This window comes from Arachis duranensis, chromosome 3 (genome assembly GCF_000817695.3).
Source record: "Arachis duranensis cultivar V14167 chromosome 3, aradu.V14167.gnm2.J7QH, whole genome shotgun sequence".
Lineage (NCBI taxonomy): Eukaryota > Viridiplantae > Streptophyta > Magnoliopsida > Fabales > Fabaceae > Arachis > Arachis duranensis.
The window spans coordinates 32,270,721-32,342,809 of NC_029774.3; the positions used below are offsets into that span (position 1 = coordinate 32,270,721).

Consider the following 72,089-nt stretch of genomic DNA (forward strand, 5'->3'; position numbering starts at 1 on the left):
TCCTTTCCATGGCAAGCTGTATGTTGGGCATCACCGTTGTCAGTGGCTACAATCCCGTCCTCTCAGTGAAAATGTTCAACGCGCTCTGTCACAGCATGGCTAATCATCTGTCGGTTCTCAATCAGGTTGGAATAGAATCCGGTGATTCTTTTGCGTCTGTCACTAACGCCCATTGGGCTTTTGTAGCTCCAGAAAATCCACTTCGAGTGCAGGGAGGTCAGAATCCAACAGCATCTGCAGTCCTTTTCAGCCTCTGAATCATATTTTTGCTCAGGTCCCTCAATTTCAGCCAGAAAATACCTGAAATCACAGAAAAACACACAAACTCATAGTAAAGTCCAGGAAAGTGAATTTTAAATAAAAACTAACTAAAACATACTAAAAACATACTAAAAACAATGCCAAAAAGCGTATAAATTATCCGCTCATCAATTATTTATAAAATTCATAAGTTGAAACTAATTTGATAACTAATTTAAAAAAATACGTAACCCCCTATTCGTCTAATTAATTAAAACATAATTTTTAATTCAACCAAACAAACAAGAGACATGACAAATTTAATTTTCACCTACCTAAAATTAACACAACAACTCCTAAAAACATACTTCATTAAGAAAATTTAACAACAACTAACCCTAAAAAAATGTTAAACTAACAAAATAGTATAAAAAACTATAATAATCATACCAACAAACCAATCTGATGATAGTGGCTGCAGTCTCTCATTGATATCATGGTGACAGAGGCGGCGGCAACGACAAGGTGAACCTCAACCACGGCGGAAGATGAGATGGGACAACAGTAATAGCAGATTCGCTGAGCACATGTAGTGGCGGGGACAACGGGTGCTTCCTCTTCAATGACGACGTTGACGACAAGCTTCGATGGTGGCCACGTTGACGGCTGCCTGCGAGATGCTGTGAGAAGACGAGGAAAAAGAGAGAGAGAGAGAAAACAGAGAGAACAACTTTTTAAAGTGAAGAGAAAGGGTTTCGCATTTTGAATTTAGCCCCAAATTTACCATCGAATTAATCTCACAGTAACATTATTCGTGTACCCAAAATGTAATGTTTTACTAAACAACGTTATCATAGGATCTAGCTCTCGATAAATTCGACAGTAGTAAGCACGCCGAAACTTTTTTTCTTCATGCCAAATATCACCGTCGATGTTATCATCGGAAACAATGTTCTAACAGTAATAATTTCAAGTGATGAATTTATTACAAAATCTGACAGTTAATTCAATAAAAGACTTGCTGCTAATGTCTGATGATAAATTCGACGTTACTCAACATTTTTCTTGTAGTGATATAAGTACTAACCACTCGTCTCTGCATTCAATTACCATAAATTTTATTTTATTTTTTGGTCGGCCATAAATTTTAAGGTGAATTATAACATACAAAGCTTGTTTAAAGAGATTCCTTATGCGTTTCCAAATGGGTGACACGTCCCAGTATAGGATTTTTTTGTTGGTTTACAAAGGGACCAAGGACCCAGACTAAACGAAAACTACACGTTGGGGTCTAGAGACCCCATAAGCATCACTAAACAATAAATGGCTAAGCCCCGCTGGGGGAGAGTTCCAGTAAAAGGTGCCATAACCATGCTCTAGGCTCCAATTGGCATCCAATTAGCACATTTACCTGTGTCATTCCTTATTCATCAACTCCTTGATTCTATGGTAAAGGATCGAGCCAGTGCTATTCTTTCTATTACCTTTTCGTAATACTTGAGATGACGGTGCTGGAATCATTCTCTACCCATACTTTTTGGAATCCCAAGGTCCATGCCATTTCTTGACAGAGGCATATTCCTCACAGCTCTGTTATGTATGCCGAACACCTCTCGAGATTTTTAGTGAACCCCATAATTCACTATCCCTCACTGTTACGAATTAAACCCCACATCTAGCTTTATCTGTATTATTCTTGGCCACCCCATCTGTGTTCACTTTAACTCAGTCTTCAAGCGGTGGGAATCATTTGACATAGATGCATTGTGTATGTGTGTTTTTTTTATCTGAAATAAATGCATGTCCTAATCTAGAATTACATTAATCTGAAGATATTTTAAGGGTCTGGATGAAGCTAAAATTTGTAATTCTACATCCTGTTGTAGGGAGTAGATACCAATCCACAAGAAGATGACAAAGACAATGAGGTCAAAGATGCAGATGGAGATCAAGACGATGCTAAACTTCTGTGAAGACCAGTGTCCAAGGGAAGTCAATTATGATGATGAGAAGAAGTACCCTTGAAAATATAGTTTAATGTAGAGACAGCAATAATAGCATGAACCAAGTCTTTGTTGGAGCAAGAGTTTCACATCAGAACACACAACATGAATACAAGTCTCTGTCTAGAGCAGTGGAAGGGGTTGTTGGCTAGGCCAATGATGTCTCTGATGGAAGCTTGTGTTATCCCCCATTATAAAATTATTTCTGTACCCTTGTAGAACAATTGTTACTCTAAATTGTTTTATCACAAATCATTGTGAGAGGAACATCTTTATTCATTCCAATAATGCTAGGAAACCAAGAGGGTCTCTAGTAAAAAACCTACCAACTCCTGTAGGGCTGGGACTAAGAAGCCCAATCCACCTTAGCAACATCCAAAATTAACTTAGGTAAACATAATTAAACCCTCTCTTCTAATTTCACCGTGTCACCGTATCACAACTCAGAAACCATCGACGACAATGCCATACTACTAGGTTCATTTCGTGGCGGTATCCACCGCCCTCAATCGACGCTGCTCCTCGGTCCACCACGTGTGGGCGACATCCGACCTCCGTAGCTCGCTTCAAAATGCCGCAAAGCTTCCTTCCCATCAACGTGGTCACTGCGGCGTCACTTGGAGTCAACACCATCTACGCACAGTGTCGTCTTGCCACCCAGTTGTGAGGAACAAGGAGGTTCTCTTTCATATCAAGAGTGCACTGCTGCTGCATGTCGGTGATGGCGGCACCCTTGAAGCCTCTCTGCCTTGCATTGTCGCAATAGGACGTCCCCAGCCCCAGCCCCGAAACATCGCTTGACGAAACTGATTAGTTAGTGTTTAGTAATTGGAGTTGATTGATATCGGGTCTGAGTACCGTGGTTTACAAGATGTTGGATGTTGCCATTGATTTGGTAATAAACATAGATTTGTTAGACGTTGTTGATTGCATCTGATGGTTTTGTTAAAGGAGTTGGTTATGGTGTTTCATTTTGCTAGATGATTCTTTTCTACTATAATTGGAAAATAATTGAATACTACATATATACATTATTCGATTTTGTCCAACAGATGATTTTTAAAATAGGGTGCCCGTGATCTGTTGCTGAAGCTTAGCATCATACATTAACATAGATTTCCTTTCATACTTCATGTGCACTTCCAACTTGTTCTGTGATCATATGCCCTGATGAAGTGTTATCCCTCCTGCATATGTGTTTTCTATGTTGCATGTGTTTTTTCCTAAATTATTTATTTTTTCATGTGCACAGCCGTTTGAAACAAATAAAAGGAAAAGGAAGAATTTGCCAGCACGAATTTTATAAAATTATAACCAGGAAAATCAATTTAAATTTATAAGATTTTAATTATATGCATTGTATCATTGTGGCCACGAGCATAGGGGGAATTATTCATTAGTTGTACACGAGCCAGAATTTATGAAAAAGTATATTTCTTTATCGGGGCAGTTACCAAAGCAAGTAGAAAAGGGAAGTTGAGTTGAGATCTTTATAGTTTATTGAATATGCCTCATATCATTAATTATTAGTTCAATTAGCTTTAGTGGATTAGACTTTGTAAGTAAGATTACTGATTTAAGAAACACGCTATTGGTAGCTATTGGTAGGTATGAGATGAGGAGAGGAGTTTTAACCAAGGTTGCGAAAATCGGACCGGTCATCGAACCAGTCAAGTAACTGGTTCAATGGTTTAATGGTTCACCGTGGTTGAACCGTGGTTGAACCGGTTTAATTAAATATAGAGTGAAATTAAAAAAAATTCAATACATTATTATAGTTCATAGAATTCATATGGCATTCAAGTATTCAAGAGAGCAGAATTGAAGAAATAAAAAAATTGAACATTGCTTTGCAGAATTAAAAAACCCAGAATCCAGACCAATATATCAACTCATAGTTCATAGTTCATAGAATTCATATGGCATTCAAGTATTCAACAGAGCAGAATTGAACATTGGAGAATTGAAGTAATGGAGATTGAAAAACACAGAATTGAAAAACCCAGAATTGAAGAACCCAGAATTGAACAGATTCAAATTTTTTAACATTGCAGAATTGAAAAACCCAGAATCCAGACCAATATATTTCATCATATGGCATTCAAGTATTCAACAGAGCAGAATTGAAGAAATCAAAAAATGAAAAACAAAATTATTCAAGTATTCATTATTGAACAGAGCAGAATTCAAGTATTCAAGTATTCAAATTCAAGCTACAACAAATTTATTCACATTTGATTAATCATATAAAAAACAAAATAAAAAATTAAAAAAATTAAAAAACAAGAAGAACAGAAGAACTGAAGTCTGAGGAAGTGAGGAACACAAAGCCAGAACCAAAAATGAAAAGTTGAAAACAATGCCAGAAAGAAGAAACCCAGAACTTACCCGCGACGTGAGTGAGCAGCGACGGTGAGTGGCCCGCAATGGTGACTGACCCACGACGGAGAGTGCCTGCGACGTTGAGTGACCCGCGACGGTGACTGGCCCGCGATGGTGACTGGCCCTAGCGCCGGCGTCGGTTTGGATTCATGGAGGTTGTTCTTCGACGGGGAGTGTGAGTGTTCTTGCCTCTTGGCTTCTTAGTTCTTGCTTCTTTCTTGGATTACCAGATTAGGGATTAAGGTATGGTGAATTCACCAATTCAACACGCGTTTTTCAGTTTTCAGTTTCACCCTCTCTTTTTTAAAAATAAATTCAAAACGGGATGCGGTGGCGATGGCGATGGCGGTGGGCTTCACTGATGGCTGTGGGTGGCGATGGTGATTGGTGGCGATGGTGATTTCTGGAGCTTGGGTGAATGGTGGTTATTTCTGGAATCTGGAGAGGGGAAGGGAAACTGATTAGGGCTTCGATGCTGCGTTCCTTTTTTACGCGTTTTCTTTTTTTTTATAGCCAAAACGACGTCGTTTAGCATTTTAGTTTTCAAACCAAAAACCACTAAAAAATCAGACGGTTCTCTCGGTTCACCGGTTAACTGCCGGTTCGACCGGTTTTTTATCGATTTTTTGCTAGACGGATTTTTATGTTGCCCGGACCGGTTAGGTGACCGGTTCCCGGTTATTCCGGTTGAACCGGCCGGTCCAGTCCGGTTTTCAAAACCATGGTTTAAGTCAATCTAGTGGTAGCTATAAGATGATTATCTAATTGGATAACTGTATGGTTCTTTTACTATAGATTGAATGTTTTTTACTATAGATTAGATGGTTTTTTCATTTATGCAATCTATCTCTCCTAATAAAAAAGTTTATGTTACCGGTTTTTTGTTTGAATAGTTGAATTCTGTTTGCACATGCTACATTGGTTCTCTTTTTTTTGGAAGTTGGATTAAAAAAAGATGAGAATTATGCTCATTGTGTTTGCTAATCTATGCTATGGTTCAGGAACTGTGGATGTGGTCGATGTGACTGACTTTTGCTAAATTGTTGGAGGTTTTTGAATTGATGTAATTAGAGATTGGATGTTGATGAAATTAGTGAGTGAATGATGCTGTTATTAGGAGTTGGATTTTGCTGAATTGCATATGACTAGAGATTGAATGTTTCTATTCTCTTAATAGTTACATAGGATTTTGACAAGGAAATTATATTAAATTTAGTCTAAATTTGGTCGAATTTTGTTTTGGTCCTAATCATGGTCCAAGAGTCATTCCATTTAGAGCTCTGAAATCAGTTCTGCTTCTCTTTTTGTATCTTACTACTTGTTAAATAATTTTTTGTATATGCCAGATTTAACTTGGATGTTATTCAAAATGAACATCTTGCAATTTGATAGATGCTGCTTCTAATTTAGGTTTAATATGGTACTAAGTAATTGTGGTTTTGTATAGCAGCAACAAATATTTGTAATCGTATACAATTTTGGTTTTATTTCTGATTTCGTACGCAGTTTCTATTAAAGGATTTGTGCTTGTTTCTTGTGAACGCACACTAGGATTGTGTTGCAGAAAAGCCAATCAAGATGGGAAAAAAGGTAGTATGATATTTACCGTTATCGACATGTCATTCAACATAATCTTATCTCTGACTTACATTTACTGCTACCGTTGACAGAAATTGTTAGAGTCGCGGTGCTTACCCAGCTACATCCATGACATGATGAGCATGCTAATAAAACAACTCTATTGAGAAGCTTGCAGAGATTTATCAAATTGGATTCAGATTCCTGAGACTTGTTCCTAATTGGTCGGTGAAGCAGGCCCCTCTGGAGGTGAGTTCTGCTCTCCGACTAACTAAATGTATCGTGGGTATATTAGTGCAAATATCATTGGGTAGACTTATCACCATGAACTGACGTATCGACATGTTGTAGGAGATCCATTCCCAAAACTGGATGACAATAATTCTACCCACGTGCCCATCAAAAAGAGGTTCCACAGACGGACAACAACTGAACTCCGAGATCTAGTGTATAACTGTCCTATGACAACAGAATCAGATAGGATGGAGTTCAGGAGATATTTCCTATTGGTGGTAATGAAAATATTCCTATGCCCCACCACTCAACAGGTAATTTCGCCATGGCACATTTACCCCGTCTTAGATATTTCTAATCCACGAAGATTCAACTGGCTGTTGCAAACTCTAAAGTCGTTCGACACGACAGTCAATAAGTATAAGCTGAAAGGGAACAAAACTTGTGAAGGCTGCATGTTCGTCATACTGGTAGGATGCAATGACTATTAGTAAATTCAGTATGCTATTTTTTTATGTAGAACATAACTTGTAGAAAATTAATTTCCTATGCATTAGTTTCGAGAGTTCAGGCACTAGTACTGTTATTCGTATGAGATATACTGATATGTTGCTGAATTACTTGAATTTTTGTTGACTAATTTTAGATGTTTCAGCATATGATTTCAGTTGAGTGTTTCATGTCACTAGTTCTGTGTGCCTTGCTATATATCTCCTGTATATGCTAGTTGATGTTCTTCCTTGTGTAATGGGTGTTTTGTAAGAAAAAAGTTAGTTATAAGTAAGTTTATTTTTTGTTTTAAATCGAACTTTTGTCTGAATGTGGTTATTTAAAATTGCAGCATCAAAAAGGGATTTTTTGGACAGGTTTGTTGGAATTTTAACTCAATCTATTGGTAGCGATGTGAATGATTATCTAAGTGGGCATCAGTATATTTTTTTTAACTGATTAGATGGTTTTTGTCCTTTATGCAATATGTCTTTCCCACTCAAAAAGTTTATAGTATTGGTCCTGCAATGAATGGCCAAAACCGATTCTCCTTTTCTTCTTTTACCTTATTACTTGTTAAGTCATTTTTTCTGTATGCCAAAAATTTTCCCCCATTGCTTTCCAACCTTTTGCCATCTTGAACCATATCTAGTGCTAACTGTTCAACTTAAGAATATATTAAAGCTATTTTTCCTTCATGTAGAACATAATTTGTACCCATCATCTGTGCAGGTCATCTATTTTTTAGCGGTTGCAATACGGCCAGCTCGACAACTGTCATGAGCATGAGTCATGCCTCGCTGTGTGGACCTCAGAGAGGCTAGAAAAGAAGGCGCAATATATTATATCCGAGGTACTCATTTCTCTCTAGTAATCGGTTACTTTATGCCAGTATGTAAGTGGATGCTGCTTCTGAGAAGACTCAAGATGTTTCTTATGTTTGCTATTTGGTTGTTTCTAAATATGTTTTCCAGTTTTAGATATGATAGGTAGTTGTGGTTGACCCCGTGTGTTTAAGATGTGAATGGTTTTTTTTTTTTTTGCTGTTTCTGGTTTTTGTGTTGGTAATGCTTGGGGGTTTGATTAAGATCAATGACTCTCTTTATTTCTTAAATCAGGCGAGCCTCTTGACTAGACGGGGGTAAGGTGAAGACATAAAAGGCCGGTTACCGCAAGCTGAAAAGACAAAATCAGAAAAAAAAAGCACCATAAAATTGTGGATGAAAGGATTCGGTGCCTCCAAGGGTAAACACGTTTTAACGACTTAGCATGTTAACAAGTTTACTTCGCTATTATTAATTTGATTCATGCTATTACTACAAACAAGGGAGCTCTATAGATGGAGAGAGCGAGCAGGTAGCAATGAAAAAATGACCAAGTGGAAGCACAACAGATCCACATCCAACCAGAAGAAGTTCACGGCGCGCGGAAGGATAAAAAACTAGCCCAAAAGTGTGTATACATTTATGGTTGTGTATGGTTTAAATCCTGGAGTAGCTTAAATAAGTTTAGAAGGTTTATTTCAATGTAATTACATATTTCTTTACCTAACATATTCGATATGTGTAAAATAGCTCAGTAGGGGAGCTACCAAAAAAATGGGGGCTAAAAAGGACCGATCACGTAGGTCTAGCCCAAAACAATCTGAAGAAAAAGATCTCCCAATGAGCACAGATGATGATGAGGAGAATGAGCCTATTGCTAAGAGAATGTGCCGGCTGTTTAACCAGGGATTTGACCAACAAAAACCAAGTAACGAGCCCACCGACAGCCTCAATTAGGATAACACTCCCCATGAAATACCTGTCTCTAGAGTTCTCGATGCAGGAACACACTCTGTAGCACTAGTGCAACATGAAGAATGGGAGTTCGACGAGCAAGTTTCCTAAGCAAAACTATTTCATTTTGTGGTCTATTTTGCTTGTTAGTGAATTAGGAACTATATACATACAAAACTAACTTTTCTCTAACATTGGTTGAGTTTCTTGCAGTAATCTCAATTTCCTAATGATGCGAGACCCCGAGAGCGAAAGAATATGGCAATACTTTGAGCAACTATAGAACATGAAGCCACTGCAGACCGTGATGCCAACCACTCCGTGTTGCATGACTCTTAGTCCATCGAGCTAGAAGATTTCACTGGGCATGACTCGGTGGAAAAGAACTCTACCCAGTGTACTCCTATAAAGGTGCATCCATTGCTAAAGGGGCAAAAGCTCGACGAAGATGATGAGGAGCGATTGCAACGATAGGCTGCCAATGGTTCGTTGGAGAAAAGGCAGGTTGTGGCGTCGTGTGAAGGAAGGCAACATCTAGTATTGTTCTGAGAGGACATTTGCACACTACTACCCCAACGCTGGATCAACAGCAACCTAAGTAGAACATACTAACACTTTGATAGAATGAATGGAGTTCTTAATATATATCATGGCTCATAAATATGACCCTAACTCAATTAACATTTATAGTGCAGATCGTTCAGTAGATGTGTTCAACCTTTAATGAATCAGCATTATTGCGGTTTAGCGATGACTTCTATTGTATTCCTCCAAGAAATTTGGTATGCATGAATTTGCGGATTCTCATCATTTATGATTTGAGTTCTGAAACTAAATACTACTATTTTAACAGGAAACTGTGTTGCAAAAGAGGAACCTGGATTCCTTCAGGGAGGTTCCTACCATTAGTTATGTGGGGTTGGTTCCTCACTTCGGTGATGATTCTAGATATTTTAACAAGATAGCAGCTTCCATGCGAAAATGGGTAAGTCAATGCGCTAGTTGAACAAAAACTGTATGGTTCTTGCTGTTTGATGCCATTGCACGAACTAATGCTTGCATGTTGATGTTTTGGTTTATGTGCTTACAACATCGTGTTTTTTACTTGGATGTTGCTTATGATAGGCACTAAGATGTTTCTGTTCATTGCCAATTGGATGGTTCTGTATATTTTTTGAGTTTTCATGTCTTAGACACTTGCAATTGCATGTACTTAATTAAGATGTGGTTGGCTTTTGTTTCATTAGATGTTCCGCAACACATTACATTTGTTAAGAATTTTGCGACTATCTGTATTTGGTGACTAAATTGATCATGTAACTGTTTTGATATTTCTGTTTTCATCGCAGTGGTTTGTCCCAGTCTGTATCGATCATCATTGGTGGCTGTATGCCTTTGAGATTGCTCAAAAAAGGCTGTGGGTGCTAGATAGTATGTATTCAGGAGAGCATAATGATGAAAGATAAAAAAAATACATGCTTATGCGGTAAGTATATGTCAAATTGTCCACCAATTAGTGCAACGACATCCTCAGTAGTTGTAAATGGGTTATTGCTAAACTGTAGCTGCTTTCCAGGGGAGAATCATTGAAGACGTAGCTAAAGTGTCGATGCCCGCATATGAGCCCACGGAGAACGGCCTAACTCATTTCTATCCCAGCGTCCCAAAACAACATAACGGGTCAGTTAAAATGACACCTATCAATAATCTTACTAGCACTTCACTTGATAATGATACTTAGTATCATGGTTGAAAATAATATTTCTGTTTATACATGTAGTTGTGATTGTGGTGTATACGTGATCAAGTTCATGCAGTTTTGGAGTTTCAAGAAACCCTTTCAGCTTTGGGACAAGGTGAAGTTAAATATCTTGTCACAATTAACTAGTACCGCTTTCCGATGTATTTCTTTCTCGCTTTCAAAATTACCCACCCACATGGAATTGCCATGCAGGATGTTCTACAGGAGATTTGAAAGGAAATTATACTAGACATAGTGATGGGTCCTCATAATTCAAAAATTGGGAAGGCACTGCAAGCATTGGACAGCAATCCTGTGCACCGCAACTAGCCAAGGAAAAAGACTAAGGCTATGAAATCATCCTTCACAGCACCGAGCACGAAGACCATGCTGCAGCGTGCGGGGTTACCCACTAGAAAGCCAAGTAAAGGGGGAAGACAACGGAAGAAGACAGATGCCTAGGTAAAAAATCATCAATACGGACACTTGCCTTACAATATCTATAGTTTCCTTGTGATAGAGTTATGGACGTTTATATGGCATTTTCTGACTTACATGCATTTCGTGTGAGCCTGATAAATCCTATTTCACTGCAGGTTTATGATTTCATGTTGTTGATGTTGTCAAGTTGCTGGTTGCTTTATCCAAAATCTTTAAGTGGATGGTGCTTCTAACAAGCATTAGGATGTTTCTTTTCTTTGTAAACTAGATGGTTCTGGATATGTTTTCCGAGTTATCACGTGTTAGACATTTGAACATGTGTGTACTTTATTGAGAAGTGAATGGCTCGTGTTTTGTTAGATATTCCTCAGCAGGTTTCATGTGTTAAGTAATTTAGGATTGTCAAGCAATTAGTTCTCAAATTGTGGATGTCTCTAGTTCATTAAGCAATGCATTGCATTTTTATACTATTTAGTCAACTCTGATCAGTACATAAACCCCATTTGTTTATGACTATATGTAAGTGGCACTTCTTTCCATTCATTGGCGTGGTGTTAACTAAATGGACGCGTTATTATTTATTTTTTTATCATTGTTTTCGATTTCTGAAATTGTGAAGTTGCTGAAACTTTAAGCATTGCACGGCCTTTTGTCGTAATCAGTCTACATGGCCGATTCGTTTACGGTGGCACCTGTGACTTTAACTAAGTTTTTAAGTGGATGGTGCTTCTGTAGACATTGGGATGTTTCTTTTCATTGTGAATTGGATGGTTTGGGATATGGTTTCTTTGTTTCATGTGTTAAGTATTCGCGAATGCGTGCACTTCATTGAGATGTGAAAGCCTTTTGTTTTGTTTATTTTTTATATACTCTTCAGCAGTTTTCAGGGTGGATATAATCCATTTGTTTTTGCAAACAAATAAGTGACACTTTGTTTCCTTAAAACCATAAAAGTCTCAAAACCTATAATAATCAATAATTGGGTAAAAGATAACAACAGTTGTGCTTTTATTTCTTTCAATGAATACTTCATACCAGTATCAATGCAAGTGACAAAACAGAAAAGGACAGAGTTTATTCAGTTGTGTCTAAAGAACCAAGAAATCTAGCTAAGTATGACAAACCACCCACACCAAAAAATGTACAACCACAACGAAAGGATAACTATCTATGCCTAAAAGAGTTCAATAGGGACATGAATCCGCCACCATCTGATGAGTTCCAAATAGTAGAATGCTCAAATCTTTTATTTATAGAACCATCATGATCATTATCTCTCTGAAGGTCTACAACATCCTATAAGATGCACAACACAAAACACAAAACAGCATATATGAATCAACAACACCACTATAAAAATATAAAAAAATTGAAATATACCTCACTTCAAGCACATACCAAATGCGATTTCCTCTTCCTTTTTTGTATCAACTTCTTAATTGACTTGTCCAACTCTGCTCCAAGTCTCTTACTCTTCGACCATCCTTTAGTCTTAACTCTTGAGGGCCCCTGTATGTCAAGTACAATAACACCACCTGTGCTCTGTGCAGGGATGGTATTATGAGTTGCAGCAAAAGTAGTGGAATACATGCTGGCACAATAATCAGCCAACTTGGACTTTGCGTCCCAAAGGGCAGCTCGCAAGATGGCTGCTTCCTCATCACAAGCAGCAAACTCTTGAGCAACGTTATAGAACTCTGAACACAGACACCTGAACATGTTGTGGATTTAATCAGTCCGAGCCACGTCACGGCTACTCTTAATGTAAGTATGCTTGTGGATGACAATCTTACTCTATCGAGGAAAAACATAGCAGCTCGGTACTGTGTCAACTCTGTAGTATGACCAAACTGCAAGGGTGTGGCAACACAATATACCAACGGATTCAAACTTGTTGCACTTGCACTGACTCTTTTGACTCAATAGGGCAAACTCTATTGTGAAAGTATGGTAGACAACTTTCCCCAAAATACCTTCTGCTCGTCCACTTTAATAGAAATTGTATCTCCCTTTTGTTTAGTTGATCGAACCATGCAATCGATTTTTTTTTCTTACCTCCAGCTGAAGGACCCTGAACATATCACTAGTGTATTCCTCCTGAAACTGTCTCTCAATGTCTGTGCTCCCTATACATTGGATGACTCCTTTCGAGTTCGCAGTATCATCTTCCAGCTCATTTGCTCCTTGTTTCCAAGCACATTGTCGTATTTATAGAACAGAACTAACCCACTCTTGTAATGCAGAAATCCACCATAAAATGTGTGCATACTTTCACTACGCTGTATACTCCTCATGCCCACCCAAAATTCACTCTTGAAGAATATTGGAACCCACTTCTATCGATTCGCATAAAGGTCTGCCCAAAAAAAGCATAAGAGTGTCGCTTATACACAACATGATGACAGCTTCCAAAGCACTAATAAAACAAATAAAAAAATATCTATACACACTATGAGAAAAAATATATGTTTGTGTATTGAAAAGAACATCCACTGACTAGTAAGGTAGAAACTCAGCTACATTTCTTAGAAAAAACACAAGAACGGAATCAAGCTGGCAGAAATAACATAAAGTGAATAAGTAGGCAACATGAAACCAACAGACGGGATTTAATTTAACGATCACGAACCTGCTAACCATCTGTTCTGGCCTAGGTCAAATTCTTTTATGAAACCAGCTCAATCAGCTTCAAATGAGTAAGATGAAGGAGAATTCCACACAATGTGATTCATCAGAGCATTCAATTCTCCGTACCTAGCATAGCCCCCCGAGTTTGAATTGTGATTTATTCATTATGTGCCAGATGCACCATCGGTGGACAGTATCAGGTAGGACCTTCCTAATAGCACCAGCCATGGCTTTGCGCTGGTCAATGATGATCCCACTTGGCGCAGTCCCGACGCATCTCACCCACTGCGTGAACACCCACTCAAAACTAGGGATCTCCTCACTCCCAAGTAAAGCATAGCCAAGAAGAGTAGACTTCCCATGGTGGTTTACACCGACAAAGAATACAAACGGTAGACCATGCCTGAGAAAACAGCAACAACAAATGTGAGACAGAAAAACAAAATTAACAAATAACTGCTCTTACAATTCACGAATAAGTATATAGACCTGTTTATTCTGTAATTGGTGTCTAACGACACCACATCTCCGTAATATTCATACAAAGCCCTGTACCTTGCATCTACCCAGAGTGCGCTTCTAAATTTATTAGTATCATCAACATCTATGGCATAAAAGAAGTTGGGATTGATGTCCTTCATTTGAACGAAATAATTCATCATCCCTTGGAAGTCCGCATTATCATCGGAACATCGAAGTTTGTTTGTGATGTAATTTCTGACATTCTTTTCTGAAAAAATTCAGGTTTGAAGACCCACCAACCTTGTTTGCCAGTGCTAGATACGTCTTGTTGGGTCTTATGCCAACCTCGTTGTTATCCGTAATGACACACTTAGCATGTATGGTCAACTCCCTATACTCATGATAATGGACAGCTTTCTTAGTCAAACAGGAGTGAGAATGCCTCAATTCTAACCTAGACACAATCCAACATTCCTTTTCCTTGTCCAGCATGACATGCATCCTTGCTTTGCATCTCGTGGTTGTTATTCTGTTTGCCCGAGTTGCTGCCTTAACCCGAGATTCCCAATAACCCTCTCGTGTGCAGTGAAAAGATTGATTAATGGGTATCTTTATTCCTTCCACATCTTGTCGAAGTTCATGTTTCTGACTTTAGTTATGAACCCCACTTTCTTTGCATAATTTGCATAAAATTTCTGTGCCAAATGCAACGAATGAAAACTCATTCCTATGACTGGGATTTTCTCTTTACTAATCTCACTATGATCCGGCAATTGTAAAGCCAATTCACAGAACCAAATACGAATTAAAGCTAGTATTAACGTAGTAACTATAACGCAATAACAAACAATAAGGAATAATTCACACCTTGTGTCTTAATTCTAACTCATTCATGCTCATCACAATGACATCGGAAACTTTGTCGCCCTTCAATTAAATATACAGGAAAAAAACTTTTACAACCTAAAGAACCTTAATATATAATGAATCACTCAAATAAAAAACATCACCAAAATAGTGCAAGGGCATATGGGAGTTAGGCTAATTTAATAATAGCAATTCTTTGGATTAGAACATGCTAGGTAAGTATTTGATAGTAATTCCTAGCTTACTTTAATAATTTCTCAACTAAATATAACACTGTACCAGAATTTTCCAAATAAATAAAGTTAAAAAATATCTAAATAACATGAAGAAAAAATATTCACATAACACGTCGTCATAAAATTGCCTATAATGCAAGAACATCCCATGCAACATACCTTAGACCCCTCTTGCTCTTGAATAACAACTTCACCCGCACTCAATTCTTCATCTCCTTGGGTTGAATTGGTTAATGTGTTGTTCGATCCACCCACCAGGGTTGAAAACTCCATGGACGATGTTGTGCGGTTCCAAAATTCTTACACCACAACAGCCGCTTCTTTGTGAAGGAAACACTTGACGTGATGGTCCTTGCGGGAGTTTCCGTTACCGAGTTGGGAACACAACTTGAACCACGATTAAGAATGTCACCGTCAATGGCAGAACGCACCGGGGAGAAGCGACTTTTGGACTTTCGCAGTGAATGATTTGAAGGAGAGAGTGGTGGCATGGACTAGTGGCGGCAATCGGGAACAACAAGAACGATGGTCAACTGCAACCCAACATATGGCGGCACAGACCGACGGGTACTGAGAATGGAGCACTGCTTGGATGGTTAGATGGAAGAGGTGGGCACCGCATGAGATAGAGGGTGAAGAATCAGGATGGCGCCGCTTGGAAGAGAGGGTGAAGAATCGGGATTCCTTGAAGCAAACTTCTGTGATCCCGTTAGCTAATTTTTGAACGTATCATTTAAAAACATAATTTGGGGTAAAAAGTAATTAATTCTAAATATTCTAAATTAAAAATGAATAAACTAATTAAGATCATTATAATTAAATGAGTTGTTTAATTCTTGGCTGGTTAGGAGTTGGTTCCATATACTTTTCATATTTATTAATGTCTTTCCAAAAGTAATATCAAATTTAAAACTTGGATCTATCTTTATGCACAAGGGAAATTTTCTTTGGTGCCATTATTGTCTCTTAGTATTATATTAACACTTGAACGTATAATTAAATTTTGTCCAAAAGTAGTATTAAATTAATATGTTGTTTTTAAGGATTTTTTTCATTTATAAAATAAAATAAAAAAAATTACTTTCTTCATCACTGTTAACGTTATCGCTACGATGTCAGGAAATCCATTGTTATCCATTCATTACGATGGTGAAATAGTGTATGATGAAGAAGGTTCAATTGTCTTTAGATCGGGCCAGCCGATAATTACGTATATGACACCGGAAGTCAACAGTTTAACGACTTTGAAGAATTTGATATTGCATGCCCTCGGACAGTAGGAATCTAAAAGGGTGAAAAAATTTACTACAGATATCCGACCGAGTTAGATGGCAATTTGTTTTATAAAAGGTATATTATAGTTGTGTTGTCTTTGTTTCTGTTACTAGTATATTTATCAGACCATCGTTGTGAGCGATATTTCTATTTTTTCTTTGAATTAGGTACCGGTTGGGCGACAACGAGGACGTACGGCTTATAAGGTCGTGGCACAACCAATGAACCAATATTCATCTGTTGGAATTATACGTGTTTCTTGTTGACTTTGGTGGTCAAGGATCATCTGTAGATACTATCGTTGATAGTTCGACGAGTGGTGTTGTTAGACGAACTATCAGAAGGACGATGGTGGATCTAAATATGCCACTTGAGGGTAGTTAGAAGGGGTCTAATGTTGAAGTTCATAACATTGACTTAATGGATGACGGTCTTGAAAGTCATGATAGTTCTGCTATTAGAGATCTAATGATGGAGCAGTATAAAGCAACCTCGATGATGGAGACGATGCTGACGAAGAACCACCCGAAATCCCTAATGATAGTGACAAGGAAGAGGAGATGAACTACTACGGTAACATACAGATTTCTCTGACACAGCCTGCCATGTGTCAACCATATGACCAGTCGGATCATTTCACTAGGTTGAATCTCGATGCAATGACTTCAGATTGGTCGTTTACCCAAGGAGGTCCTGAAGAAGACCCAAGCAACGAGTTTGAGGTTGGACAACAATTTGGGAACAAGGAAGAAGTCATGTTGGTAGTTAAGTAGTACAACATCAGGAGGGCTATGGAGTATAAAATAGTAGAGAGTGACCATTGGAGGTACAATGAAAGATGTATCTAGTTCGGATCCGGTTGTAATTGGAGCATACTTATATCATACCGCCGAAGGTAAGAAAGGTGGGAGGTTAGGAGATACACTAGTCCTCATACTTGCTTGCAAACTTCGATGGGGCAAGATCATCATAGGTTGGATTCGAAAGTGTTTGAACAACATATTTTCATGATGGTCAAGGCCGATCCAACAATCAGCATCAGGGTTCTACAAGGAGGTGTTGAGAATCACTTTAGTTACAAGGCATCGTACAGAAAAGTTTGGCTTGCAAAACAGAGAGTCATCGCTAGAATATATGGCGATTAGGAAGAGTCATATAACGAGCTTCCTCGTTGGTTATTCGCTATGCAGATGTACTTGCCAGGTAAGATTTATTTCCAATTTATTTATTCGCTATTAAATAATTCAGCCGTGTACAAAAAGCCGACTAATGTATGTCCATTTAGGTACTTGGGTGAAACTAGTGACACAGCCGTGGCCTGCCTCCACCGACACTGTAATATTTCATCGGGTCTTTTGGATGTTTTCACCGTGTGTTGAGGCCTTCAAGCATTGTAAGCCACTTATCTCTATTGATGGCACCCACTTATATGGTAAATACAGTGGAACTTTGCTGATGGCCAGAGCACAAGACAGCAATGCAAACATTCTGCCCATTGCATTCGCAGTTGTTGAGGGTGAGACAAAGGAGGCGTGGTCGTTCTTTCTTTCGTACTTACGGGAGCATGTTAAACCACAACCAGGAGTGTTAGTGATTTCAGACAGACACAAGTCCATTGATGGAGCACTGAATGCCGAAGGGAGTTTATGGAAACCGCCTTATGTCTTCCAAGCGTTTTGTACAAGACATATTACAGCCAACTTCATGACCCACTTTAGGAACAAAGACTTGAAGAAGGTTCTTATTAATGCAGCGTACTCGAAGTCGCATCATGAGTTCGCTCATTATTATTGCCGTCTGAGGGGCGAAAACGTAGGTATTACATACTGGCTTGAAGAAATGCCACGGTCATAGTGGGCACAGCATCTTGATGAGGGACGTCGATTTGGTCACATGACGACCAATATCTCTGAGTGCATTAATGCTGTTATGAAGGGTTGCCGCAATTTGCCAATCATGGCTCTTGTTAAGTCAATTTATTTTCGTTTGGGTGAACTTTTTGCAAGGAAGGGTTCCGAGGCACTGGCCCAACTTCAGGTCGGTGCTAAATTCTCACAGGCATTGATGAAGGCCATAGAATTCAACTCGAAGCACGTAAACACTATGAATGTTTACCAGTTTGATCGGTCCAGGACAAACTTCACCATTAAAGAGTTAGCGGCAGTTCCGGGATCCAAACAACAGAATTATCAGGTACTGCTTGATGAGGACAAGTGTGATTGTGGGTATTTTCAGGCTCTTCATATTCCTTGTCATCACATGCTTGCAGCTTGCTCTCATGCAAGGCTTGATTGGAAGCGGTTTGTTCACCCTGTGTACCGCATGGAGTCAGTCTTCAATGTTTACAAATCAGAGTTTCGACCAATAGGACACGAGGATGACTAGCCATCGTATGACGGTCCCCAAATTCGTCCCAACCCTCGAATGATGAGAGCGAAGAGAGGTCGGCCCGTGAGTTCCAGGATTCGTAACAACATGGATAACGTTGAGCATAATGAGGAGAAGTGGTGCGGATTGTGTCGCCAAATCGGGCACACGCGGAGGACTTGCACTGCTCTTGGTGATATAGGTGCATCTTCTAGTCGACAGTAGTTGTAGTTGTTTTAAATAAATTAATGTATGCATGAACTATAATGTTATATGTCGTGAACTATAATGTCATAAAGTTATAAGTCATTACAAAAGTTGTCTCCCGCCGTGATATATAACGCAGTGATATATAATATCATACATAACTACTGTTTTCATCATAAGTAATCTACTTATAAAAGTTATATAATAAAGAAATGACATTTTGAACATTAATTTCCTACAACAATCATAAAGAACTAGATGCCACTTACCCTGCCCTCGCCTCCCACCACGTAGGCCAGCATGTCGTCCGTAGGGCCTAGGATCGAGACACCAAGCTATGCCACTGGGTGGTGTTCTGACATCTCGCTGACCATGTCAAGTGGAGGGATCGGGCCAGGCGCTGGAGTACTCATCTGATCCATCATCATCGCATAATTCGTAGTGGAGGATGACCCGCTAGACAGATCAGTATCGATGTGGCGCGGCAAGTATGCAGACTGAGGTGGTGTCGTGTACATCTGTGAGAATGGCTGGGTATCCCGTGGCATCGTCAACATATCTCTAAATCCGCCCTCACCTCCGTGAAGGGCACCCGTCATCCAATCCGGCACCATCAACGTGACATCAATCATGTCCTGGATATCCAATATGGGCTGGTAGTCGGGCTGTGTTTCGAGCTCTAATGCACTGAAAGGTATCTGAAACTGCGTGCCGATGTCAAAATGAATGCTCGCGTCTGGCCGCGACCCCTGATGACTGGTCCCGACCTCCAAATGATGTGACCCAGGCGGCCTCAAAGAAAAGTAGTCACCAGGCACAGGTTCTGACAATGATCCCACCGTCTGGCCTGCATCGTCGGCACGATGAGCTGGTGTGCTGACAGGGTCTCTCTGGCGGGGAACCTCATCGGGATCCTGCCTCCCGCGGCCTCCGTCGTGTCTGCCTCTCCCCTTGCCTCGCCTTCATCCCCTACCTCTCCCTCCTTCGGCAGTTGGCCTGAGCTCCGGCAGGTGACCATCCACTGGCTGATGCAGGTCTAGAGCAAGTGGATGATGTATGGGCAGGTCCTCTGGCACCACCCCAGCAGGCACTAAGTGTTGGTCACCCAGACCGAATAACTTCGTGTGCGCCCACTGCAGGTACCATGTCATATACGGTAGGGACAGACGCAAGTCTATATGATGATATATCGGAAGACGATGGTCGGCCCGAGCATCCTACATCTCATGCCAGCCACCAAGCAGATGCGGGAACCACTCACCGGGACCGAATCTCCCATCTAGCCTGTGCATGTCGTCAATGTTCAGTGGCCTAGTGGGAATGTGCCGCAGGCCATTGAACTGATGTACTACCCGATCCACCTGATGCCACTCGACGATAGCGAAGCACAGCAGTGGACAAACAACTGCTGCCGAGGCATCCGCCTCTGCTATCGCCGGTGGAACAAGTCCAACCAGCTATGAGTTAGCATATGGAGTCCACTTAACCTGTTTACAGAACATAGATGCAGGACGAAATTCAGATATTCATATGCAACAGGTACAACAGTTAACTAAACATTAATTTCTTAAAATTAAACATTAATAACGTACATTCAGCATCTCAATCCCATTTAGTGTACGCCTGTACTGCCTCAGCCTACTCTCGCCTGTGGCATTGTCCGGCCGGTACTGAACCCACCTACACAACCAACAACCATAATATTTTAGCCTTTATTATTATTAAGCAACTTAATAATGAGTTGAATAACTTGGTAAGTGTTTATAATACCTCTCGACCAGAGAAAAGCGACAAGCATCAAACCCATCGGGCCGTACTAATGGAATACGGTGGTAGGCCCAAGAAAGCATTAAGCTGACACATCCTCCCAAGTTGCGCTGACCATGCTCCGTGGCCCGGCACATCTGGCGGTACAGCCATGCCAGCACAGCCGAATCCCACGACAACCGGCCACATGCATCAAGGTCCTCCAGCAGGGGAAGCCACCTGATATGCACCCGAGAGTCAGATGCATCGGGGAAGAGGATACCGCTCCTCTGTATACCTCATCAGCCGCTCCTCTATGGCATCCTGCTCTAGCTCTCTACAAACAGTGTTGTGGAACCAAGTGAGCTTGACAGTCCACTTCGTCTGTGACTGTCTGTCCTCTGGGCCAGAAATAACACCCAGTATCTGCTCACATAACTCCTCAATGGTCCATACCTGGTGGTGCTGCTCCCACCCACCTATGCATCCACTCACAGGATCACCATCAATCCTAAGTCCCAACTGATATGCCACGTCCTGCAGGGTGATAGTCATCTCTCCGCACGGTAAATGAAATGTATAGGACTCAGGCCTCCACCTCTCTATCAACGCCGAGGCAAGCGACCAATCATGCTCGAACTCGACCATGTATGCTACGAACTCAAACCCGACTCGTTTCAGATATGGCCTAATCTGCTCCGGCAGCCGTGTTATTAAGTTCCGTCTGGTGCGCAAGATCCGAGGCACCTACCAAACGAAAAAAATTAATAAAAAAAGGTACCGTGAATAAATACAATAGCAAGTTCACTTTTTCTTCAATACAATAAAATTAAAAAAAAAAGGTTAAAAAATCATACCACTCGATCAAGCCTCCCAGCAATGTGCTCAGCCTGATCCAATCTATACATCTCATGCTCATAACCAATAATTGTTGCTCCATCGAAACACAATCTAGTAAAATAAAATCACATACTAGATTATTAAAAAATAAACTAAATGAAAAATAGCTTATAAAGCTACTAATTTTAAGCTTACTCTATTTAACTGACGTCGTCATGTAAGTAATTAATTTATAACTAACTCAACCCTAAATTTTATTGCTCACGTAATTACCTTCAAATTCACAACGCAATTTTATATCTCTAACTAAATTATCTAATAATATACTTTCCTATATTCTTTAATATGTTGATAGACAGCCACTATACTAAAAAATGGTGACATAAAATAATATACCTAACATAACAACACTAAAAAGTACGTCTAACTAACTAACTAACTAACTAACATGTAAACAATAAATCTGTTATTCTAACTAACAAACGATCTATACCTAACAATTTTATCTAACATGTAAACAGTAAACCAAGTTAACATAAAAAAATAGATTATTATTTACTAACCTGGAACTGAGACAATCGTCTACACTAAACTTCACGGATGTCGAAAAGGCAGAAAAAAATAACAGAAAAAAATTTGGAAGAGAGAATAAAAGAAGAAGTCGACAAACCAAAATGATCCCACCAGTATATATAGTGTGTCAAACTCATCATAGAATTCGCCGGAGGGGGCGGCAAACTTGCTATTAATCCCCAAAAAAAAAATAGTATTTTTGAAAATAAAGCTAGAAATTCTTTTCTGAAAAAATAATTATTTATTTTATTTTATAAATGAAAAAAATCCTGTTTTTTTTTAATGTTTTAGCCAAATAAAATATAATCCTTCAAAATTAAATTCTCTCTCCAGTCTTCATCATATTTATTAATGACTTATTTAATTTTTCCGATTAACTTTTTTCTCCACCTTCTAAAAGTTAAATATTCCTAATAATAATTGAAGTAAATAAAATTAGCCAAAAATAAAAGAAGAGACAATACATGCAAGTTTGATATTTTTCCTTCAGCTCAAGTGTTTACAAAATCTATTTCAATCTTTAGGAGTCAAATTCTAAATCTTCCATTAACTGCGCCTTTATCCACTCTCCATCAAAACAATTTTGAAGATGCATTTTTCCTGAAATTCATTACCAACATTAAACATCAAATTACCTTTTCACTACACATGGTAAGGTTTCCTCGGAGTCAGTGCTCGATTTTCCAATTTCCATTGATTGCAGTTAGGGGTGTAAGTTACCGAACCGAATCAAATTTTACCGTAAAATCGAACCGAAATTTACAACAACCGAAAGAAAAACTGAAAAAACCGGTTTTTTTATTTTTTTTTGAATTAAACCGATCGATTCGGTTCAGCTTTCGGTTGGCTCAGTAAAAATCGAACCGAACCAAACCAAACCGAAATATTGGTTCAGAAACCTTATTTTTACACATTTACCCTTTAACCTAATATGCAATCCTCTAACCCCCAATCCCTACTCACTCAGCGCAGCCACAACACAAGTCACACCCTCACAAGTCACAACCTCCATCTTTCTCTTCTATGCCTGATTGCCTGAGACGCTGAGAGAATGAGAGCTTGAGAGAGCTAGAGAGCCAAAGAGCTGAGAGCGCCGTCGTCGAGTCGCCGTGAAGGACGTCGTCGATCTCCATCACGGGCGTTGAAGAGAGCTGTCTTCACGCCATCGTCTTGCCGTCGTCGATCTCGGTCTGAGCCGTTCTTCCGTCCAGTAGTCCTCATCGCCGTCCAGCAGTAAGCAGTCCTCGTCGCCGAGCCTTCTTCTGCAACTCACAATGTCGTCTTCTGAGGTTAGTAACTCAATTTTTTCACAATTTGTTGCAAGTTATTACTTATTAGATGTTCTTGTTGGTGGGTTGATTGAAAGTTTGTTGCTGTTGCTGTTCGTTGAATTGAAAATAAAAAATAAAAAATTAAATAAAGTTTGTTGGTGGGCTGATTGAAAGTTTGTTGCTGTTGCTGTTCAGTGTTCACAATGTTCTTGTTCATTGATTTTTTCACAATTTATTTTGAATATTAACTCATAACTAAAATAAAAAAATTTGGTGCTTACAGAGATATTTTACCTACTTTAGTCACTGTCTGGCCACTTGAATCCTAATTGAATTTTCTCGTTGATTAATCTTTTTTGTCTCCCTGATCTTTGGTTTTTTTTCAAAATTTATTGCAAGTTATTAGATATTTACCTTTTTCTGTCTATGAAGCTGAGGGATTTGGATACCTTTTTCTGTTTAAGTATCTTCATAATTTAATTTTTGGTGTTCTTTTTTCTTTAAGTTATGGATTTGGGATATTGTAATTAGCCACAAAATTTTAAATATTATCATGTCCTTATATCTGCATTATGTCATGCAGTATCCCATACTTAATAAATCAAGTTTAGGGATAAAAATGAACGTGAATAGTAGTACTCTTTAGTCTTTTCTAGACCAAAAGACCAATAATTACTTTGATGCAGGTTTGATAACACTAACACAGAAAGATTAAATAAAGAGTACTTAATTTAAAAAATAAAGAGTACATGGCACATGGGTTTACTGTTTCTTTACATGGCACATGGGTTTATTGTTTCTTTCACAATGAAGATTACTGCAGTACTTAATTTAGAACCATGGTTCTTTCACAATGAAGCTTAGAAATAGGTACATGGCACATGGGTTTACTGTTTCTTCATGCAATAATTTAGGCTGCATAAGTGCATATACATGGCTGCATAAGTGCATATATATGGCTGCATATAATTAATATGTTTCACAAGTTTGAATGCTACAATTAATAATTTTTGGTGCTGTTGATGAGTTAAAATGCTAATTTTTCATTGTTATGTTTATATACATGCAGCCAACAAGCAATGAACAGCCCAATGACAACTGATTTTGAGGAGTTTATTGAAGAGTTTGAGAAACTTGAATTAGGTATGCAAAAAAGAAATTTGTAGTTCCTTTTATGCTTTATGTTTATAATTTATAATCTATATTATGTTTATAATATATATTAATTTTTTTTGTTTTATTTTTGTAGAAATTGCACCAACCGGAGAAGATGATGAGTCTGGTGTGGATTCAGGTTAAGCATGGTGGCTCTTTGGTTTTTATTTGTTACAAAGTGATTGTTTCAGTTTAAAGTGTGTTTATTTTTGTTGTTTTGCTAGACATTTTTAGTTGTCTTTGTTTTATGTTTAATTAAGTTGAATTTGTATTGAATTTGGATGTGATATACTCTTGTTATTCTAATTTATTGAAGATTTTAAACTTTATTTTATGATAATTTTAATTCTGATCAATAGGTGTAAAAAACCGAAAAAACCGACCGAACCAAACCGCTGTTAGTTCGGTTCGGTTCGGTTCGGTTGATCAACCAGCAGCCAACTGAATGGTTGGTATTATTATAGGATCGATCAGGTCGGTTCGGTTAGTTTTCGGTCCAAAACTGAACCAAACCGAACCGATTACACCCCTAATTGCCGTCTCTGCTTGAGATGAAAAACTTCAACCTATGTAGCAAATAAATACATGTAACATTGTCTAGTTGATAACTTGATACCTTTGTGTAGTAGTATCGTCATGCTCATCCACTAGAGAAAATCGAATCGGACCGGCCGATTTAACCGAATTAAGTAGTTGTTAGAGTAGTTCGATTGATCTCACAAGTTATCTAACAAATAATTAATCAAAAAATTAGTCGAACCGATGGTTAATTAGTAAATTGTTAAAATTAGCCCATTTTTAAAGGTTTTTACTTTTCAGTTCGGTGTTACCCCTCCCAAATAGTGTCATTTTACCCGAAAAAAAAATAAAACACCTTAAATTCATGGTTCTAAAAATCGGACTGGATTGGCCGATTGAACCGATTTAACCGAAAACCAATGATAAAAGCGGTCTGATCCGCTGGTTATAATTGCTGGAAAAAAACTGCTTGAGAACCGCCGAATCGGCCGGTTGAACTGATCGGTAATCGGCCGGTTCGGATAAAACGACGCCGTTTTGTTTATTTGAAAAAAAATTGAAATGCAGGACCATTCGTGAACCAAACCAAACCTTCCCCACTCTTCCTTCAGTTCGTGCAGAGAGTGAGACCTCTGAAGCAAAGCAAAAATGCAAAATCCTAGCCCCTCATTGCCGCCGCCGTCCCAAGCTCCTCATTGCCGCCACCGTCCTCAGGTCCTCAGCGCCGTCGATTTTTCCTCTTCCCCGTTTTGGAGAACCCAGATGGCTCGGCACGTCGTCTTCATCTTCGTCGGCTTCTCTGTTCGTGGCTTGGAGTAGCTCACCATCGGGTCGCCGCTTGCCGTCGTCTCGCCTATCGCCTCGTGTCGCCAGTTGCCATCCATCGAAGGTTAGTGGCCTCCGCCTCTTCTTTTGAAGTTCTGAAATCGTTGTTCAATCATGGTGGTTCCATTTTTCTTGTAATCTTCTGGAATTGCCTATTGCTGATGGATTTGTCTTGTATTTGCTGGTTGGTGATGGCTGTAAATTTTTTTTCAAATTTACGGATGGTTGGCTCTGTTAGTCTGATTTAGTGTTTTACTGTTTTGTAATTACTGAATTTAGTCTAAAATTTCTGTTAAAAACTTTAATAAGAGCATTAACTTGTTTTACTGTCATCACATTCAAGAACTCTAATAAGAGCATTAAGTTCATCAATTTGTTACTTTGTGCTTTCCATCTCACTACAAGAGTTGACTGTGAGGAAACAACGAATTCTAAGATGACTACTTTGTTGACCATCTCATCAACCTTCTCTGCCATTTCTGTCACAGTGAGAGTTGTATGAGAGCCAGCCTTAAAGTGTTCTTTAATCTTCTCCTGTAGTAACTGCACCTCCTGTTGATGCTGACTTATTTTATCAACATCTTCCAATTCTTTTGTTTCAAATTTAATGATTTAGTTTAAAATTTTTGTCCAAATTTACTGATGGCTCTGTTTTGTAATTACTAGTTGCTGATGGATTTTAATTTTTTTTGTTCAAATTTACTGATGACTTTGTTTTGTAATTGCTGGTTTTGTTGGGTGAAGATTTAGTATTTTGGAATGTTTTGTAATGTGCTAATGTTTGTAATTGCTGGCTTTGTTTGTAATTGTTGGGTGAAGGTTTAGTGTTTTGTGATTATTGGTTAATGTTTTGGTTTGTTTGTTGCAGAATGCTGTAGGCGGAATTTAGATATGGTCTTGTTGATGATCTTTTGATTTCTCATTGTGCTGCGGCTGTTTTTAATTTCTTATCTATTTTACAAAATTACAATAAGTTCTTACGAATTTTGATGATTGATAAATTATGATGTTGGAATTTAATATTTAGATATGTTTTTTTACTATTTAACTTTTGAATTTGTATTTTGATAAGATCATATGAATTTGGTTGATGATATTTTATGTAGTGTTTTAAATTTTGAACATATTTTAAAAATTATCTTACACTATAATTATATTTTAGGATATTTATTTATAATTTATTTATTATTCTATTTTAAAATAGTTTTTTTAATTGAATTGGTTGGACCAATAATAAACTAATAAATCGGTCTCAGAACCTTTTAAATCAATCCCTAAAACGCAGCCTCATCCCACCCTATCTTCTCTCTGAAAAGTGAAAATTGGAAATTGAAACAACAAAGAACTAAAGAACTCTAAACCCCGCAGCCCCAACGCCTCCGGAACCCACCCACGCCCCCTTTCTCTCTCAGTGCGAAAAATCTAACCCTAACGAACCCAGCCACCATCCCATCGCCGAACTCTTCTCCTACGGTAGAGGTTGCTGTCGCCGCCGGCGGGGACAGACCGTGGGTTGAATCTGCTCGTTTCTCCTTGCTCCTCTTCTCCTCGACGTCGCACGAAGGCATGCTTGGAGCTGTTGGCGTCGCCGCCGCGAAGGGCTGCTCCGTCGTCGCCTCTGCTCGCCTCGCCGTTCTCCACCGCGAGTGACGTCTGCTTGCTACTTCGGTTCTGCTTGCTTCTTGGAGTGACGTCGTTGTTCTGCTCGCCTCTTTGCTACGGTTCTGCTTGCTTCACTCTGTTCTTTACCAGTTTTTTCCCTTTTTTTTATGATTTTATTTATTTTATTTCTAAAATTATAGGTTAAACTAAAATAATTTTGTAATCTGATTTTGTGATATTGTTCATTTGATTGCTGATAAAATAAAAATTAATAATCAGATTCGTGATGTTTATGTTGGTTGTTAATATAATAGTAAATTAGTAACAGTAATAATGGAGTTGAAGCGAAACAAGATGGGTTTAAGATGTTTAACAATATGAAAGTGTTGAATTTTTCTGAGGGATTTTTCCGAGAGATTTGATACTAATTGAATTTTTTATTATATTCTGAGTTGCTATTTTCTGCCAATGTTATTGCTGATGAGTTAATAATATTGAACTACTGATTTTGTTAATTTTTTATTATTCTGAGTTGCTATTTTCTGCCATAATGTTGTTGCTGGTTTTCTGATTTTCTGATTGTGAGTTGATTTTATTGTTGGAACAATTTTTGTTGACTCTATATTAAAGATCTTGAAGCACTTAATGATGATTATGATTTTTTATGATTAGTGTCTTTCTTTAGTTGAAAACTTGTGTCAATCTTGTTTCTTTTGGTAGTAGAACATTGTGAAAACTCAAGTGCTAACAACTTCACGTGAAGTTGATAGCTGAGAACGGTTAAATGATTTGACTAAATTTTTATCTATCGACTCCTAGTTATCAACTTTACGTGAAGTTAACTGCACATGAGTTTCCACCTAAATTATGGACAATTTATTATGTGAAATTGTGAAATCTTGAATTTTATTAGATTAAAAATGATTGAATTTAAATATTTAATTAAACCGGTTGAACTTCGGTTGAACCCTGGTCAAACCATTGAACCAGTGTACCAGTCGCCCCGGTCCGGTTCTCACAACCTTGCTAGAGACATTGCCGAATGGCTTTTTCCGTTTCAGTGTGCTTCTCCCCTAATGCACTAGCTCGCCCAAACACACACAACAACAGACCCACCCGCACCACCACCAAGAAGCCCCACCAATCCAACCCTAAATTCAACAACAACAAAACCGCCACCACTTACTCCATCCCTCCCGAACCGGTTCTACTCACTGGTGGCGAAGCCACCACCTATGCTCGCCTTCCCCCCAAGGACGACTACTCCGACCCCTCCTCCTGCACCTCCCATGAACTCAAGCTCGCTGAATCAACCCCTGTAAACTTCAACAAGCAACATCAAGAAGAAGAAGATTTCAGTGACAATTTTGAAGGAAATTACGAAACACTAGCAGTTTTCGAGGGAAAGGGCACTGCTGAATTGGAAGGCGGGGATGAAGTCGAAGACAATGACTTATTTGATGAAGACGATGTGTTATTTGACGAAGACGATGAGTTTTTGAGCTTCGAAGAAGAGCCAGTGAAGGAGAAAGGAGTGCCTGCGGTGATGCGGTGCTTCGATCGGGCCAAGATCTATGTGAAGGCGGGCGATGGAGGGAACGGCGTAGTGGCGTTCCGCCGCGAGAAGTACGTACCTCTTGGCGGATGATGAGCGGTGCGAAGGGAGAGGACGCGGTGGTGAAGGTGGCGCCGGGAACAGTGGTAAGGGAGGCAGGGAAGGAGGAGGTGCTGCTTGAGATGGTGAGACCTGGGCAGAGGGCTCTGCTGCTACCCGGTGGAAGAGGTGGCAGAGGGAATGCTTCATTCAAGTCTGGGAATAATAAGGTTCCCAAGATTGCTGAAAATGGCGAAGAGGGCCCAGAAATGTAAGTTTATGTTAATACTAATTGTTTCATATCTACAGAATGTGAGTTATTTTATATAATCCATTCTTTTAGGCTGTAATAGTGTGTATTATTGTTGTTGTGTGTGAGATCGAAAATATTTCGATCAATACATGTTTGAATGCAAGTGATCGAATTTTATAGTTTGTTATAAACTGGCCTATTATATATTGTTTTGAACTCGAGATAAATTATTCTACCACCCACTTCGCATTCAAAACAGTTTAGAAATCACAATTGTCTTTCCTTTTTTGAAGAGAACCCGAAGTAGACTACACTAATAGTTTCTTAACAATGCCTTGGTTGATAGCTTAGATAGACAAACAAAGAGTGTTCTTTCCCCTTCTCTACAAATGGCAATGGCAAGTTTGCTTTGTGTACTTAGCATTTGCTTGCTTTTGCTTCTGCTTCTACTGAAGCATGTTTGATTTGATGACTGATAGTTATATTCATTTCAGCGATGCAATGTGGTTTGTGTTTAACAAAAAGTAAACTTGTCATTGCCATTTGTGCATTACATGTATCAATATCATGTATCACTACAACATGAAAGAGCATTGTCATTTATTCTTTTCTAGATTTTTTGTTCAGTGATTGGTGATGCACCGATGCCCATGAATCTCAAGATTTATTTTTCTTTGACCATAAAAGCTGCCAAAACGCAGGCCTTCCTTATCCAAACATGCATGGAACAGATGTTTGGTCATGTTCAATACTTATATAAAATATGGATATTTTTATTTGAAAGGAAAAACTTTTCTACTTGATTGAGCTTGTGACCTTTCTTTAGCGCCTGTGGCTTACATGACTCTATAGATTACTGACTTTTGTTAATTGTTTCTTTGATCAGGTGGTTGGAGTTAGAGCTCAAGCTTGTTGCAGATGTTGGTATTGTAGGTGCTCCAAATGCTGGGAAAAGTACACTTTTGAGTGTAGTTAGTGCTGCAAAGCCAGAGGTTGCAAATTATCCCTTTACAACACTACTACCCAATCTGGGTGTTGTATCCTTTGACTATGATTCAACAATGGTAGTAGCAGACCTTCCAGGTCTACTTGAAGGAGCACACCAAGGTTTTGGTTTAGGTCATGAGTTTCTTCGACACACTGAAAGGTGTTCCGCCTTCTCTGCTTTATATTGCTAGATATATATTACCATAAGAAGGGGAACTATGGAGCAACGATTTAATTGTCTTCATATTACCTTAGTGACCTTATGTTATGGGTTCAAGCCGTGGAATCAACACTTTGATACTTGCATCATGTTAGCCTGCGTACATTAATCTTTTTAGGTGCGACCCTTCCCAAACTGCATAATGCGCAATGCTTTGCTCTGGGCTGTCCTTTTATACATAGCTTACATTGAGAAGTCTTTATCGTGGTGGAGTTGTGTTCACATTAGATTTACCACTTACCACACCCATGATGTAAGGCCAGAAAACACCAGCCAGTTTCTGGAAAATTAGACTCATAATCATCTGTATTATAACCACTGAACGTTCCTTTTTTTTTTTACCTAAAGCATGTCTGTTTTGTTTCTCTCTAAATATATCATTTGATTTTGAACCCAATCTATTCTGAATCTCTGTAATATCTGTGTTGATTTTAAATTTTGCAATTGAACCAAAGAGTGATCAATGAACTATCTATTTCTATTGATTTAAACATCGACCACCTATGTAGAATATGTTCATATTTTTCCCTGTATGAACCTTCCCTTCTTGATGCATGGTATCATGAAGTCAAATTATACTTCCCCCCCTTTCAGATACACGTGGTAGATGGGTCATCGCCACAACCAGATCTTGAGTTTGATGCAGTTCGTCTAGAGCTGAAGCTGTTTAATCCTGAACTCGCTGAGAAGCCTTTTATAGTTGCTTATAACAAAATGGACCTCCCAGAGGGATATAAACACTGGGAGTCCTTCAAAGGAAAGCTACTATCTCGTGGGATCACACCCTTTTGTATGAGTGCTGTCAATAGGGAAGGTACTCATGAAGTTATCTGTGCCGCTTATGAGCTTTTGCGTAAAAGCAAAGAAGACATGGAAGACTATGAAGGTTATTACTCCCTCTAAGCTTTACCTTAGTTATATTGACTCTGAAATATTTTTTTTTTAAATTTTTTCTCTAGTTGAACAAATTTGATCTGTTTCAGATGGAGAAGATATGACAAACTTGAACCATGTTGCTGACGCAGTACAGAAGCAGCGTAGCGCATCCATTGGTGATTTTGAAATTTTTCACGACAGCAAGTCAAATATTTGGCATGTAGTTGGAGCTGGATTACAACGTTTTATCCAAATGACAAATTGGCGGTAGGTTGAAGAATGAAAATGTGACAAACTTAAAAATTAAGAAAAAATCATAATATTATTTCTTTCTTATTACCAATGTTGTACATTTACTTTTTAGTTGTTTGCAAATTCATATGAGTTGTTATTTGATGGTTGTGTTGGGGTGAAAAAATGTGCATCATATTTGGTACCACTATGCTTGAAGTAGCTCCTATTAATTCCTAGTCTAATGGAAACTTTTGCATCTTTAATAGATACCATGATTCAGAGAGAAGATTCCAGCATGTTCTTGAAGCTTGTGGTGTGTATAAGTCTCTTATGAAACTCGGTGTAAAAGAAGGTGACACAGTGGTTGTTGGAAAGGTGTGTCATCTGTCTCTGTTCATTGAAATTCTTGCTCACACATAGAATAACATGCTAGTATATGGTCTTACTGAATGGAGTTATCATTAACTGCTTCCAATTCACTTGGAATGATTTGTTGTTAAGAATGGAGGACTATTGTCATGACCTAATGAACAACCTGGAAGCATCATCTGCAGCTGCTGAAACAAGAAAGTAGTCATGCTTGAAGCTCTTCTGTAACATCTTTATCTTTCTTCTGCATATCAATGACCATTTTTTTGCTACTTGTCAGATGGAGATGATATGGCATGATTCCTCAAACACATCTAGTACATCAAGAATGAAGAAAGTATCCACAGATTCAGTTAAGTGGCCTGAATGGAAGTAGTGGCACTCTATTTTCTTGCTTTTATGATGTGTGCTGCATCTGTGCCTTAGGTAAGGAGATTTCTCATAATGATTATGTTCCTTGCTATTTTCATTTACTCCTCAGTAACCTTGTTGAATACCCTAGTTTCCTCTGTTATGAAATGGATAATATTCTTCTAGAACATTCATACATAAACATGATGGCACCTATAACATTCAAAGCCAGAGGGTAACGACCTTTATATTATTCTCTATGCTTCTATATTCATACCATTGCCATTTTGTTCAAATTTATCCTATTATTTGGACATTGGCATCAGCTCTTTGTTGTAATGGTAAACTATATTTACGTCCCCAGGGGTTAGATGATATCACAAATTACACCTCTTGATTTGTCATGCTTTACATACATTGACCTCTCTTCTATGTTGGTAAATGTCATCTTTAAAAGAGGAAGAGAAAGGGGGGGGGTGTTAATGTCACATTTTTACAAGGTATTGAGCGTCTGAGTTGGTGAGTATCATGTTTATACTTTATAAAGGATGTTCGTGTCACATTTTATAAAATATAAGGTACCCAGTGTTAGATATCCTAAATTTTATAAAAGATCCATATATACTTTTACGAACTGAAGGATGTTATCTGTAATATCTTTTTATCTCCACGGCGATCAGTATAACTTCTAGTTTCAAACATGTTTTCTTAGCTTTTGTGAAGTTGGGATGACCTTGAAATTAATGTGAATTTATGTTCAATTTCTGTAGGAGTTTATTGTCACGGTAAATTTTAGAAAGTTAGATTTAACAGTGTTTGTATAATTTTCTAGAGTGTTTGAGAATGTTCTAGATAGTTCTGGAATGTTCTAGAATGTCCTAAAAGGTTCTGAAATATCCTATAGAAGGTTTTAGAAGATTTTGGAAGGTTATAGAGTAATCTAAAAGAGTGTGAATGTATATAGAAGTATGAATAGTAGTGTGGAATAATCTAAAAATATTTAGAGAAATATGGTAGGATAGATATTTATAGTGAATGTTCTAGATAATTAATTTAGACCGTTGATTAGATTTAATTCTAACTATCTATTGAGGAGGTGGATGGCTATAAATAGGGGTGAGAGTTAGAGTTTGGGAGTGTGAGCCATTTGTAACAAACACTTGAATAATAAAGTGTTTTTTCTACCAAAGTTTCATTTCTCTTGTGTTCTTAGCTTTCTTGTTAATTACTAAGGGTTAGACTGACTTGGTCTTAGCTGAAGAGATTGAGTAAGTCTAAATGTCGGCACGATAGCGTTGAAGTGTGTCTAAGGCCGTGACACTATGCAATCAAAATGACACAATATAGAAGTGGAGATAAAGATCATGAGAAGCTACGCACAAGTATCGAGCATGCCAACTGAATGCTTTGTCCTGCCATTTCACGATGGTGGTTCTTTACTTCATTTACATTTTAAATCTTTTATGGAAGTGGAACATCTTCGTATGCTCCCAAGTGAAAGCAGTTAAGTTACCTAGAGATGAGACATGTAATTTATGATGTAATGAAGACCGTATATAATGAAACAATTTTGTAATATTGTCATGTTGAAAGTCAAATTTGAATATTGACATCAAGTCATCGATAAAATAAAATAAAAAATAGCACATGTTAGCTGGACTGTTTCTTTCTTTTTCTCTTTTTGGGTATTTTTTTGAGAAAAGACCATGTTATGATAGGTGGTTAAGAAAGTACCAAGTGGTATTGTCATTACAATTTCCATAATAATTATCAATCTGCGACCAGTTTGGTCTTTTATTTTTTGATTTTAATATCAATGTCATTATCCTGTAACATGCAAGTATTAATATGACAAATTAAATATTGACATGGAATTTTTTTTCAGGTCAATATTTGAACTTATCATGTCAAAATTTAATCTGTTACATTAGCTCATGTTAATAGTTATCGGAATAAATTAATTACAAAAAGCAAAAGCCAAAATTCATAATTTATAGAAACTAAACTTGTTTTAATTCTTTGTTATTTATAAAATTTGAACCTTAAAAGCAATTATTTAACTTTTGTGCTTTGACAACAATAAAATTTAAATTTAGAATTATATATATATCGCCTAAAATTTTCATGATCGAACTGTACAAGTACTTTGATATATATATCTATCAAATATAAATCAGAACGAGTTAAAGAAGTGTTTTCGATGATTAGGATAATAATGTCTTAAGATAGACTTAAGGTACATAATACTTTTATATATTGCATATTTGGGTATGGTCTCTCACTCTTTCTCATCTCCATGACATATGTAGAAGAGGTTCGCCATCATAAGACAAATATTTTAAACTAGAGTAAATAGGCAAAATCGTCCTTGAAAGATATTTCGATCTTTATTTTGGTTCTCGACGTGGTGGGTTGATACCACATGTCACAAGATGATTGGTTGACGTGTCAGATCAGTGACACGTGTCACTTGACATGTAAAAGAGTTATTTATAATCAAAATAGTTCTTGAAAGTTCAGACGTAAGTCATTTTTATCCCTAAAATTTAAAAAATTAATCAAATTATTCCTTATATATTTTTTTTATTTTTTCTTGATAATATTAAATTTGAAATATTTTTTTATACTACTAATTTTAATAGAAATGTAATTGACAAACAAAAAATTAGTAATTGTATCTTTTCTTCTTAAAAATTTTTTCAATAAAATTATCTCTCTCCTTTAATTCTTCTCAAAATCTCTCTTATTCTTTTCTATTCTAAAATCTTTTTCTTACTAGTCTCCTCCAAAATTCATTAACTGCCAATTCCTTGGTCAATTAATTCCAATTAGAGGGTGATGATCAATTTCTAGTTTATATGCCAAAAGAATCCTAATTATCCAAAAATAAGGGGATTATATGTCACGTATCCCGTTAAATACAAACAATTAGAAATTCAGTATAATATGTTTTCAAGCTGTTGTTCAAGTAAATAGCTTTTTCAAGTTTTACAAGAACTCAATTAGAACATGGGTCATACTTCCGTTCCACCCATATTCATAAAATAAAGAGCGAAAACAATTATTGAAATATAAATCTAAACATGGATTAAAATAGAAAGATCAAACGAATAAATCCATACAAATAGACAGAGCTCCTAATCTTAACAATGGAGGATTAGTTGCTCATGACTCAGTGAAAATAAGGATTCTGGTAAAATGTACTCCTCTTTTCTGATGGCATCTAAATTCCTATTTATAACTAATCCTAATAAATTTAAAATCTAATTATCTAAAATTAAAAATAATATCTTTTTCTAAAAGATGAGATTTGAATTTAAATTCGAATTAATTAACAAGTCTTCAGCTGATGGGTGGAGACCACTTGCTTTGTCCATTCTGCAGCTTCTAATCTGTGTTTTCTGGGTTGAAAACTGGGTCAAAACAGCCCAGAAATTGCCCCCAGTATTTTTTTGCGTTTTTCTGCACGTGGCGCATGTCACGCGTACGCATCAGTCACGCGGACGCGTTGCTGAGCAAATCTTCAATTCACACGTACGCGTTGCCATGGGTACTTCCAGATCACGTGCACGCGTGCGCGTCGCTCCTCGCAGCCATCTCCTTTGATTCTTGTACTGCATAAACTCCATCAAATTCCGCCGAATGCTACCTAAAATAAATAAAACTGCCCAAAACTCAAAATAGCATCCATAGTGGCTAAAATATAATTAATTCTTAATTAAACTCAACAATTTAAGTGCAAATTCACTAGGAAAGGATAGAAAAGATGCTCACGCATCACAACACCAAACTTGAACTGTTGCTTGTCCTCAAGCAACCAAAACTAATATAGGCTTAGGATGTGAATTTGCATGAGAATGAGAATTCGATTAAGCTCATGTCTCTTTTTACAGGGGTTTATAACTGTAATCCTGAATAGGTTTGTCATCTTACTCTTCTTTGAATCAGGAGGATGTCATTGTCATTCGGAATTAGAATCCGGATAATATTATGAATTTTCTGATCTTCACATTTCAGTTTAATCCTTGAAGATAACAAAATTGACTTTAATTTAATTTTTTTTCTTTGGTGCTTTGCACCTTGAGCCTAGCCGTGACTTTAAATGTTTTGTCTCAAGGATTATTTGACACAGAAACACCACAAGCACTTAACTGGGGGACTCTCTTTGAGTCCTGATTTTTCTTTTAGTTATTCCCACACAGTGGTACTCAAAACCTTTGGCATACTCTGTTAAACGCACTTGGTCTCGACTCTAAGTGTTCTGTTTCAAGGGTTACTTGACACAATCATACCACAAGCATATGACTAGGAAAACAACTCTTTGAGCTTTTAATCATGTCTGACCTCCCTAGTCATTGATGCTCAGAGCCTTGGACCTTGCTTTTATTATTATTTATTTATTATTTATTTTTTTCTTTTGCTGTTTCTTTTACTTCAAGGATTAAATTTTTGTTTATTTCAGAGAAGTCATAATAATTTTCTAAATTCTTGTTCCTTATACATCAACATCCCTTGATTCAAATTCAAATATGCACTATTCATATCATACATTCAGAATTACAATTACTACTACCACGTTTAAGTAAATAAGACTATTCTTAAAATTAAACTCAATTTCTCATGCAATACATCATTTAAAAAAAAATTTTGATTTCAAGCTCAGTGGACAATACATGAGACATCTTTCAGAATTAAAGCACTTATGGAGGAGCCGACGAGCTCGTCCGCGTCCTCAGTCCATGGGCAAAGTCTCGCCCCCAGTGCGGGGGACCTCCCCCTTGAACAAGCTAAGAGCAGACTTCTCCTCTTAATAGGTGCCCAGTACAGGCATTACCTTAACAGAGGGCTGCCGGAGTACCTTCATATCTATGAAAGGAACTTAACCACCTTAGTTATTCGAGCGGTCATTTTATTCTTCAGGTTGTGCTCCTTTGTGAAGACGATTCGCCTCCCTTTTGTGCCAGAAAACCCATAAGCGCAGCATCAATACCAAACTTAAATGTTTGCTTGTCCTTAAGTAAAGAAGAATTGAAAATAAAAACAAATAGTGAGAGGAAAGAAAAATATAAGGATAAAAGAACAAGAGAGAAGTAAGAGTGGGAGAGAGAGAAAGAAAAGTGAAACTGGGCGGCGAACTAGTGAAATTGTGTGGCGAAGGCGACGCGTACGCGTGCAGCATGCGTACGCGTGGGTCGTGCATTTTCTTTATGACGTGCTAGCGTCAGGCACTCGTCCGCGTGCCATGGGTTTTGTGCGATTTGCGCGAAGCCGGCTGCGCACACGCACAACTCTCTGTTCGCGTGGCTTGAGAACCAATAATTTCATACGACGCGTTCGTGTCATGCACGCAAACGCGTGGAGGACCATTTTTGCAAATGACGGGCACACATCAGGGATGCGTACGCGTAAGTAAATTTGTGCCTCTATCACGCTTCCTGCCCCAAGGCAGCACAACTCTCTCCCCAAACACTCCTTTACATCGATTTTGCAGGTCACGCGTACGCGTCAATGACGCGCACGCGTGGATGGCGATAAGTGCAAACGACGCGCATACGTGGGGTACGCGTACACGCGGTCATGTTTGTGCGCCAAGCATGGGTCCAACGCCACTCCCGCGTAACTCTCTGTCAAATTTCAATTTTCACGCACACATGATTGACGCGTTCGCGTCAGCGACGCTTGCGCGTTGTGTGCTTCTTTTTTTTTGTTTTTTTTTTGTTTTTAGCTTGAGATGTTCGGTTCCTGGAGTAACATAGCTGTATGGTAAGAACTCAAATAAAAAATAAATAAGAAAACTACTACTACAAAAAATAAAAATAGCTAAGGATACGAAATTATCGGGTTGTCTCTCGACAAGTGCTTCTTTATCGTCACTAGCTTGACGGTCAGCTCCTCTAAGGAGGAGGATCATAGGGGCTCAGCTCTTTACCCCTTACTTTGAACTTCTTTTCGGTGTCTCCATAACGTAGCTCGATATGCTCCAGAGAGTGGATTCTGATTACTGTATAAACCCATGCTGGATTGCTGGTCAACACCACCTTCATTCCTGGGGAGAAACCTTCAGTAGGGATCTTTTTGTTTCTCCATCCTCTGGGTACTTTCTTCTTTTTGGGAACCTCCTCCTTGGTAGATGATGCATTCCCAACACCAAACTTAGGTTTGATGTCAGGAGGAATTTTATTGATTGTTGCCAAGGGAGGTTTGAGCTGCAGATTCTGCTGTGCATCATCAGGGGATTTTTGAAGGTTTGGATCAATAAGCTCAGCCTGCATGCACCTCTCTTCTTCACCTGTTGGATGTATATCTTTGAAGACATGAAAAACCAGTTGCTCATTATGCACTCTAAGCACTAATTCACCCACTTCTACATCAATCAGAGCTCTTTCAGTGGCTAGAAATGGTCTTCCTAGAATTATAGAGGCATTCTCATCTTCCCCCGTGTCAAGAATCACAAAGTCTGCTGGGAGAAAGAACTTATCCACTTTGACCAGGATATTCTCCAATAATCCGTATGCAGGCTTCATAGATTTATCTGCCATCTGTAATGCTATCTTTGTGGGTTGTGCCTCTTGGATTTGCAGCTTCTTCATCACAGATAAGGGCATTAGATTTATGCTTGTCCCCAGATCACATAGGGTTTTCTCAAAGGTTGTGCTCCCAATGGTGCATGGAATTTGAAAGCTCCCTGGATCTGGCATCTTCCTTGGCAAGTTATTCTGAATGACAGCACTACATTCCTTAGTCAGGACTACTGTCTCATCTCCCTTTAAACGCTTTTTCCTTGACAACAGCTCCTTCATGAACTTGACATAGATAGGCATTTGCTCCAAAATTTCAGCAAAAGGAATATTGATTTGTAACTTTCTGAAGATTTCCAAGAACTTTGAAAACTGCTTGTCCTTGGTCTCCTTTTGAAGTCTCTGAGGATACGGCATCTTAGGCTTGTACTCAGGAGCCTTTGGCAGTGTAGGATACGTGTTTAGAGAGTCTGGGTATGGGCTGTCCACACGCTTTGGAGGGGTGTGCTCCAATTCTCCCTTCTTTTCCTCTGGAGCTTCCTTTTCAACTAGCTCTTCATTGGCCTTGGTCTCAGAGCCAGCTACTTTACCACTTCTCAATTGGATAACCTTGCAATCTTCTCCTGGGTTTACCACTGTATCACCTTCAAATGTACTTGTAGATCTTTCAAATAATTGCTTGCTCAGTTGGCCCACTAGCACCTCTAAATTTCTAATGGAGGCTCTGGTTTCCTGTATAACTTGTGCTTCTGTACTTGCCACTTGTCCACTTATCAAGGTGATGTTGCATTCCTCTCTTGGATTTGGAATTGTGTTACCAGGAAGGCTATTAGTGGTCCTCTGATCAATTTCATTAACTATGGTGGCTATTTGACCCATTTGAATCTCCAGGTTCTTGATGGATGCTCTGGTTTCCTGTCTAAAGCCTGTCAATATTGCTTCCAAATCATTGTTCTGTTGGAAACCACCCTGAGAATTATTATTGAAGTTCTGAGGTCTCTGAGGTTGATCCCTCCATCCAAAATTTGGGTGATTCCTCCACCCCTGATTGTATGTCTTAGAATACGGATCATTGTTGGGATTCCTAGGACCACTCACTATGTAATTCACCTGTTCACAAGAAGGTTGAGCATAATCATAATTATCATTTTGCACAAAATTACCTGCCATGTCATAGGAGATTTCTTGTGGTGAATTTTGTGTGTTGATAGTTGAGACTTGCATGTCACCCATCTGTTGAGTAAGTAGATTTATTTGTTGAGACATTAGCTTGTTCTGAGCAAGAAGAGCATTAACAGCTTCTACTTCTAACACGCCTTTCTTCTGAGGGGTCTCAGAGTTTACAAGATTCCTGTTAGATGAGTATAAATATTGGTTGCTAGCAACCAATTTAATAAGCTCAATAGTCTCCTCCGGTGTCTTCTTCTTGTGCAATGAACCTCCCGCAGAATTGTCTAAGCACATCTTGGATATTTCACCGAAGCCTTCATAAAAGATGTCTAGTTGAGTCCATTTGGAGAACATGTCCGGAGGACATTGCCTAATCAGTAGCTTGTATCTCTCCCAAGCTTCATACAGAGTCTCACCATCCTTTTGCCTGAATGTCTAAACCTCCATCCTAAGCTTAGTCAGCTTCTTTGGTGCGAAAAATTTTGTGAGAAACTCAGTAACCACCTTGTTCCAAGTATCCAAACTCTCCTTGGGTTGAGAATCTAGCCATAGCTTTGCTCCATCCCTCAGTGCAAACGGGAAGAGCATGAGTTTGTACACATCTGGGTTTACTCCATTTGTCTTCACAGTATCACAAATTTGCAGAAAACTAGAAATAAACTTATTTGAGTCTTCATGGTAAACACCGTAATACTGGAAGTTTTGTTACATCAGAGTGACCAGTTGAGGCTTCAACTCAAAGTTGTTCGTAGTAATAGGAGGTACCACGATGCTTTTTCCATAAAGATCTGTAGTAGGAGAAGAGTAAGAGCCAAGCACTCTTTTTTGTTGCTCATTCCCATTCGGGTTTGCCCCATTAGCATTATCAGTATTATTCGGATCCATAGTGGATTCTGCAGTCTTGTAAAGTCTTGCCTATTGTAAACATCGCCTAAAAGCCTTTTCAGGTTCAGGATCAAAGTCAAAGAGATGTTCTTTGTCTCTGTTCCTGCGCATAAACAAATAGAAAACAAGAAAGAATGGGAATCTCTACATCAGAGTGCAGAGAATTCTCAGTGAGGTAACCTGTGTAAAAATACTAACTAAAATCTTTTTCTTACTAGTCTCCTCTAAAATTCATTAACTGCCAATTCCTTGGTCAATTAATTCCAATTAGAGGGTGATGATCAATTTCTAGTTTATATGCCAAAAGAATCCTAATTATCCAAAAATAAGGGGATTATATGTCACGTATCCCGTTAAATACAAACAATTAGAAATTCAGTATAATATGTTTTCAAGCTGTTGTTCAAGTAAAGAGCTTTTCCAAGTTTTACAAGAACTCAATTAGAACATGGGTCATACTTCCGTTCCACCCATATTCATAAAAGAAAGAGCGAAAACAATTATTGAATATAAATCTAAACATGGATTAAATGAGAAAGATCAAACGAATAAATCCATACAAATAGACAGAGCTCCTAACCTTAACAATGGAGGATTAGTTGCTCATGACTCAGTGAAAATAAGGATTCTGGTAAAATGTACTCCTCTTTTCTGATGGCATCTAAATTCCTATTTATAACTAATCCTAATAAATTTAAAATCTAATTATCTAAAATTAAAAATAATATCCTAAAAGATGAGATTTGAATTTAAATTCGAATTAATTAACAAGTCTTTAGCTGATGGGTGGGGACCACTTGCTTTGTCCATTTTGCAGCTTCTAATCTGTGTTTTCTGGGCTAGAAACTGGGTCAAAACAGCCCAAAAATTGCCCCCAGCATTTTTCTGCGTTTTTCTGCACGTGGCGCATGTCACGCGTATGCGTCAATCACGCGGACGCGTCGATGGTCTTTTCTGCGAGTCACGCGGACGCGTTGGTCACACGGACACGTCGCTGAGAAAATCTTCAATTCACACGTACGCGTCAGTCACGCGTATGTGTCGCCATGGATACTTCCAGATCACGCGCACGCGTCAGGCACGCATGCGCGTCGCTCCTCGCAGCTATCTCCTTTGATTCTTATGCTACAGAAACTCCATCAAATTCCGCCGAATGCTACCTAAAATAAATAAAATTGCCCAAAACTCAAAATAGCATCCATAGTAGCTAAAATATAATTAATTCTTAATTAAACTCAACAATTTAAGTACAAATTCACTAGGAAAAGATAGAAAAGATGCTCACGCATCATACGCATATAAGGAGGTCAGCCAAAAATTCTAGACCACGCGTACACGTGGACGTACGTTTTCCAAAAATCTGATTAAGTAGAAAGCTGCAGGATTTACATGTTACAAACCAAAACTTCCGACGTGCATAACTTAATCATTTTAAATCGTTTTTCATATATTTTTTGAACGGCATAAACTTCACGAACCCAATTTTTTTTTATCAAAACAAGTTGGAAACAAAGTGAATGTCCGAAAGCCAGGTTATAACTCGTCAAAGTTTGGCCCAAAATCAAATTTTGTAAAACTTTTCAAACGTCATTTTCATTCAAAAATTACATCCCACTCATCACCAAACCTACAATTATCAACACAATATGCCCTTCCTCTTCATCACAACAACCATCACAATAATCATACCTAAAATCAACTATAATACACATACACTACTCAATTCCATCAAACAAAACCAAAGCTTACAAATTCTAGGTTTATATGCTTATATTCTCAAGTCATTAATCAACAATTTACCAAATTACCAACTAATCAACAAGCACCAAGTCAAACATATTTATTAATAAGATATTAAACAATAAATATACACATACATTCCAACCTATCCTATGGTCATCTAGCCTAAGTTTTCATAGAACATTATATATTAAATACAAGAAACTCAAAACATACCTTGGCCGATTTTTTCGTAGTGATCAAGGCAATTCACTTAAACCAACATAGCTCCAAAAACTTCAATAAAACACTAATGCTCAGCCTCCTTCAAGTTTCAATATCCACAATTTCAAGTTTCAATTATTTATTCACAACCTAATACACATTCATAACACATATACACCCAATTTAATACCCAAAGCACAAATTCAAAAAATTATTATCCAAACTTTGTATAAGTAAGAGTGAACGTTTTCTCAAACTAATTGGATCCTAATACATCAAAAAGTAAAGAAATTCAACACCTCTACATAATTTTCAAAAATTGGGGAAAGGAGTGGCCGAGAGTAATTAAATGGCTTACCTATAAAATTGTTCTGGTAGAATTATAGAGCTTGACACGGTGGTCGCGTGGCCACAAATAGTACGGTGATCGGAGTTCGGACGGAGGAGATACGGTGATTTGAATTACCGAAAAGGTTTAGGGAAAATTCTTTTCTCTTCTTCCCTGTTGTGCTTTCATCGCTGCTTCTGCTGAATTGGGGAAGAAAAAAAGCTTTGGCTCACTTAAGTGCTGGACCGATTGGGCCCGGTTTAACCGGTTCAGCCCGTTCGATCTAATTTTGGGCTGAATTTCTTAAAATTAGTGTCAAAATTCTCGTTCTGATGGCACTATTCTAATTTAATATAATATTCACATTTCTAATTTTTTTTATTAAAAATTAATTTATTGGCTAATTATTTACAAATTTAACAAGGTTTACATACAACGTATAACACACATGTATACCAATATTTTTATCTGTAATTACATTACAGAAATATAAATATTTTAAAATTATGTCGGTTTTAATCTGACATTATAGATTATGACACAAAAAATTTATAGAATCAAACTATTTTTACAAAAAGATCATAGGGGACAAAAGTCTCCGTCGGCTAAGAAGAACAGGGTCTCTATAAATAAAAAATCAAATAATAAAATTTTAGTTATTATTTTTATGTGAAAGAGTTTAATTTATTACTAATAATTAATTTTAATATTTGTTATCTAAAATTTGAAACGATTTAATTTGTATACTTTTGATTATTAGGTGTTAAGTTTGCTGTACAAATAAAAATAATTAATTTTTATGCTTGTTATTTAAAAGCAATATTTTTTTCTCTATGTATATAAAAATATAATTAGATCTTAGCATAAAAAAAATTATATTGATAGTTATAAAATTAATTTAAAATTAATTTTTTTAAATATTAAATCTTAATTTTAACTTTTAATCATAATATTAGTATTCTCTCTAAATTATATTTAATAAATATTTGAAAGAAAAATAAAAATATAGATTAAAAAGATAAGCAGTAAAAATTTAAAACTAAATAAGACAAACTAAAAAAGTATGTATATAATAATAATAATATTTTTTATTTGAATTATATTATTTTGTTAATTTTATTTTTTGTAGAACAAAAAGATAGAAAAAATAGAGAATGAGAGGAAAAAGAGAGAAAGATAAAGATGAAGACTGAGAAATGGAGTTTGTTAATTTTGAAAGAAAAAAATTTATTTTAATTATAATAAAAAAGTATCGGGTGATACATTTTGATTTGTTAAATTACTAATATAAAGTATAAATTATATATAGAGTAGGAAGGGTAGAGAGAAATAGAAAAAAAGAGAGAGATAGATGAGAGAATTTAAGAATGAGTTTTACTAATTTTGGAGAAAAATATTTTCTCTCAATTTTAATAAGAGAATGTCATGTGACACATTTGGTTATTAAATTAGATAATGATATATAAATATATAATAAATTATATATAGAGTGAAAATGATAGAGAGAAATAAAAAAAAGGGGAGAAGGGGGAAAGAGGTAGATGAGAGAATTTAGGAAGGAAATTTATTAATTTTAGAGGAAAATATTTTTTTAAGTTTAATAAGAGTGTCATGTAACACATTTTGTTATTAAATTAGATAGTAATATATAATATAATATCATATATAATATGGATATATTTCAATTTTAATATTTTAATTTTAATTTAATACAATTAAAAAAATCATGTTGTAAATTTTGATTGTCAATTTATAATTAGTCATTAATAATTATATGTAAAAGAGATAGAATGATTGAAGAAATGAGAGGAATAGATAAAAAGAGAGAGAGAAGGGGAGAACTCTTTAATTTTAGAGGAAAAGATTTTATTGTAATTGTAATGAGAGAATGACATGTGACACATTTTAGTTGTAAAATTAATAGATAGAATGATTGAAGAAATGAGAGGAATAGATAAAAAGAGAGAGAGAAGGGGAGAACTCTTTAATTTTAGAGGAAAAGATTTTATTGTAATTGTAATGAGAGAATGACATGTGACACATTTTAGTTGTAAAATTAATAGAGAAGAGAAAAGAATTCATTAAGTTTGAAAGAAAAGATTTAATTTTAATTACAATAAAAAAGTGATATGTGAAATATTTTAATTATAAAATTAATAGCAGATGATTATGTCTATTATTTTTAATTGGATAGTTATTTTTTTATTCGATTTATTTATGCACGGTTAACAATGGCTGAATATTTAATTCACTAGGTGTGCAGATGGTTATCCTAATGTTAAGGTTTAGGAGGTAATTTGAGATTGAAGTATTTTTTTATTTTATGAGATCAATTCGAAAATCTATTATTTTCATTGTTTATAAAAATCATTGTCTACTTAACAAAATTCTTTCCATTTTACTAACGAAAAAAACATAGGAATCAACTTTTAATAATTAACTAATTTTAAGAATTAAGTTTATATTTTAGAATTTAAGGTTAATATTTAATATATAGTTGATGATTTAATGTGTAAATTTAAAGTAAATAAAATAATTTAAAAAAATAACTGATGTTAATTAAAAAAAAGTTAGATTACTTAACTTTACTCGTACTAGCTATATTATTAGTGTTATTTGTACAACAAATAAACCATCAATGCACATTCACTTGTACTAATTCTAAAAGATTGTTGTTCATTTAATCATCATTTAATTGGCATGGTTAGTGTAAATTGGTATCGGTATTCGCTAGTGACAGTTTTGATTGGTATTTCTTTTTATCTTTTTGTATTTCTTTTTATCTTTTTCTTTTGTTTTCTTCATTTCAAGCTCAAGCTCCTTGAAGTGCTCTTCCTGGGCTTTACAAAACATTCCAGTGAAGTTGTGCAATGTTGTGACAACTGAAAACAAATTACCAAAAGTAATTAATTAGCAGGCAAAATATATATCACTACTTGATAACACTATATATATCACTATTACGGAAAGAATACAAGACTACCTTTTGAAGGAGTTTAATTAATAAAAAGAAAATTTTTCAATGAAAAAAATTAAGAATGATGATGTAATACGCTTGAAAGAAAAATAGTAAAATGAATTATTAGTTCATATTAGTTTCGGTTCTTAATTAGTTCACTTAAATAGCTTAAAACATGGACAATCTAAAAAAGAAAATAAATAAATAAATTGAGGAGCAACCTAGTGGATTAGTGGTTCCAACAAATTAAGCTATCCCACCTTTTAGTTAATCCTTGTGTGTGATAATATAATTATGGTTATATTGAACCTATCAACAATTCTATATAGTCAATAATTTTTTTTTTCATTTTGTATTGATAGAGTTAATTTTAAATACTGAAAACTAAATTCTAAATCATAAATTCTAATAATATAAAAATAAAATATTGACATAAAATATTAACTAATATGAATAAAAAGTGTTAATCCTTAACAACTTTCTTAAAGTAATATTTGTACATAAAATATTATATTTAATGAAGCATATGAATAACTATACTTGGATATCATCACTGAATAGTTAGTATTCAAAATTGATCATTTCCTTTTTCTTGGAAATTATTTTACAGATGCACGTTCTTTTAATGCAAGTAAGGATATTAGGTAGCGTTTGTTTTGAAATATTGAAATAGAGATTGAGAAACTGCAATTTAGTATCATATTTGTTAGTTTAGATATTAGTACTAAAATTTTTATCTTTGTCTTTAGAATTTTAGTATTTCAGTACCTCCAAAAGATGGAGACACATGAGACTAAAATTTTTAAAGATAAAAACTAAAATTTTAATAATATTTTATACCTAAATTACTTTTATTTTAATTAATTAATTCTAATTTTATTTTTTGTATAAATTAAATTAAAATTTTATTCTTATTTCAATTTCTATTTTTCATTTTACACTAAACAAAATACTAAAATTTATTTCAATTATTTCTCTCTCTCCGTCTCAATTTTTTATCAATATCTCTTTACTGCTTTATAGACATGTTAGTAACTATGATTTTAGTACTTGATGTATTATATAAATTACCCTTGCAACGTGACATGATATGACTGATCAGAGAGCGTGTTTTCTATTATTTAATTAAGCAAACTAGTTATTGTTGATGCATAATTTGGTGCTCTTGAGGATATCCGATGAAATGTTGATCGAAACATAAATCAGAATGTTTTGTTTTTAAACTTTATGAAATACAATAGCTGAAATAATATAAAAGATTAGAATGAAGATTTCTAAGGGAGCGCAAGTGATCTTGGCCAAAATTATATCTGATTCTTTTAGCTATGAATTTCATTTTTTAAAGGATAATAAAAAAGTTTATATAGAATAAATAAATAATAAAATCTTTTAATTAAATATTTTAATTTTTTTCATTGATTCTTATTGATAAAATAGAAAATTAAAATATACTTGGAATAGATAGTAAGATGGTCTATTATATTGAGACGACGAGCACGATATTTAGAATAGATGGAAGAATCAACTTACAGAGAAAAAAATATTACACTTAATAATTATGTTATTTTTTATGTGTGAAATTGTTTATTGTAACATTAATTTTATTTTGTTAATTTGTTTATATTTTGGTAAAAAATTGTGTATATATATCTATTAGTGTTAGTAAATTTTGAATTTTGAATTTTTTTTATAATTTTAATGTGGTTAATAGTAAAAAGGTAATTTACTATAATAAATAATGTAGGATCCATTATTACCAGAATGCATAAAATGAAAAACGGACCAAAATGTATTTTTTTTTCATAATCTATATAAACAGCGACAGGAGTCCCTCGGTTTACGAATACATGTAATCTGCTATAAGGGGGTCGCACGGATTACGTACTAGGGGAAATAAGCATAAACCACGACAGGGGTCTAACGGTTTATGCGTTAGTATAAATACATTTTAGGGGTCTCACGGATTACATTTGTGGTGGTTGTAAAGTTTTTTAGAGAGAGAAAAAGAGGTTTTCTAGAGAGAGGAAAAGAGAGAAAAGTGTGGGTTGGTTGAGTTGAGATCGGAGCCGAGACTATGGCGGAGGCATGCAGTCTTTACAGGCTCAACGACGTTGCGCACGCTGCTGGCAACATAAATGAAGAAGTTAGTTTGGTTATTTTTAGTTAATATATTTCGTATAATATTTTTCCTATGATTGTGATTTAGGTATTTAAATTTAGATTAAGGTCTTGAATCGTTTATGCCTTTCATTAAATTTTGTGATTAGAAAATAGAAACTGTATGTTACCTGTTTAAACTTTAATATTGTATTTTTTGTGTTAGATTGCTTTAACTTAGTGTTGGATTTTTTATATGTTTGGTTTCTTCTGTCACATGCTCCAGCCGACTAGGTATATTTATAATGTCCAGAGGCAGCAGAGCATGCCTCTGCATGATAGGATCTTACCCTATCTGGAGAGAGCTGGTTTGTATCACTTGGCGAGGCTCAACGAGAGGTGGTTCTGTTGGACGAGCCCTTAGTCAGCGCTTTCATTGAGAGGTGGCATCCTGAGACGCATACCTTTCATATGCCCTTTGGAGAGCACACTATCATACTGTAGGATGTAGCATACCAGCTAGGGCTACCCGTGGATAGTTTACTTATATCTGGGTGCCTTACAGATTTTGAGAAGTTTATGGAAGAAGGCAAACCGGCGTGGGAGTGGCTTCAGGAACTGTTTGGCAAGCTTCCACCACAGAATAAGGTAAAGCAGTATACAGTCTACTTCACCTGGTTTCATGAGAGGTTCAGGGTGCTGCTAGATGATGCTACGGAGGAGACCTTACACATATATGCACGGGCTTATATTATGATGCTGCTTTCCACTCAGTTGTTCGGTGACAAGAGTGGAAATCGGGTTCATATATGGTGGTTGCCCTTTGTGGCGAGACTTGATGATATGGGCAGTTATAGTTGGGGGTTGGCAGCGTTGGCCTGGCTATATCGTTGCATGTGTTGGGTGCCCAACAGAAACGTGATAAACTTGGCAGCCCCCTGCAGCTACTGCAGTCATAGATTTTCTGGCAATTTTCTAGCCTCGGGCCGCAGGGATTGGACATATATTCCTTCCCATTGGCTTTTAGGTATACATATCTGTACAGTTAGACTTGAACTGTAACTTCTTTTTATTATGGTTCTACCTGTTAACATTGTATAACATTGTATTCGTTCAGGAGGGCCACCTACATGCCGACATCCGACCACAAGGAAGAGAGAGTCGTCTAGTGTCGCATAGCGTTGGACCACTTGGGTGATCGAGATGTAAGTTTATTCATTTTGTTTCAATTTTTATCTAGTAATTAACTATATATTTGTCAGTTAATGGACTAATAAATGTTTTCTGTCAACATCTGTAAATTGTTTGGGAGCCTTATGCTTCGCTTGACGTGATGGCTGTTGTTCATCCAGAGATTCTCACAGAGGAGCACAATCGGTTATGGCGTGCATGTACTTGCTTGATATACTTTGCCGTCATTGAGTGACACCAGGTGGATAGGGTGCTGCCACAGCTGGGTGGCATTCAGTACGAGCTTGAGCCGGCCTCGAATATAAACTGGCTCCATGCCAATGATGGGAGGGGTGGGGATAGATGGTTCCCGAGCTACTATCAAGTATGCCACCTTAGTTGGCAGAACAGGATTGATGCTGTCTTGAGTATCCCCCGGGTGCCTGATCCTGGGCCATCCGCAGACTTTCTGCGATGGCGGTACAGAGTGACCCATAAGTTTCTGTCGTCGGATTCCTTGATTGCCAATCCTAGGCTGAGGAGATCAGTCAGAATGTTGTTCAGAGAGGGTCGTCATAGGGGTGCCGCCCAAATATGGAGGATATGCAGCGGTACTAGCCGCAGATGTCTGACCCTCATAGGTTCCAGCCCCAATTTCATGTAGACCTAAATGAGCTTGCTGGCTGCCCGTATGACAATTAGTTAGGCATGGGAGGGACGCCTCCATTTGCATTTGGCATGGGCATGCCCGTCGATCCTCTAGCACAGCAGCGCCAGAGGCCATCCAGAGTGAGACAGACCGCTCGATGTGGTACAGGGTCGCATCTCCTGGGTGCATTTGGACATGACTCTCACGAGGAGGATGAGGACAGACAGGAGGCGTAGCTTACTATTTTATGTTTTCATTGATGATACCTATGTATGTCAGATTTGTCATGTACTTTTGTATTATATGTGTTTGTACTTAGTTTATTTCCATGGAATTAGGTGTGTGTTATGTGTGTTTTTGTTAACCATAGACTTACTTTATTTTATGTTTATGCAAACTGCTCACTGGCATAAACCGCTAGACCTCTGTCGCGATTTATGCATAATAATCATTCACACATAAACCGCGACAGGGTGTCGCGATTTATGCTTATCTCCCCTAGTACATAATCCGCGACACGGATTACGTATATTCGTAAACCACGGGATTCCTATTGCGGTTTACATAGATTATAAAAAAATACATTTTGGTATCCGTTTTTCATTTTATGCATTCTGATAATAAAAGATCCTACATTATTTATTATAGTAAATTGTGCATAATAAAACTTTTAATTTCTCTTGACAAAAAGGGAAAATAAACTTCTCTCTTCTAATTTCATTATTCCAATTTGCTGTTTTATCTTGTTTTGCTTTTTTATCCTTTGGTAATTTCATCATTTTATTATTAACTATAGATTATGAGATGAATGATTATTTTAATAAATTTTAAAAATAAAATAAAAAATACTATTTTATTATATTTATATTTATTTAAAAATTAAAGTCTCAAATTTTTAATTAAAAATATTTAGTGGCTGTCAGTAAATTTCGAAGACGTTGGTAAATTAAGTGGAGTTTTAATTCTCTTTTGGGATTTATTTTACTGACGATTTAGCCGTTTATAGCTGTCGGTAAGTTTTCCTTTAATTTTATAATACTATAATTATTTTTTTAATTATTTTGTCGATGCTAATAATATTGATGGCTTTTTCATCGGTATTAATAATTTAATTTTACCGATAGTCTAGTCGTTAGTTTAATTGGATTGGATTTTTAGTAGATTATTCACCAATATAATTTTATTGACAGTTTTGCTGTGAGTAATATTAAAACGTGTTGTAGTCAAATAAATTTTGTCCACATGACACAAATTAATTGATGAGAGTAAAAGTTTTGATGTGTTCTCGGAGTAACTAATAATTTTTAGGTATTTTTATTACTGTGTGGATTTATTCAAATTTTATTAATTATTAATTAATAGCATGATCTTTGTATTACATGTCCATGAAATTTCGGTCCATTGTGTAATAAGAAGGATCTCAATTGACTTGATTTTACTAAAAACTCAAAAGTAAAAAAACCAGAACTACAATATGGAAATCGAAAACAATCATGAAAACAAGGGTAAATGATAGCTAATATATAAACCAGCACTAATTAAAATGACAATTATATTTGACTCCTTTACTCACCTTGCTCAAAAGTGCAGCGAGATGGATCTTCTCCAAAATAAATAATTAAGGCATCCACATTCCTACCCTATAAAATGTAACAATTAATAACCTAAATAAATCATAGCATTTATTTGATAGAATAAATATTTAAATTTGATCTCCAAAAAATTTTAAATCAGGCTAATCTGTTTGATGAATATAATTCTCGAAGATTCTTAGAATATAAAAATTTATAAGGACTAAAATATTTAATTTAAAATTTTTTGGAGGTCAATTTAAATATTTATTTTAATTTTTAATATAATATATGTATGCGCCCATGCCTACCAAAATAGAATATAGCGAAGCCAATGCACGGACTTCAACATCCGCAGAACGTAGGAACTCTTTCAGATTCTGGAGAAAAGTAAATAATAGTGTAAAGAAGGAGAAAATTTTGTTGAATAAAAATTTAAACATTATCCAAGAATAGTTTATTAAGGACTTTCACATAAGAATTTCTCAATATTATATACTTGTATGGATGGTTGTGACATGGATAATCTTTTCTTTAGAATTTCTTTCGTAAAGAGTAAAGTAGGCTAAAGGATGAAAATTGTAATTAAATTTTTAAAAGAAGTGTATATAGTACATAATATTTATATTTAAAAAATAATTTTTTATTGTAAAATAAACAATTTTTACTCTTCACTTGACTTTCCTGTTTGCCAAAGTATTATCCTTTTAGTTTTAATGAAATATATATACATGTTTACAAACTTGTAGTTGGTGTTTTGTTTTCACCATTTTAACAACTTCACAAACGAATTTGAATATGAGAAATAGAATCCATTACTCTTTAAACGAAACAATTCTTTATGGCTATGTAAAGTTAATTTAGGAAAACATGTGAATTACTAAAGAAAGGAAATGAATAAATTAAAATAGGAAAAAACACAAGAGTAAGGAAATAATTCAAGATATATAGTTGCTGCGAAAAGCATTATACCTTGCAGAAAATTTCTGATATAGAACCATCATTTTCTGAAGTTAGTAGTTCATGCTCAACTTTTTCTAATCCTTTACTTACTGCTTGCATCTCCTCTGCAAGGAAGTTCATTTGGATCTGCATCATAATATCATATGTAAGTACTAACTACAAATGCACAATAATATGTCAAAAAAATTGAAAATGATTTGCCATAAAAAAATCCAAACCTTTGTTGCTGGCTCTAAATTCGGAAGATCATTTGTGAAGTCTAAAACTTCTGGAAGCTTATTTTCCAAAACCTATACGTGATGAAAGTAATGAAAAAACTACCCACTGCATTATCCCAATTAAAAATGCTGGTGGACAACATAGTTAGAAAGTTGTCTAATGCCAAAATAGATAGGAAATCGAACAAAAACAAAAAAAAATAGAAAAATCATGTACCTTACAAAGATAATGCATGAGAGTTATCTTTGTATTCCGTGCACGTGTCTCTGAGAGTTTAAGAAGACTATCTAATTTAAATCCAATGGCAGAACCTATAAAGGTTGGAGAATACAAATAAGTATGTTGTATAGAGNTCGAGTTTTATTGACGGCCTAGACGTCGTTTAAAATGCGTGGATAAATCATCAATATTTCGTTGATAGTTTGTGTAGTCTGTAAAATTAAAATAAGAGTCCCGCTAGAGAGATGATGGCTTATTTGTATAATATATACAATGGACTATAAGTTACAAAATAAATATTTTTCCAAAACCTTAAACTGATTTTCGGATTCACCAAGAATCGAATTTTTGACTTTTTGGATCTAGAGCTTTAATACCATATGATGATACCATTCATCTCAAAAACTTCAACTGATAAATAAAGATAATACTAATAGTTATATCTCTAATATTTTCTAAACCTCCATTATATACATTGTACAAATATTCCATTTGCTCTTCATATTCTCCCTTAAAATAATTATAGCAATGAGGTTAACATCTTTTCTTGGGTTGGAATGCTTATAAACTACTAGGGTGCACCTTTACCATAGTAGTGTAACTCATAAATGCTCTCTGTACACCAATATTACATAATCTCCATGTATCTTATTAGGCTAACCGACTTCTTACGAAGCCTCGCTCAAGTTGGAAAAATAATTATAATTAGAAATGTGGTGTTTGATGCGAAAAGATTTTTTTACAAGGATGGAAATTTTCTTGCAGCAATCAATCCACTAACAAGAATGCTAGCCTCATCTTCATCTCATCGTCCATCTCTGTCATCCTAAAAAAGTTTTTACCGGTTCAAAAACTACTAATTTTTTGTTAATGGATTTTTAACTCAAGTAGAACCCACAACTTAAAATAATAAATAAATAGATAAAAGAAAGAAAGTGGCTATATGCCACGGTAAGGGAAGAGAGAGAATTTGTATCTTTCATTTTTGAAAGAAGAAAAGAACCGAGAGGGAGAGAAAGGCGTTTCGACACCGAAGAGAAAAAGAAATTGAGAGAAAAGAATAGTGCCATTTTGATTTTATTGAAGTTATAAACTTACTCTATTTAGCATATTGTTTCTGTGTGGAAATTACTGTTAAGATATAATCTGTTAGTTGTATTATTTTTTATGTTGTCTAATTTAAAATATTCACTTTTGTAGAGGGTTTAGATTGATTTCATCAATTTTGATAATGTATTTTATTGATTGTTGACATATCCTAGTACTAGTAAAAAGACTAATTGTGTACCCATTATTTTAATAGTGAAAATTTTATTAGACTAAGTCTCGTGGGTTTTTTCTTCTTTTTGGAGAGGAGATTTTCATGATAAAAATTCTGGTGATTGATTATTTAATTTCTATCATTATATTTGCTACTTGGAGTATCTTTGATATTGCCTATTTAATTGTACAAATTGTGAAAAATTATTTTAATGCTTTCGCTGTTAGATAGGTTTTTATCTGAACCTCAATTTTTCCAACAAAGTGGTATCCAAAATTTTGGTTATTTATTTCTGTGTTGATTAAATGGAAGAAAATACTCATGGGGCAAATATGATCAGATTGAATTCCAAAAATGATTCAATTTAGAAGAAATTCATAAAAGATATGTTGTACATCAAGGACTTGTATGCATGGCTGGAACTGAGCCAAGTTGAGTCGATCTAGACCAAACTCAAGCTCGACTCACGGCTCGACTCATTAATAATCGAGCCTATTTCGTAAGCTCAAGCTCACCTCAACGAAAGCTCATGAGCTTGCCCGAGCTCACAAGCTGACTCAAATAATAGAAACATAGTCAATAATTCTATATCAATAAATTATATTAAAAAAATAAATTTTATATATTGTCTATCTATCAATTATAAATTTTTTATTTATGTCTTACATCAAAATTATATATAAAAAGTGACTATAAAACTTTAAATAATTAAAAATATTAATATATATTGTAAAATTATATATTACTATTATATATATATATATATATTATTAATATGCATATCTTATATGCATTTAATCTATACTTTTAATATTAAATATATAATCGAGCCAGCTCACGAGCTAATGAGCTGAGCTTATCCAAGCTCAAGCTTGGCTCATCAGCTCACGAGTTTAGCTTATCGAGCTATTAATGAGCTCGAGCTCGAGCTGGCTCATGAGCTGGCTTAACTCACTTCCAGCCTTACTTGTATGATCCTGTGGAGGGGGATCAATCCAAAGGTACCAAATTCGATGCTGAATGGAAGAAGTTGAATAGGAAGGCAGTTGCTTTGATTAGATAATGACTTGATCTCAGTGTGTATCCACATGTTGATACTGAAACTAATGCTGAGAAGATGTGGAAGAAATTGAAGGAGTTATATGAGAGGAAGAATGTGCAAAACAAAGTATTTTTTATTAGGAAGCATGTCAATATGAAGTATATTGAAGGTAAATTAATGCCGGAGTACTTGAGTATTTTTCGGGAGACTGTGAACTAACTAACAAATAATGAAATCACTTTAAATGATGAGTTGCAAGCCTTGTTGTTGCTGATCTCCTTACCTAATAGTTGAAAAATTTTGGTTGGGACACTGATTAACTCAACTCCAAAAGAGAAGTTGACGTTAGTAATAGTTAAAGAGAGTATGTTTAATGAAGAAGTCAGAAGAAAAAAGTGGAGTTTGATTAATGCCTCCTTACAGTTAGAAGTACTTGTTTTAGAGTCACGGGGGAGAAGTCAAAGTAGAAAATCTCACAGTTCTGACAGGTTAAAGAGTCGAGGTAAGTCAAGAGGAAAGTACAAACCAAAAAAGGAGTTCATTTATCACTATTGTGGCAAGTCGGGGCATATCAAGAGGTATTATAGGTTCTTGAAAAGATAACAATCAAGGGAAAGGAACGAAGACAAAGGTAAAGATAGTGATAACGAAACTACTGCTATTATTTATGAAGATATTTTTGTCACATATGATGAAAATTATATTAATCTTGTCTGTGATGATTTCACTTGGATTATGGAATCTAGTGCCTCGTGTCATGTCCATGTCATTCTAAGGCGTAAATTTTTCACTTATTATACTGTTAAAAATTTTGGCAAGATCAAATTGGGAGATAAAGGAGTATATGTTATTATTGGTATGGGTGATGTGCGGTTTGAAATCAACATGGGATGCAAGTTGTAGTTGAAGAATGTTAGGCATGCACCAGATATGCAGTTTATTATGATTTTAGTGAAGACATTGGATCGAGAGGGATATTGCATTTCTTTTGGTAGTGAAAAATTCAAGATTACCAAAGGGGCTGTCATTATTGCTAAAGAAGATAATAGTCTCACTACTCTCTAGCGATTGCAAGCAAAGTTGTGCAAAGAAAGGGTGAATGTAGCTGATGATTCCTCTTCTGATTTGTGACATATGCGTCTTGGTCACTTGAGTGAGAAAGGACTAAGTGTCTTAGCCAAAAAGCACTCATTTTTCATGAAAGGTACAACTTTAAATACTTGTACTCATTATTTTTATGGAAAGCATGCTAGAATATTATTTTATAGTTCTGGACCTCATAGAAAATCACATATTCTAGATTTAGTTCACACTGATGTTTGCACTATGGATGCTAAGACACTAGGTGGTGCATCGTATTTTATTACTTTGTTGATGATTATTCTCTAAAAGTGTGGGCTTTGTTTTAAAATCTAAAGACCAAGTACTCGGTATCTTTAAATACTTACATGCAAGTGTTGAAAGAGAAACACGAAGAAAATATTGAAATGTGTTCGAGCAAATAATGGTGATGAATACATGAGTCCATTTGAAGAGTATTGTAAAAGACATGGAATCAAGTTTAAAAAGACGGTTCATAAGACTCCTCAACATAATGGAGTTGCAGAGACAATGAATCGCACTATTAATGATAGAGTCAGGTGTATACTCTCATGCAAATATGCCTAAATTCTTTTGGGATGAAGTAATGAGAACTGCAATAGATTTGATCAATATTTCTTCTTCAGTTCCAATAAATGGTGATATTCTAGAGAAAGTTTGGAAAGAAAAAGATGTCTCCTATAGTCACTTGCGAATGTTCAACTACAAGACTTTTGTTCACATTCTAAGAGATGAAAGGTCCAAACTTGATGGAAAGTCAAAGCGGCATATCTTCATGGGTTATGGTCACGAAAACTTTAGTTATAGATTATTGGATCCGGTGAGTAAGAAAATAATTAGAATTCGAGATGTAATTTTTATTGAAGACCAAATTATTGAAGACCTTGTGAAGAGAGATAAGCCAACAATAATTGTTAGACATTCTGCTGATGATGAACCTGGTCCTTCTACTAGACCTCCTGTTGATGAGGGAGATGTACAAGTTGATAATGATGGTGATTATTTCCATGATGAACCTACACCTCAACCTGAGGTGTCAGATGCAGAAGTTTCACTAGATGTTAAAGTTTCACCCGAACCACCAGTTTAGCTTGAATTGAGAAGATCTACTAGAGAGTGTCACTCTTCTCAGAGATACTCTTCTCATGAGTATGTGATGAATACTGAGACTGGAGAGGCAGAGAGATACCAGGAAGCTATGTCTAATGAGCATAAAGAAGATTGGTTGAAGGCCATGCAAGAAGAAATAAAATCCTTGCATGAGAATCATACGTTTGAATTGGTGATGTTGTCAAAGGATAAAAGAGCATTCAAGAATAAATGGGTGTTCAAATTGAAAGCGGACGAAAATATTTCACATCCAAGGTACAAAGTACGGTTGATTATGAAAGGCTTTAAGTAGAAGAAAGGTATTGATTTTGAAGAGATTTTATTTCAAGTTGTGAAGATGTCCTCTATTCGAGTTGTGCTTGGATTAGCGGCTAGCTTGAATTTAGAGGTTGAGCAGCTTGATGTGAAAACTGCATTTCTTCACGGTGATATAGAAAAATAAATTTATATAGAGCAACCAGAGGGTTTCGAGGTTAAAGGAAGGGAACATCTTATATGCAAATTGAAGAAGAGCTTATATGGGCTGAAGCAAGCGCCAAGGCAGTGGTACACAAAATTTGATTCCTTCATGGAAGGTCATGAGTATAGTAAGACTTCTTCTGATCATTGTGTATATGTTAAGAAATTCTTTGATGGTGATTTTATAATTCTCTTACTTTATGTTGATAACATGTTGATTGTTAGTCATGACACTAAGAAGATTGAAAGTATTAAGAAAGACTTGAACAAATCCTTTGCTATGAAGGATTTGGGTCCTGCAAAGAAAATCCTTGGCATGAGTATCACTCGTGACAGGAAAAATAAAAACTGTGGTTGTCGCAGCAGAAGTACATTGAGAAGGTTTTAGAGAGGTTTAGCATGAGTAATTATAAACCTGTTAGTACTCCACTTGCTAGTCATTTCAAGCTGAGTTTGCAGCAATGTCCTACAGGTGAGAAAGAGAAAGAAGAAATGAAGAAGATTTCATATGCATTTGTAGTTGGCAGTTTGATGTATGCTATGGTTTACATCAAGCCAGATATTGATCATGCCGTTGGAGTTGTTAGTCGATTTTTCTCTAATCCTGGCAAGGAATACTGGCAAGCAGTAAAGTGAATTCTCATATATCTTAATGGTACTTTTAGAATTTGTTTATGCTTTGGAAGTGACCAACCTGTATTGGATGGCTACACAAATGCAGATATTCCTAAGGATCTTAATTCAAGGAAGTCTATTTCTGGTTATATGATGACTTTTATAGGGAGAGCTGTGTCGTGACAATCCCAACTTCAGAAATGTTGTTGTTTGTAGGGGATGTTATAATCACAAGAAGTTCAAAACTGCTATTTCTTAGGTGATTAACTAACAAAATGGCAAGTTTGAAGTTAAAGACAAGGGAGAACTACATTGTTTTATTAGGAATTTAGATGAGCAGCAAAACTGAAGTTGGATGATTATTGCATAGTCAAGAAGAATACAACAATGACTTGCTTAAATCCCCAAAATGGTCCTCCAGATTGGGTCCGTGCACCAATGTTTCCCCTCAGTTTCTAAATGCTTTAAATGCACCCTCCAATTTGAGCTCCGTGCGAAATCCTAGTCCTTCTACTCAATTCCGGCATGACTCAGCAGCGGAGCGCTGAGCTGGAGATTCCACCCCCCTCTACGTATGCTTCATCACTCTCCATGATCACCATCGTTCCTCTTCTTCTCCCAACGGAGCCATTACCCTTTTCTCTTCTTCCAATCCTCATTTCCCTTTCTCCCTTCCTCAAGCATTGTAACCCTTTCCATTGGCCTAAGGCTGAACCACCAGCGCGAGCCACCATAGCCTCCACAATCTGCGACCACCGCGTCCAACCTCCTCCCTCTATCCTCTCCTTCTCCGTCAGGTCCAGAAACGTTGAACTTTTTTCCTGGCGAACCACTTCCGTCGGACCCTCTTCCACGCACTGAACCCTAGCCCTATCGCAGCTTCCAGCATCTCTATTGCCACCACCATCACCTCTGGCCTTTACCCAGCGCCGCCACATCTTCCTCCCCCATTTCCTTTTCTAAGCTAAAGAGTCGGGTACCTTCATCTTTGTTCCTCATCACCGAACTATTGCTATCGCAATAGCCACTGCAACCACTACTCTGCCGGTGTCTTCCCCTCGTCTGCTTCTCCTTGTCATTTCCATCACCCATGATGACTAATCCTCCTCTCCTTCCTCACGTTTCAGTTTACCTTCTTTCCCTGTCTGACCACCCCAACTTCCCCTATTAGTTTAGGTTTATTTAGAATTTAGTTTTAATTTTCACCAGTTTTAGGCTTAGTTTAGTTTAATTATCTGTTTTAATTTATTTTAGGTAGTTATGATAGGTTAATTTAGTTTGTTGGATTCTGATTATTACTAAAAGTGTATAGAAATATTCTCCAAGCTTGAGGAAGAAGAGAAAAGAAGAGAGGAAGAAGAAAAGAGAAAGAGTTGCGGCGGTGGTTCTGAGATAGTGATCTGAAGGCTGGTGAACCGAGAGAAGGAAAGGCTGCAATGCTTGAGGAAGGGAGAAAGGAAAGGAGGATTGGAAGAAGAGAGAAAGGTAGTGGCTCTGTTGGGAGAAGAGGAGGAACGATGGTGATGGTGGAAGGTGATGAAGCCCACGTGGAGGTGGTGGAACCGCCAGCTCAGCACTCCGACTGCTGAGTCATGTCGGAATTGGGTGGAAGGACCAGGATTTCGCACGGTGCTCAAATTGGAGGGTGCATTTAGAGCATTTAGAAACTGAGGACAACATTGGTGCACGAGCCCAATCTGGAGGACCATTTTGGGGATTTACTCTGCAAACCTTCCTTGGTAAAGATTTCTGTATTTAGAATAGCTAAATTTACATAAATATCAATGTATAGATTAGTGGTTGAAAGCTTACAATATCTCTCAATATTTCACGACCAGAGTTATCTACTATGTATGCAAAGTTTCATAGTTTAAGCAAACTCCTCTTGGGTTCCATTAGAAGTTAGTGAAAAGAAACCCAAAATATGTATGTGGCATAATAAGATATGGGTTGCATATGTACAGAAGCAGTTCTTTCAAAATCACTGTTTATACTGATTCTAATTAGGAAAAAATCTGAATGATAGAAATTCAACTGGTGGCATGTTTGTTTTTAGGGTGAATCTAATCACTTGCTTTTCTAAAAAGCAAACTATAGTTACAAGATCTAGTATAGAAGAAACATATAGAGCTATGGTGGGTTTGGTACTCGAATAAGTATAGGTCAAAAACCTGCAGTTTGAATTAAAGGCTCACACTCTCAGCAACTAGGGGTAGCAAAGTAGCAAATAGGTCAAAGTCCACGCAGCCCGATTCGTTTAACTTGCCAAAAAAAGCGGTCCAGACTAGAAAATGAAATCCTCCCTAAAAAAAAGTCCACGAATCCGCCTGCTTAACAACTTAGTTTGTAAATAATGTTTGTTTGATAGAATTATAAAAACTTTAGTCCAAGACATGAAATTATTAGTTTTGTAATATTAATTAAACTTAAAAATTATTTTTGCTTAAAAGAAAGAGCCAAAAAAGAGTTATGGCAAGTCAAGCCCATCAGCCCGCCATGATCCAGGACGAGCTCGTAATCTACAATTGCTTAATTAGGTGGGAAGAGACATAATGAGGCAGGCTAGCCCATTTGTCGTCCTTCCGAGCAACCCCACTCGTGTACTATGATAATTTTGAGGGTAGAACTGCTAGCAGCAATAAACCCAATTTTATATTCATAGTCGAAATACTTTGAGACAAAGCATTTTGTAAGAGTATATGTTATAAGAAAGATATTTGAAGTCAGTCGTGTACCAGGTTCTACCGAAGTTACTCATGTGGTCACAAAGGCACGACCATATAAAGCCATTTTACATTTCAAACCCAAGCTAGAAGTTGAAGACACACAACCTCCTGAATTAAGGATTGTAATGTTGAATCAGGAGAAGAGGAAACAGAAAAAAGAGGACAGCGAAAGAAGAAAACAGAGTGAATGATGGAGCATGGGCATTGGCTGAGCTCAAGGTTTACTCTATAAAAGAATAACGATAACTAATTTCCTAACCTCCATAACGATTTTTTCCTCCCAATAGTATGATGTTGAGTTCCCACGCAGTGAGAATAGCTTTTTTATCCTTTTAGGGTAAATCTATACACTTGGTTGTAAGGTGTATAATGGATATATTTAATATTAAATACATATGTTTTATCTTACCTTTTGCAGTTCCTTGGTTTAGAGCATTTCCCAGAGAAAGTATTGTTTGCATGATTCTTCTTAATTTGACAGAGTTTTTGATCTGCTAAACACAACCACAACACATCCAAATGTTACGTCAAAGAAAATAAAATAAATTCTTAAAAATAGTTTAAGGGAGATTATATATCATGCCTCTTCTGCAGCAGCATTAACAATATTGATGTTATTTCTAAGGTCATAAGCCTATAAAACAATATATTAGGGTTAGAATATAGAAACCAACTTATGAACCTTATTTAAAAAATTCAATAAAAGTAATGATGATCTATCTACCTGAGTGTTGAATTCAATCTTGAATGAAAAAACTCTCAGCTTGGATTCTACCCTTGGAACTTTCATCAACTCTAAGAAGAACTATAATAGAGAATTAATGCAGATAATAATCTAAACAGATTGCTTGCAAGTCAAACTAAAAATGTACTCTATGTAAGCCAAATTCTAATTAATTTAGAATATACTACTATTTCTAACAATGAAATTTTAAAACATTGACAAATTTAATTATGAATAAATAAAATTACTTTTGCATTCACAAAAAATATTTTTTACGTAATACAAGTACCTAAACTTTAATTTTATTTATGTATAGATTAGTTTATATTTCAAATTTTTATAAATAAAAATAACATTTATTTGTCTTTAATGAGTATAAAATTAGTTTTATTTATTCATAATTGAGTAGATTTGTCAATATTTTTCGTGAATAAAAATAGTAGTTTACTACTTCTTTAATTTGAATAGTCATAATTTTTTGAAGTCATAATTTTAATTAATTATTTTTTATATATAAATCTTTTAGTTTTGGATATAATCGAATAGAAAGTTTATTAAAGAAAATTCAACATTACCTGTTCACATCTCCCCAATTTTTCCTTGTCTCCGTCATAATCCTATTAACAGTTGGCCAAGTTAATAAACTTTCTAGAGAAACACAACCTATATCGTGTTAAGGTAATTGAACTCAACATGTCCATTAGTTTGAACTATCGCATAACCTTAAGTACTTGCTTCTCTTCCTTTGTTGGACAAAACTTTATCAGGTTCTCAACCTGATCAATATCTAATGCTGTCTCTTCTAATGCTAAAACTGAGCTCTGTGAACATTCAAATTCAGACATGATTAATATGAATAAATCCAATGAGCATTGTTTAGTTTGACATGGTAATTCCATTATGAGCAAGACTAGACTTAGGAAAGAGATGAATGCAGTTTAATGTAGTATGAGCTCCTTAAAATTATTCTTGTGAGCTGTAAGATTTTCATAAATGTGATAAAAGAAATCAAAAAGTATGATGATAGTGTAAATAATTAATTAATATAAAATAAAATAATTTTAGAATGATTCGAGCTGATTTTTATTGTCTTCCACATATTTTTGTCTAATTAAGCACTTATAAAAAATAAAATTGTTGATCTGATATATCCACTTTGACGATAATGGACTTATATACAAGTAATTTTTTTTAGGGTAAAAGTCTTTTTTGGTTTCTATCCTTTTTTAATTTAGGCAATTTGTACTTTAACGATTATTCTTTTTTTTATTAGACGTATGAGTCTTTCTGTGAAAAATTTTGACAAAAAATAGTAAAAAATGCTTACATGTGATGTAATTTATATGATCTGACTTTTATCGGTCTTGCGTAAATGATAACTATTTGATTGAAATTATTTAGTTCGTACATAATAATAAAAAATGATGTCCCAATTAAATAGTTATTATTCTTTTAGAACATTATTTTGATGAATGTATAAGAATAAACAGTCTCAATAATCAAATGATTATCATCCAATAAAACAAGTAAAAGTCAGATCATATAAATTAATACGTAAATATTTTCTGTTATTTTTTGCCTGAAATTCTTGTAAAATAGCTCATGTATTTAACAAAAGAAAGAAAAAAGTATAGAAGACAAATGATCATTTTTCTATAATCAAAGTGCGAAATGTCTAAATTGTAAAAGAAGAAAGAGCGAAAAAAATTTACTCTGTTTTTTCAATGATCAAGTAGTTATTACATATCAATCACTATTATCATTAAATCAATAGTCACCATGTTTTCGTACAACCATTATTTGAGTAAGAATATATAGATTATACTATAACCTTTTATTTATTAGTGATTTTTATCAAGAAATAACATGCTTTTGCATGTACTAAAATGGAATAAAAGATGAGACTGAATTAGTATTAGGGACATGAATCTTACCATTAAATCCTTCAACGGGACTTTCACTTTTGAGAGAAGGATTTCACAATTATATGCTCGTGTATGTTCAATCTGCAAAGAAGGATAATATTTGCCTTAAAAAAACATTGAAAACTAGAATGACACCATGTTTATGTCTAGGATTTGCTTATGAAAAAATAGCAATAAATTAAAGAAGTGGACTATCTCCTTTACATATAATATTCAAAGAGAAAAGTTGTCGCATATTTCAATACTAATTAGCTATATACTAAAGTTTGGTTCAGTAAATTTAAAAAAAAAAGTGTTTGTATTTTTAAAAGTTACAAATATTTTATTTTATATTTGATAAATTAAAAAAATTAGGTACTTATGCCAACCATTTTTTACAAACTAAGAATCAATAATAATTTAGCAGATCAAAACTTAACTTTATAGTTGAAATAAACCAGTGAAAATTATGGAAAAATAACAAGTGAACAAATTAAAGCAAGTAGATTATGTAAATAATGTAGTACATATTCTAATACTAAAGAATGTAGCTCAATTAGTCAATTACCAGTTGCACTTTATCAGATTTTGGTGTAACTAAGTTTTGGATCTTTGATTTCTTTGCTTGGCCTAAACTTGGTGTTATTGCTGAGAAGAGATTTTCAAGCTCAGACATATCAATATCTGGTGTCCTACAGTAAAATATTGAAAAAAGAAAAAAAAATAATGCATGAGACTACTAAAAAATGAAAGTAACATCAATCATCAAAAATGAAAAACAATATCGAAAAAGAAACATTACTTGGAAGCTTCACCAGATTTTTGTGCCTCAGCCCACAAACTTCCTTTCACTGCTCGAGATAATTTTAACCAATGCAATGTTTTTAACTTTTTGGTGTTACTCATTGAATGCATCGTGTGATTGCCAGTGTCATTCTTTCCACGACCAATACACAATGAAGTTGGAAAACCATTGTTAGCGTAATGGTCTCCAACCGGGGGTGGCGTTGGCGGCGGAGGTGGGGTGGTAGTAGGCATTGTAGCATTTGGAGTTGGAGGAGAAAGAGGGGATCCAACTCTTACAATTGTTTCATTCTTTGGAGGAGTTGGTGGGGATAGAGGAGCTCTAATTTGATCCAGTGGGGGTTGGATTTTTTGCTGTGAAAGCAACAAATCAGGTCTTGTTACATCAGTATTAGGATTTTGTGATTTTGAATGCAATTGATGAGGAAGAGACTCATCAACATTTTTATCACTTCTGGGAGACCTCAATGGAGGTGTTTGTGGTGAAATTGAGGTATCATTGATTGTGTTAGTATCATTTACTGTGTGATCTTCATCATTAGGACTCGTCCAATCTCCATGGTTAAAAATCTCTTTGGCTTTGGTAAATTCTTCAATTGGTAATCCCTCCCTTTCCTCAAAGCTAGAGGATGACTCAGTCTTTGGAGCAACATCTTTCTCTGTGAAAGTTATCTAAATACAAAAAGAAAAACATACAATAGGGAAGTTCTTTAATAATATAATAAGAGCTTAATTAACTATCTTATTATAGGTCAAAATATGATGTACCTCTAGTTTGAAATCCCTTGGGAAGCGATCTTTTGCATCCCACAAAATATCAATTTTCTCCCGATTAAGCATCAACAAATTAGATCTAATGAAATTTGTGTTAATCATCGTTTGGAATATCATCTGTTCATTTTCCAAGTCACTATCCAAATTAACACTTTCAATCAGCACATCACCTTGAATCCGACAGTTGATATTGACTTTGATTTTATCATCACGCTCTCCCTGTAACAAAGGAAAATGTAATCCCAAAATCATTATACATTTTCACGTGATCCTCTTATACTCATTTTTAACAATTATGGTCCATTGTTCTTATACCATTTAGAGCATCAAATTAATCACTTAGATCTGATTATATACCGATAGACAAGTCATAATATTCGTTAAGAAAATATTTTATTGGGACTACATTGGTTAGAAATGACCAAAATGTTTAAGTCGATTTGTGGAACTTCCATTTTGTATGTGATTTGCTTTGTTATACAAGTTGATTGATAAGAAGTGAAAAAAGTTTATTATTTGGTGAAAACTCAGGTAAAGTCGACTTCACGTGAAGTTGATATCTGAGAGCCGTTAGATGAAAATTTAGTCAAATCAGTCAAATCATCTAACGGCTCTCAAGTATCAACTTCACGTGAAGTTTACTGCACCTGAATTTTCACCTTATTATTTATTCAATAAAAGAGAGATGTACAAAAAAAGTGTTGAAAATTTTTTTGTATCTTATTTTACTACAAATTTTATGCCATGAATCATTGTCTTTATTACTCCATATACTGTGTTAACTCTTTAACTAAGATTATGACACCTATTATAGTATACATCCCTACACCAGTTTTTAGATGCTTAGTAAGAACTACCTATGAATCAATTTGTGCAACTAGTTACAACGATCTATCAGAATCTTAATGCAATAGTTGTCATATTATGGTATGTATCAAAAGTGGCAAACTTCCTTATGAACAAAAATCTTTCGATAACATGAGCAACAAATAGAAATATTGTAAAAGAAATAAAATATGATGATTCATATATATAGTTTTCTTTCGCAATGGAGGAGTTGGTATGAGTCCAACCTCACCTGTTTATAAGCTTGAATGTTTTTGGGACTCTTTGGTGTTGAGTATAGGATCTTAGGATTCTTGTCAACAAGAAAGGGATCTTCGCCATAAATTCTAAATATTGGAAAACATCCACCATTCTCATTAAAGTTTGGAAGAAATGTCATAATGATGTAGTCCAACCTAAGTGTCCTATCCAATGAAGGCCAATCAAAGGCCATATTGGTCTTGGAAACATATCGTAAATACCGCAATTGGGAAGGGATTGGATTCACCATTGTTAAGGATTGTAAAAAATCACGACGTACCTGCTTGTAAACCATATCTAACGTCCTCTGCTCCCCTTCATATTGTTTCAAGAAAATCAACAATGCAGCCAACATGAAGGCCAAAACTGGCAAGCCACCACGCTCACAATGCATTAACAACACCTTATTTTGCCCATGTGAGAGCCAACTATCACATGAATTTAGAAAATGATGTATGGCCTCCAATTTGAGCATAGGGAAACCATGGTGGTGGCAAGGATAGTTCATGAGATTAATTTCATGCTTAGAGAATATGTTATCCAACTTGCTTTTAGTGTTTTCCTCGCGAAAATTGCATACCATAATGGAAGCGTTAGGCACATTCTCTCGAAATTGACCAACAATCCCGTTCACGTAGACTTCGTAAGATTCGTCTCTCCAATCACATCGAATGTTGAAACAACAATTAAAAACTACAATCACAACAATAATCAATAATATAAGTAGATAATTATGACTCTTCATTGTATTATATTTTTCCCTGCCTTTTTCTGGAAAAATTCAACCAAAGAGATGCACAATGGTAGTGGAGATTTTGCATCATGGTGCATTCGATGTAATTTTTATTTTTGTTTTATATTCCAAAATATGCGGATGTAATAAAATTAAGGAGGTAAAAAAGGTACCATAGACCCTGTCAGATATCTCAAGAAGACCATCTGGGGGATTTCGGAAAAACAATTTGCATGGCATGGCCATGTTTCATTCTTGAGGCAGAGCTATTTAATGTTATGGTTTAAAAGCATGCCATGCTCGATAAAATGGGAAATCACACAAAACAGGTATCATGGAATGTAACAATCAATGAATGAATGCAAGGAACTTGCGGGATTCTTTTTGAGTAAGACAAAGGAAATGGGCATGTTTGGTTTAGTTTTACAACTGTATTGTTGTACTACGATATTAAGATTTCTATTTTCAAATAGAGTTATATTGGATTTGGATATTATATTTATTTATTTGAAAAGAAAAATAAAGAAGGCGGCAGCAAAAAACAGGCACAAATTCTTCCCCCTCAAAGCTAAAAGTTAAACCACAAAATCAGGAACTACATTGATTATTTTTTAGATCAAGCATCTTTGCCCATATATCCTCCTAAACTTCCATCAACACCCAAAGTCAACTTCACAAATTCTCTGCACCTTGAAATTCGATCCTCTATAACCAAAACTATAATTTCCAGTCTCTATATATAACCAAGGGAAAATACAATATGCAACTTATTCCTAATGACTCCATTTCTATATCACACAACTTCAATATCAACAAAATAAACCATGATAGAAATCTGAGTTAACCTCAAAAAAACAAAATGAATAAAATACACAATAAAAAAAGAAATCCAAGCTCTACTTTGAGACTAATCCTTATGAGTTGTGCCAATCCAAAACAAACCCAAATAAGGTCCAAAAGAAAATGTCCCAATTTTGCAACACAAACAACAAATGATCCAATAACAACAGTACACACAGACTGAGCTGGTTAATGGGACCTTTTGTGACGATGGTGCACAGTGTGACGACACACGGCGATGGCATTGGTTGATGGAAGCTCAGCGACGGTGCCAGCGCAGCCAAAACTCAGTGATGGGAAGTTCAGCACAAAGCTGATGGAAGCTTAGCACACGACGACGGCATGGTTGGAGTCGACAATGATGATAGAGAATAGGGGAAAGAGGGCTAGAGTATGGTTGGAGAGAGGAAGGGATAGATGTAGGGGTGGCAAAGGGGCCTAAATCCGTCGGTCAGCTTGCGTAACCCGCCAAAAAAGACAAGACGAGCTGAAAATTAATATCACCACACATCAAAAGTCCGCCTAATCTGCACCGCTTAAACCGTCGGCTTTGACAGGGCGAGGCGGGCCTCCCCATCGGGCTAAGGATTTTTTTGAAAATATTCTAATTTAGTGTTTTGGATTATATTTTACGTTTGATTGATTATGTTCTAAACTTGTAGATGTTTAATTATATGTTTTGTGTAACGACCCAATTCCCACTAAGTCATGATCATACTAGAAATCAAGTGTCACCAACTTGTTCACATAAAACTTTTACTATTTATTATTAAGCATGTAATCGTGTTAGCGTACTATCGAGTTTTTGGAAAGACTATAATAAAAAAACTTGCAAGGACAGCTAATTAAACATACACAAGCCGGCATTATATATAATCACAACATATAGCATAGACCATACATACGCATACAGGTACTATCGTATATATACGTATATATATCTTGAGTTAGCATACAACCCTTCAGAAATCCTACTAAGTACAAACCAACACTCCGGGCCCTGGTCCGTATAGAAAATTCCTAAGCTGGCACCCGAACTAGCCCCCTATTCTCTCAGTGAGTCTAATCAAAATTGAGAGATTAACACAAAAGCTAGGCTAACACCAAAAAAACTATCAAAAGGCACAACCGTAGCTCCCAGGCCTCAGCTATCATCGTCAGAGGAGATCACAACTACATCAGAACACTCCTCAGGATCCTCGTCTTCATCATCAAAAATCTCTATAATCTCAAGAGGGTCACTGGCACTCGTGCTACTGGTCTGACCAGCACTCGCCGGTCCACTAATAGAGGCGGTGAGCGGCTCCTCAGAAGATGGCTCAGATGAAGATACTAAGATCTGCTCCACTGGGATGTCCTCCTCCGGTACAGGCTCTGGAAAAATGCTCCTCCATAGGCTCAAGCTCAGGGTCCGCTTGATCCACAGGTTGATCGGGATGCTGGTGAGGCACCGGCCCATCATGAAACGGGTGAAATAGAGCATCTGGGTGGAACCACTGCAGTGGGAACTCATAGGGCATGTCGGGGTTAAAACTATGGAGTGTCAATCGGGTTATGGAAGGGATGATCACGCAGAATGTACATACGAGTCCTAATCTCCGCAGCTACTACATAAAATCTATGTTGTACAATATCCTCGTATATATAGGGACGGTCCATCTCGTAAAATATAACTCCGGTCTCCATCTGAATGGAAGGAAGAAAAGGGGTAAGAACTGGGGGGTTCTTAATAGGGTCGAGGGTGGTTAGTTTAGTCAGGGTTGCCACAGTTCAAGTAATTCACAACGAAATATGCAAGTGTCACAAATAAATATCTAGTCACCACAATTCAGAATAATATTAAGGAATGTAAAAACACAAGAAGACAATCACAAACAATTTCACAGTGTCAAATAAAATGCAAATGCGCAACAAGGATGATGCATGTCTATTTCTAACGCAGACCATGAGCTTTTGTGTCGGTTGCCTACCCGCTCCCGACATTACCCGGGCACGAGTCCCAGATATGATTTTCCAGATGCATACATTGTGCTTATAAGTCGTACGGTTAGGCCGCATACAATGTGACTTTAAGTCGTATGGCTAGGCCGCATACAGTGTGACTTTCCAAATCAATAAGCGTACATCTGGAAAATAATTCTCAATGTGTGGGCGTCCCCACTTTGCATTTGGCACTAAGGCCCAAACAATGTCACATCTGCTCTCCTATGACAGTCATTTCATTAATTAATATATTTCTTTAATCTTTGTTCTCTGCTCTCTTGTGGCAGAGATCCTTTTAGTTAAAATATTCTTTAATCTTTATTCTCTGCTCTCCTATGGCAAAGATTCCTTTAATTATCTTTCTTTCCTTTACTTTTCGTTCTTCCTCTTCTCCTTTGTATCATTTCACGATATAATTTATCTTTGATGAAAATAATTTATTTTAATATAGAGAGTAATTTTGAATAAAAACTCAAAATAGCATTTTTCTTTCAAAACTTAGTTTATAATTATAAACATAATTTCAGTCTTTTTATAAAAATAAAATGACATCCTTCAAAATAAAATTTCCAAACTAATTTCTTGTCCTCCAACGAGACCGAAAATCTGTTTTATTTTTTATCAAAATATTAACTTAAAATTTTATCCATTCTCGAGTTGACTGAAACACAACCTCATCAAAATACTAATATATCAACAAAATTCAACATGAAATGCAATCAAATTTCAATAACACTCAATCCAAACATCAATTCACTTATCAAATATCATTTAGTCGGTGAAAATTTATCAAAACCTTATCTTCGTATGAAATCAAAATACTCGAAGCTCCGGAGAAGCTTTCTAACCGAGCTGCTGAAGGAAAAAACGTCCGGAATCCTTCGTGCCTCGTAGAACTCCAGTTGGCCAAACTCAAGGGGTAGGGAAATTACGTCACTGTCGACTTTCACTGGACAAAAGTAACACTAACACGTAGAGGAGGAAGATACGAACACTTTTACCAGATTATATTTTTTATTGGAGTTACGGATCGCAAAAAATCGAGGCCGGAAGGTTAGAGGATTTTACGGTTCTCTCATAAAGCTTCGGTCTCTCTTTCTTTTCTTTTTTTTTCTTTTTTTTTCCTGAGGCTTAGTGAATGAAATGAAAAGTTAAGCAAAGAAAGTAATTGGTGGTGATTAAGGCTTCATGAGCTGTCAAGTTCTTATTTTACGTTCCTATATTAAAACAACTCGGCGTCGATTTCCAGAGACCGAGCTCTTCCTCTAGGTATCCATACAAGAACAATAATAATATATAAAGTTAAATGTATATGAGTTATTAATATAAATGACATTAGTAACTTAGAAATAAAAGATATTTAATAAAGCGTTAGCAATTTTAAGCTCATCAAAAAATAACAATAATTAATTTTTACCGGTAAAAGTTGAACTTGATAATAATAATATTAATATTATTATCTAGGCTTCTTTATAATTAGAGCAAGTAAAATAAATAAATAACATAATAATAAAATTATATTACCATTTATTTTACTTCGGGGTTCGAAGTCGACTCATCAAAATAAAACTAATCGTTTTAAAATAGTATTTTAAGAAAAACTCGCATTAGTGTAAAAATTAGAGTTGTTACATCCTACCCTCCTAACAAAAAATTTTACCCTCAAAATTTTCTTTACCTGTAAACAGGTGCGAGTAAATGGTTCTTATCTTATTTTCTAGTGCTCAGGTGTGTTGTGTTTCCTCATCTCGTCTCAACTTACGTGTAACATTTAAAGAAATACAAGAATGCGACGTACCAGAATCATAAAGTGCAGTTAAGAAGCGAGTCTTAACACAATACTGACCTTGGGTCAGGGAGTCCGAGTACGAGCATTTTCAGTCATCATTGTA

The 72,089-nt window shown here is 36.0% G+C and overlaps 3 protein-coding genes across 5 annotated transcripts; 2 read left to right on the top strand and 1 right to left on the bottom strand.

Moving 5' to 3' along the window:
• Positions 1-17,185: 17,185 nt before the first annotated feature.
• On the top strand, positions 17,186-18,739 carry LOC107478626 (uncharacterized). Its single transcript, XM_016098762.1, has 4 exons — positions 17,186-17,265; positions 17,374-17,557; positions 17,603-18,091; positions 18,209-18,739. Exons 1-4 carry the CDS (start codon positions 17,186-17,188, stop codon positions 18,737-18,739), a joined length of 1,284 nt encoding a protein of 427 aa, XP_015954248.1.
• An 8,398-nt stretch (positions 18,740-27,137) lies between these two features.
• LOC107478556 (GTP-binding protein OBGC, chloroplastic-like) lies at positions 27,138-32,639 on the top strand. Its single transcript, XM_016098690.3, is given in 8 exon segments — positions 27,138-27,578; positions 28,450-29,102; positions 29,105-29,324; positions 30,193-30,465; positions 31,107-31,399; positions 31,497-31,656; positions 31,890-31,998; positions 32,273-32,639. Coding segments are annotated over 7 exon segments (1,752 nt in total). The 5' UTR covers positions 27,138-27,578; positions 28,450-28,501; the 3' UTR covers positions 32,369-32,639.
• Positions 32,640-45,781: 13,142 nt separating this feature from the next.
• LOC107478628 (formin-like protein 13) lies at positions 45,782-68,206 on the bottom strand. Of its 3 annotated transcripts, none has more exons than XM_052259392.1 (16): positions 66,922-68,206; positions 65,550-65,774; positions 64,780-65,453; positions 64,546-64,669; positions 64,008-64,079; positions 62,796-62,894; positions 62,649-62,690; positions 62,074-62,154; positions 61,933-61,983; positions 61,759-61,840; positions 53,033-53,127; positions 52,816-52,887; positions 52,607-52,723; positions 51,946-52,014; positions 51,637-51,703; positions 45,782-46,070 (listed from the first exon to the last, which is right to left on the bottom strand). In XM_052259392.1, the coding sequence occupies exons 1-16, from the start codon at positions 67,384-67,386 to the stop codon at positions 45,919-45,921; spliced, it is 2,487 nt and encodes an 828-aa protein (XP_052115352.1). In that variant the 5' UTR covers positions 67,387-68,206; the 3' UTR covers positions 45,782-45,918. The 3 variants fall into 3 exon arrangements, with proteins under 3 accessions (XP_052115352.1, XP_052115350.1, XP_052115351.1); XM_052259390.1 differs by having other exon boundaries at positions 66,634-68,206; XM_052259391.1 differs by lacking the exon at positions 61,933-61,983 and having other exon boundaries at positions 66,634-68,206.
• Between the last annotated feature and the right edge of the window lie 3,883 nt (positions 68,207-72,089).

Excerpts from the sequence above, each read along its gene's own strand:
- LOC107478626 (XM_016098762.1), top strand. The coding sequence starts at position 17,186 with ATGAAAGATGTATCTAGTTCGGATCCGGTTGTAATTGGAGCATACTTA. Across the intron at positions 17,266-17,373 it reads GAAGGTAAGAAAGGTGGGAG|GCCGATCCAACAATCAGCAT; the intron begins GTTAGGAGATAC and ends ATGATGGTCAAG. Across the intron at positions 18,092-18,208 it reads GGAACAAAGACTTGAAGAAG|TGGGCACAGCATCTTGATGA; the intron begins GTTCTTATTAAT and ends CCACGGTCATAG.
- LOC107478628 (XM_052259390.1), bottom strand. The coding sequence starts at position 67,386 with ATGAAGAGTCATAATTATCTACTTATATTATTGATTATTGTTGTGATT. Across the intron at positions 62,691-62,795 it reads AAGAGAAGCAAGTACTTAAG|GATTATGACGGAGACAAGGA; the intron begins GTTATGCGATAG and ends AACTGTTAATAG. Across the intron at positions 52,888-53,032 it reads TCATGCATTATCTTTGTAAG|GTTTTGGAAAATAAGCTTCC; the intron begins GTACATGATTTT and ends CATCACGTATAG.